This window comes from Balaenoptera musculus, chromosome 9 (genome assembly GCF_009873245.2).
Source record: "Balaenoptera musculus isolate JJ_BM4_2016_0621 chromosome 9, mBalMus1.pri.v3, whole genome shotgun sequence".
Taxonomy (NCBI): Eukaryota; Metazoa; Chordata; class Mammalia; order Artiodactyla; family Balaenopteridae; genus Balaenoptera; species Balaenoptera musculus.
In genome coordinates, this window is record NC_045793.1 from 107141935 (window position 1) to 107214023 (window position 72089).

Here is a 72089-nt window from a genome sequence, read left to right on the forward strand (position 1 = left end):
CACTCCCACCTAGAGAGGGTCTCCAGGGAGACAGAGGAGGAGGGTTATGTGAAGAGTACGTGTATTCTTCGTGGCCGTGGAAGAGAGCCTTTGAGCTCTGGGGGCATTCACGTCCCTGGTCCTCACCACTAGCAGGAGCCTCTTGCAAACAACTGGCCAGGAAGACCCGAGTCGTTCAAGATGAGTAACAACGACAACAGAAATCTAGCACAACAGCTACGTGAGAAATAAAAGTAGGTTGAGAGTCTCAGAATTATTAACAAATGAAGAACACATGCCAAAAAGATGGTGATGTGAAACAGATGAAAAGAGCCAACATCTCTGCCACCAGTTTAAAACTATTTACTAAGGCAATCCCCTATAAAAACACCACACCACAGGAGCGTTACAGTTCAGCGATGAGATGATGAGGGGGCAGGAAGACACAGAGCGTGAGCTGGAAGAGGCTGGGGAGAAACAGAAGGCGGAATAGCCGCCAGATGGACAGAGACAGAATGAGGAGCACAACAAGGGCAAACGACGCTGCACACACACAGTGAGAGACGTAAACCACACATGAGAACACAGCTGAAGGAAACAGAAAGAAAGAAAGAGCTTAATAGAATTAAGGGGATTTTGTTGATAAGAAACACAGGGGGGAAGTCATGCAATTGGATTCCCTTAAGAAAAACCAAATACTGGAAGATGATAAATTTGTAATGCTAGACTACACCAAGAGTTTCCATAAAAAAAAAAATTAAAAAAAAAAAAAGTTTAAGTCTTACACATTGAATGAACTCATCTTGTGCCTTGGAAAACTGTCCTAGAATGGTCAACAATTAAGTGTATCCTAGTAAATTATTGAATTTTCAAGTTATTAGCAATTTGTCAAAATTACCAAGTCATATAAAAGAGTGAAAATATCAAGGTGGCCTCAGATTTCTTTATACTAACACTGAAAGCCAAAGATAATGGAGCTATTTCTACAAGATACTCAAGGAAAGAGTGAGCCCAGGATTTCATATCCAGCCAAGCTGTCTTTCAAATATAAATGCTGCAAAGAATTTTAAGTATGTAAGAACTCGGGTTAAATTGTCTCATGAGATCTTCTTAAGGAAATTACTAGAAGACAAACCAGCCCACAAAAGGATGACTGCTAAATCACAGTGAAAGAATAATGGTAAGAAGTGGATTTATTTCCAGTAAAAATAAGACTAAAACAAAAATGAAAAATAAGAAGACAATACAGATTGGAAATGTTTTGTTCCCTGAAATGTAAAAATGATACAACAAACAAAAATTGGAAGGTTGGGGAAATTCTTCAAAGAGGAAGAATGAGTTGGTAAATGCCAAAATCAAAGGCTATTTGTTTAACGCTGACAAATGTAGAATATAAGTACAGGCATCTTTAACGTACAAAGGAGGACACTGAGATAATAACGTTAACTAAAATTGCATGATAAAGAAGAAGTGATGGAAGAAGAGAAATTACGTTGTTTTTTTATTGGTCATGGTAAAAAAAAAAAGAAAGAAAGGGTTGATATTATTTGTACAAAGTTATAACTATAAGGGAACCACTAGAACAACAGCAGAACATTCCTAAATAATGGTATAAGTATAGAAAAATATATTACATAACTAAGACCATATATACGTGAAATTCCATTTCATACCGTTAAACAGCTAACCTCCCCCGTGTATGAAGCTATGTGATGCACACAAGAGACACGCCTAAAACAAGACACTTCAGAAAAATTTAAAATGCAAGGATGGGCAAAGGCATGGCAAGCAAACTGTGAATCCAGAGAGAGAAGAAAGGGGGAAAAAGCAGAGGTCATTAATTTAATTTTATACAAGGTAGAATTACGTCCACAAAGCATTAAGGAAGACCCAGAACACAATTATTCATGGCTCTGCACAAAGTGACTCAGCCCCAAGATTCAAAAGGCCAACACCACAGGAAAAAGCAAGGGGATGTTCCAGTAACAAGAGACTACAGTTTATCTATCTTAGCTCAGCACAGATGAAGTGGACACAAATAAGGACAGAGAATTCCTAAACAACAAAGTTAATGTAGATAAATTCTGTACTATAAAAATAGGAAATCAGAAATTTCTTTTCAAGTGCCCATAAATCATTCAGAAAAGTAGATTATATAATAGTTGACAGAGAAAATGCCATAAATTCAAAAAGTGGAAATGATAAACACAGTATTTTCTGATGGCAATGTAAAAATTAGGGTTTATTAGCAGGATTTGGCAATTTAGGGTATGATGCAATTTTTGGATTTTGTCAATCTGATTTTTAAAATGCTATCGCAGACTAGTTTTAATTTGAATTTTTCTTACTATAAGTAAGTTGAGTAACTTCACATGCTTAAAATTCCCCAGAATTTCCACTTGGGAATTAAAAGAAACTTAAACAGCTCTTGGGTCAAGAAGACAGTAGAAACCCATATTGCTAGTGTCTAGAAAACAATGAACTTTTAGTCGTATATCAGATCCATGGAACATAGTTGAAATAATGATTGAAAAGAAAAGTCATCACCTTAGGTCACTACACAAATTAAAGGAAAAACACACTAAAAATAATGTATCAAACATGGGTCTCAGGTATCAGAGAAACAGCATAACACATTGAGGGTATATAAAAGTACAAAGTAATAAAAATAAAGACAGAAATAACAAGTAAGTTAGAAAAGACAAAAAAAGAGAATTGATAAATAAAATCCATGTATGGTCCTTTGAAAAAAGTATCAACAGAACAAGAAAATAATGAAACTATGTGTGCACCAAGTGAATTTTTAAAATGCAGAAGGAGGAAGCGTGTTGAAGGCAGACTAACCACAGAAGGAGGGGATGAGGGAGAGGAAGGGGAGGAGGAACACGAGCGTTCTGCTCGACCTCAAATCCTCCCTCGGACCTTAGGGAAGAGACTGGTGTCTGATGTGGACGCGTGTGCCCCTCCACCAACTTCCCAACTGGGTGACGAGAGGTCCTGTGACTCCCATCCCTGGGGAATCCCACAGGGGAGGGTAACTGCGGTTCTCAGTGCTCTTACGGTCCTGGTAACCCCTGGTCTGCAAGCTCCCAGAAGGCAAGGACGACACCTTTTTCACCACCAAGTATGACAGTCACGTGCATACATGACACATAGCAAATGCTCCATAAATGGCTTCAAATGAAAAAACACAAAAACGTTCTCTCTTAGCAAGATATCATGAGTTCAAGGTCATGGAAGGGAAGAATAGTCCCCAAACAAACAAAAAAAACCAACTGATGTTTTAGAAGAGGGTATGAAGTATGACTTTTTTCTCTACTTTCTCAACTTTTGATAACCATTTGTTTATAAAACTAACAATAAAAGGAGAAGCCTATTAAATCCAGGATGTCTAAGTGACCTCAGAAATAGGACTGTCTGTCACCTCCTTATTATCAGGACAGCATGAATCAAAGAAATATGCTCTAGATTCTTCCGTGTATTTATCCCTACTCTGGAACCCAAACAAAAGCCTGTCAATAAACTTGGAAATTAGGAAATCCAACATTCTCATTTGTTTAAACCTTTTTACAAGACTACTCTGACCTTCATAAACATTTCGCTGTCTCCATCTCTTTTTCTGAAGGTGGCAAATCCCTGACTTGCATTTTTAATAACTCTTACTAACAGTGTTCTTCGGTGGCTTGTCTCTATTAGCAACGTCAGGCAGAAAAGAATGAGCCTGTTGGATCAAAATCCCATATATAGGGACAACCACTTGGGGAAATCAGCTTTTTTTTTTAGCATCTTTATTGGAGTATAATTGCTTTACACTGGTGTGTTAGTTTCTGCTGTATAACAAAGTGAATCAGCTATATGTATACATATATCCCCATATCTCCTCCCTCTTGTGTCTCCCTCCCTCCCACCCTATCCCACCCCTCTAGGTGGTCACAAAGCACCGAGCTGATCTCCCTGTGCTATGCAGCTGCTTCCCACTAGCTATCTATTTTACATTTGACAGTGTATATATGTCCATGCCATTCTCTCACTTCGTCCCAGCTTACCCTTCCCCCTCCCCGCATCCTCAAGTCCATTCTCTACGTCTGTGTCTTTATTCCTGTGCTGCCCCTAGGTTCCTCAGAACCATTTTACCCAGCAATCCCACTACTGGGCATATACCCTGAGAAAACCATAATTCAAAAAGAGTCATGTTCCACAATGTTCATTGCAGCTCTATTTACAATAGCCAGGACATGGAAGCAACCTAAGTGTCCATGGACAGAAGAATGGATAAAGAAGATGTGACACATATATACAATGGAATATTACTCAGCCATAAAAAGAAACGAAACTGAGTTTTTTGTAGTGAGGTGGATGGACCTAGAGCCTGTCATACAGAGTGAAGTAAGTCAGAAAGAGAAAAAGAAATACCGTATGCTAACACATATATATGGAATCTTAAAAAAAAAATGGTTCAGCTTTTGTTTTTTTCTCTTGAGATGCATGACTCCGGTGCCAGTGCAGGGTGATGGCCAACCCCCAGCCCCTCCCCACATCACCCAGGCTCTGCCTCCTGCCCTTCTCCCTCCATCCACCCCCCACCCCCAGGACCCTGATCCTGGCCCAGGACAATGCGGGCGGGGGGTACTGCTGAGAAGGACCGAAGCTTTCTCCCCACCCCGACCCTCGGGCCAGCGAGCTGATGCAGGTCTTGTGTCTCCACCGCCCTCCCTGGCATGGGAAGGGGTGAATCAGGGACCCTCAGGCTCACATCTGCGCTGTGTCCTCCCACCAGCCTGTGCCGGAGTCACGTACAGAAGAGTCCGGCTCCCCAGCCCAGGGCAGGGTCTGCTGCCATCCTCCCCTTGCCCGGTCCTGTTTGCTGACCCGCTTGGGAAAGTCAGGGAGGAGAGGGCTCGTGAATGTACCCCTCTCTGAACACAGCACCGCCCGAAACATTGCCCGGGTCTCGGCTCCGAAGCATCTTACACGGAAGGACGTCCCAACGGTGAGCGCTGCCCCGAGTCCCTTCGACTGAGCTTCCCCTCGCTCTCACCCCAAGAGTGTCGGAGCTACAGTCACCCGCTGAATCACCCAATTCAACTCATGAGTGTTGTCGGATGACCCCACCTATGAGGTCACCCGCCCCAGGCCTCTGGGAATCCCTCCATTCCTGCATGTGGGTGGCACAGGCCCAAATTGTAAGGATTTGGGCTGAAGAGGAAATAAGATTCCTCTGATTCTCTAGTTCAGATGGGAGGAATCCCCCATGAATATTATTCGGCAAATTTATTCTGAAGGGTGTCTGAAGCGACAGATGCCTGGTGTCAAATCTAACTGACCACATTATCTCCACAACTGTTCTTCTATCTGGATGGCTCAGCCTTAGGAAATTAAAAAGGAGAACGGATCGTCTCCGAATGCTCTTTGGTGGAATGGCTATACATAAGCTCCAGGATTTTTCTCCACCCGGTTTCCAAACGCAGGGCCTCTCCCACTGTCGGGGGCCCTCAGGAGCTCGGTCCCACCAGGTACTCACAGGGGGCTGGTGTGACACGGGTATGGGATGGCCTGCACCTGCACAGCCGGGTCCAGGGCCTCCTGCCCCGTCTGCACTGAGATGATAGCTCTTTCGATCATGTCTTGCAACAGGACAAAGATGTAGTTATACTTGAACCCATCGGCTGGGAGGCTCTGAGGGTGGAACTTCCAGAAAGGGTTTTTTACCAGATCCTTTCTTATGCTGTACAAGATGCTGGTCCGGATGCTGTATGTAACCTGGGGCAGCAGCTGGAGAGATTCTGAGCTGAGGTAAGGAACTGTTAAAAATGTTGCCTAAAGTCAGAAAAGGACCAACAAGGGGTCAGCACAACCTAGGAGCGGCTTACACCACATCAGCATGGGTCTAACCAGACGCCCCAGAACACTCGCTCAGCTCAGCGCCCCCATTGAGAAGGGGCCGCACCCCAGGGAGGGGAGGCTGATTTTCTGTGTGACACAAGCCCTCGGCGGTGAGGTAGCACCAAGGACTCCCAATTCCCAACCCCCTCCTAAAATTAAAAATCCTCTTTTTATTTTAATAAAACCACACGGTGGTATCATTAATACAAAGAAATTATTTGTTTTGCATTTTTGCAGGACTTGAAAAATTACAGGAGGCTGCACAAATAATAGGATTTCCTTGTCTGTGATTACAGATGTCCCTAAGAACTGATGTCTTTGGATTCTGTGTTCTGCCACAGGAATTCTTCGCATTTCATATATAAAGCTGCTTGTGGGCTGAATTCTGCCCTCCCAAAATTCATAAGTTGAAGTCCTCACCTCTAGCACTTCACAGTGTGACCTTACTGGGAGACTGAGTCTTTACAGAGGTGACCAACTGAAAATGAGGTCACGGGATGTGCTCTAATCCAGCATGACTGTTGTACTTAGAAGACGGGGAAGTGCGGACACAGACACGCACGGAGGGAAGATGAGGGAGCAGACATCCGTCCATACATCGAGGACACAGAGGCCTCGGGGGGAGCCAGGCCTGCCCACACCTGGACTCCAGAATTATGAGAAAAGAAATTTACGCTGTTTAAGCCACCTAGTCTGCAATTCTTTGTCACAGCAGCCTTAGCAAACTCATACAAAGCCAAATAAAAACAATTCACTGTTTATTCAAAAGGAATATGAGAATACATCATATTTATGTTGAATAAGTGAACAACTGATCAATAGACTTGAACTGGCCACTGTCTCTTCTCCCCTGACCCTAGGACATCCAGATATACCTGATAAAAATAAAAGGGATGGAAGAAATCAGAGTACAGCTTTAATCAAGAAAAATATAACCTATCACATGAGATTTAACCATAAACTGGTAAACTAGTCCCGTAAACTGGTAAACATGGACGCAGGGAATAGCACTGGGCCTTGGATGACGTACGAGATCCATCTTTTCACCAACTCAAGGGGACCAGTTCTGCTTTGTTCATTTTACCCAGAAAGTACTGTTTTCTGTCGGAGCCATGATAAGACACGTTTGGGGAGAAATATGCAAATATTGCCTTTATGAGCATGTGTGTTCACTGAATACTTACTGGCCAAGAAGCTTTTTTTCCGCATGAGGGCCTGTGAGGTCGCCTCCAGGGAGGTGGCGGAGGTCAGGCCCTGGAAGAGGGTCAGCAGGACACAGGAGGTCAGGTTGGTCAGGATGCGGCCCAGGGAGCGGAGGCGTCCAGCGCCCATGCGGTTCAGCATCTGGTCCAGCTTCCCTCCTGAGGACACGGAAACGAGGACATGGCAACTTTTCTCTGGGCACAGCGTGTATCGTTCCCAAGGCAGGGACTGTGCAAATAAATTCCTTCATGAGAAAATTTACTCAGAAGAGTCAAATTCTGTTCCACGCAAAATTTGCTACTTATTTGCTGAGTGAAAACTCCACCTTTTCTATACAGTCCCTGTAATGCTGATACTTACATGTAAATGGAAAGAAAACGGTTAAATCATAGAGGGTGAGGTTGCAGCCCACAGCTAAGTCAACAGCGGGAGCCGGAAAGAATGAAGAACAGAGTGAAGGACGTGTGAGAGACACGGCTAGAGTAACCCAGCTCCAAGCAGAGAGGGCGGCCCTGTCGCCCTCAGTACCTGCCCGGGGAGCCGGGCAGCGGTGGCAACAAAGGGGACAAGACTCAGCTTTGCCCCCATAGCAGCTCTCCTGTGATTCCATGTTTACCCTGGAAAGTTATCTTATCCGTCAAAGTTTGTTTCCTCCTCTGCAGTGTGAAGAAAGCAGAATCCCCTACGGGATTGTCCTAAGGATTAAGCCAAGTACCTCGTGTTTGTAAGTGCTTACTGAGGGCATCCTGTTGTCATGGTTACAGCTGCTGAAGAGGAGAGCTAGGCGCCAGCCAGTTATCCTAATTTAATTCCTCCCGATGAAACTAAGCTCAACAACTAGAAAATAGGAGACCAAAATGTGCATTCCACGCTCTGAGGGGCTCTGAGTGTTTGGGATTTTTTTTGATAGAGAATTGGAAAGTGTTCAGTTTTACAGGATGGGGCAAACCAGGGGCATTTCTATATTGCTGATCATTTGTCGTTTGAATGTGTGCTCTACAGGCTCACCCAGTAAGTTTGCTGACGACTTCACTGTGTTAATTCCAGAGGCTTCATGGAATAAGGAGTGACCTGGCCTCCGCAGAGTGTGGCTTTAATTGTGTTCCAGGGACAGAACCAAAGCTGCTTAAAAAAGGCTTTGCATAGCTGAATCGTTCATATAATTGAATGATTATATCCGTGTGTGTGTATGTGTGTGTGCGTGTGCATGTGTGTGTACATGTGTAATGTTAGGAATTAGAAAAGCATCTCCACACAAAAACTCCGTGGGCTTTAGCACCCCTTGCAGAGGTGCTTCCCCGAGAAGAAGGCAGCAGCGGCTGTTTGGTAAGAGCTCTCGCTCGGTGGAGTGAATGTAACACAAGTCTCCACCACATGTCCTCTGACTCTGGACTCCTCAATGCCCTCCCCGACCCGAAGAGGGTGCTGGGGGTGGGGGGGCACCTCCACAGGAAAGGATGGAAAACGGGACAGGCACACAAAGGCCCATTGTGAGAGGACTAGACCAGGCCGGCTTCTCTCTCCTGTGTTCCCATCACACGTAAGAGGTAGTTAAAGATGGGCCGAGAGGAAACCCACGGGGTGCCCCCCGCTCTGTCAACTGGCAAGGGCAGCAAGAATCGGAGGCTCACACATGCATGGGGTAAAAGACTCTGCAAGGATTTCAGCCGAGCTCTGGCCACGAGAAGCTGCGCATTGTCCCCATTTGACATTTACAGCTGAGGACCTGAGACACGCTGGCGTTAGCCGTGGCCAACTAGGGGGTTTGAGATTCCCTGTTTCTAGCCCTAAAGATGATGTCCAACAATTGCCTCCATCCTATTGCCTTCGTCTCTTCTAAATGAGGGAGGGCTTCCCAACATTTGGGGCCAGAGCTATCTGTTAGGGGAGACTTTCCTGTACATCACAGGATGTTTAGGAACATTCTTGGCTGGGAGCATCTCACCAGCTGTGACAACAGGAAATGTCTCCAGACCTTGCCAAATGCCCCTGGGGACAAACTGCCCCTCAGCTGAGAACCACTGATGGAAACAGAGTCCCAGTAAGCTCCCTGCACATGAAAAACATCCTATCAGGCTTCAGTACCTCATTCTTAACCTCAACAGACAGTTAAGGAAACTTTCCAACATGAAAGAGAGAACTCAAAATAAATGAATAGAGCTGGACCTTCAAGATGACGAAGGAATAAGTTGTGGAGATCACCTTCCTCCCCACAAGTATATCAAAATTACATCTACATGTGGAACAACTCCTACAGAACACCTACTGAACGCTGGCAGAAGACCTCAGACTTCCCAAAAGGCAAGAAACTCCCCATGTACCTGGGTAGGGCAAAAGAAAAAAGGAAAAACAGAAACAAAAGAATAGGGATGGGACTTGCACCACTGGGAGGGAGCTGTGAAGGAGGAAAAGATCCCACTCACTAGGAAGCCCCTTCACTGGTGGAGATGGGGGGTGGGCGAGGAAGAAGCTTCAGAGCCATGGAAGAGAGTGCAGCAACAGGGGTGTGGAGGGCAAAGCGGAGAGATTCCCGCACAGAGGATTGGGGCCGACCAGCACTCACCAGCCCAAGAGGCTTGTCTGCTCACCCGCTGGGGCAGGTGGGGGCCAGAAGCTGAGGCTCAGGCTTTGGAGGTCGGATCCCAGGGAGAGGACTGGGGTTGGCGGCGTGAACACAGCCTGAAGGGGGCTAGTGCACCATGGCTAGCTGGGAGGGAGTCCGGGAAAAAGTCTGGAGCTGCCGAAGAGGCAAGAGACCATTGTTTCAGGGTGTGCGAGGACAGGGGATTCAGAGCACTGCCTAAACAAGCTCCAGAGATGGGCGCGAGCCACGGCTAACAGCGCGGACCCCAGAGACGGGCACGAGACGCTAAGGCTGCTGCTGCAGCCACCAAGAAGCCTGTGTGTGAGCACAGGTCACCATCCACACCGCCCCTCCTGGGAGCCTGTGCAGCCACCACTGCCAGCGTCCCGTGATCCAGGGACAACTTCCCCGGGAGAACGCACGGCACGCATCAGGCTGGTGCAACGTCACGCCGGCCTCTGCTGCCTCAGGCTCACCCCGCATTCCGTACCCCTCCCTCTCCCCGGCCTGAGTGAGCCAGAGCCCCCGAAGCAGCTGCTCCTTTAACCCCGTCCTATCTGAGCTAAGAACAGACGCTCTCAGGCGACCTACATGCAGAGGCGGGACCAAATCCAAAGCTGAACCCCAGGAGCTGTGCGGACAAAGAAGAGGGAAGTTTCTCCCAGCAGCCTCAGGAGGAGTGGATTAAATCCCCACAATCAACTTGATGTACCTGCATCTGTGGAATACCTGAATAGACAATGAATCATCCCAAAATTGAGGCAGTGGACTTGGGAGCAACTGTAGAGTTGGGATTTGCTGTCTGCAACTGACTGGTTTCTGGTCTTACGTTTATCTTAGTTTAGTATTTAGAGTTTATTATCATTGGTAGAGTTGTTTATTGATTTGGTTACTCTCTTCCTTTTTTTATATATATAGATATACTTTTTTTCCTTTTTCTCTTTTTGTGAGTGTGTATGTGTATGCTTCTTTGTGTGATTTTGTCTGTATAGCTTCGCTTTTACTATTTGTCCTAGGGTTCTGTCTGTCCGGTTTTTTTGTTTGTTTGTTTGTTTTTTTAGTATAGTTTTTAGTGCTTGTTATCATTGGTGGATTTGTTTTTTGGTTTGGTTGCTCTCTTCTCTCTTTCTTTCTTTCTTCTTTTTTTTCTTCTCTCTTTTCTTCTGAGCAATGTGGCTGACAGGATCTTGGTATTCTAGCTGGGTGTCAGGCCTAAGCCTCTGAGGGGGGAGAGCTGAGTTCAGGTCATTGGTCCACCAGAGACCTCCCGGCTCCATGTAATATCAAATGGCAAAAGTTCTCCCAGAGATTTCCATCTCAATGCTAAGACGCTACTCCACTCAACAACAAGCAAGCTACAGTGCTGGACACTCTATGCCAAACAACTAGCAAGGAAGAAACACAGCCCCACCCATTAGCAGAGAGGATGCCTAAAATCATAATAAGGTCACAGACACCCAAAAACACACCACCAGACATGGTCCTCCCACCAGAAAGACAAGATCCAGCCTCATCCACCAGAACACAGACACCAGTACCCTCCACCAGGAAGCCTACACAACCCACTGAACCAACCTCAGCCACTGGGGCAGGCACCAAAAACAAAACGAACCACAAACCTGCAGCCTGCAAAAAGGAAACCCCAAACACAGTAAGATAAGCAAGATGAAAAGACCAGAGAAACACACAGCAGATGAAGGAGCAACACAAAAACCCACCAGATCAAACAAATAAAGAGGAAATAAGCAGTCTACCTGAAAAAGAATTCAAAGTAATGATAGTAAAGATGATCCAAAATCTTGGAAACAGAATGGAGAAAATAACAAGAAACGTTTACCAAGGACCTAGAAGAACTAAAGAGCAAACAAACAAGGATGAACAACACAATAAATGAAATTTAAAATTCTCTAGAAGGAAACAATAGCAGAATAACTGAGGCAGAAGAACAGTGAAGTGATCTGAAACATAAAATAGTGGAAATAACTACCACAGAGCATAATAAAGAAAAAAGAATGAAAATAATTCAAGACAGTCTCAGAGAGCTCTGGGACAACATTAAATGCACCAACATTCGAATTATAGGGGTCCCAGAAGAAGAGAAAAAAAAGGAACTGAGAAAATATTTGAAGAGATTATACTTGAAAACTCTCATAATATGCGAAAGGAAATAATCAAGTCCAGGAAGTGCAGAGACTCCCATACAGGATAAATCCGAGGAGAAACATGCCAAGACACATATTAATTAAACTATCAAAAATCAAATACAAAGAAAAAACATTAAAAGCAGCAAGGAAAAAGCAATAAATAACATAAAAGGGAATGCCCATAAGTTTAACAGTTGATCTTTCAGCAGAAACTCTGCAAGCCAGAAGGGAGTGGCAAGACATATTTAAAGTGATGAAAGGGAAAAACCTACAACCAAGATTACTCTACCCAGCAAGGATCTCATACAGATTTGATGGAGAAATTAAAACCTTTACAGACAAGCAAAAGCTAAGAGAATTCAGCACCACCAAACCAGCTTTACAACAAATGCTAAAGGAACTTCTCTAGGCAGGAAACACAAGAGAAGGAAAAGACCTACAATAACAAACCCAAAACAATTAAAAAATGGTAATAGGAACATACATATTGATAACTACCTTAAATGTAAATGGATTAAATGCTCTAACCAAAAGACATAGACTGGCTGAAGGGATACAAAAACAAGACCTGTATATACGCTGTCTACAAGAGACCCACTTCAGATCTAGGGACACATACAGAATGAAATAGAGGGGATGGAAAAAGATATTCCATGCAAATGGAAATCAAAAGAAAGCTGGAGTAGCAATTCTCATCTCAGACAAAATAGACTTTAAAACAAAGACTATTACAAAAGACAAAGAGGACACTACATTGTGATCAAGGGATCAATCCAAGAAGAAGATATAACAATTGTAAATATTTATGCACCCAACATAGGAGAACCTCAATACATAAGGCAAATGCTAACAGCCATAAAAGGGGAAATCAACAGTAACACAATCATAGTAGGGGACTTTAACACCCACTTTCACTTTCAATGGACAGATCATCCAAAATGAAAATAAATAAGGAAACACAAGCTTTAAATGATACATTAAACAAGATGGACTTAATTGATACTTATAGGACAATCCATCCAAAAACAACAGAATACACTTTCCTCTCAAGTGCTCAAGGAACATTCTCCAGGATAGATCATATCTTGGGTCACAAATCAAGCCTTGATAAATTTAAGAAAATTGAAATTGTATCAAGTATCTTTTCCAACCACAATGTTATGAGACTAGATATCAATTACAGGAAAAAAAATCTGTAAAAAATGCAAGCACATGGAGGCTAAACAATACACTACTGAATAACCAAGAGATGACTGAAGAAATCAAAGAGGAATCAAAAAATACCTAGAAACAAATGACAATGGAGACACGACGACCCAAAACCTATGGGATACAGCAAAAGCAGCTCTAAGAGGGAAGTTTATAGCAATACAATCCTACCTCAAGAAACAAGAAACATCTCAAATAAACAACCTAACCTTACACCTAAAGCAATTAGAGAAAGAAGAACAAAAAAAAAACCCCAAAGTTAGCAGAAGGAAAGAAATCATAAAGATCAGAACAGAAATAATTGATATTTATAGGACATTTCATTTAAGTCCATCTTGTTTAATGTATCATTTAAATAAATGAAGGAAACAATAGCAAAGATCAATAAAACAAAAAGCTGGTACTTTGAGATGATAAACAAAATTGGTAAACCATTAGCCAGACTCATCAAGAAAAAAAAGATAGAAGACTCAAATCAGTAGAATTAGAAATGAAAAAGGAGAAGGAACAACTGACACTGCAGAAATACAAAGGATCATGAGAGACTACTACAAGCAACTATATGCCAACAAAATGGACAACCTGGAAGAAATGGACAAATTCTTAGAAATGCACAGCCGTCCGAGACTGAACCAGGAAGAAATAGAAAATATACACAGACCAATCACAAGCACTGAAATTGAAACTGTGATTAAAAATCTTCCAACAGGGCTTCCCTGGTGGCGCAGTGGTTGAGAATCTGCCTGCCAATGCAGGGGACACGGGTTCAAGCCCTGGTCTGGGAAGATCCCACATGCCACGGAGCAGCTGTGCCCGTGAGCCACAATTACTGAGCCTGCGCGTCTGGAGCATGTGCTCTGCAACAAGAGAGGCCACAATAGTGAGAGGCCTGTGCATCACGATGAAGAGTGGCCCCCCACTTGCCACAACTGGAGAAAGCCCTCGCACAGAAACGAAGACCCAACACAGCCATAAATAAATAAATAAATAAATAAATAAAAATTAAAAAAAAAAAAGAAAGGCTTCATTGAGACAGTGGCATTTGATTAAACCTGTTGGGAAAAAAACAAACAAAAAAAGAATCTTCCAACAAACCAAAGCCCGGGACCAGGTGGCTTCACAGGCGAATTCTATCAAACATTTAAAGAAGAGCCAACACCTATCCTTCTCAAACTCTTCCAAAATATAGCAGAGGGAGGAACACTCCCCAACTCATTCTACAAGGCCACCATCACCTTGATACCAAAACCAGACAAAGATGGCACAAAAAAAGAAAACTACAGGCCAATATCACTGATGAACACAGATGCAAAAATCCTCAACAAAATACTAGCAAACAGAATCCAACAGCACATAAAAGGATCATACACCATGATCAAGTGGGGTTTATCCCAAGGATGCAAGGGTTCTTCAATATATGCAAATCAACCAATGTGATAAAGCATATTAACAAACTGAAGGAGAAAAAGCATATGATCATCTCAATAGATGCAGAAAAAGCTTTCGACAGAATTCAACACCCATTTATGATAAAAAACCCTCCAGAAAGTAGGCATAGAGGGAACTTACCTCAGCATAATAAAGGCCATGTATGACACACCCACAGCCAACATCATTCTCAATGGTGAAAAACTGAAACCATTTCCACTAAGATCAGGAAAAAGACAAGTTTGCCCACTCTCACCACTATTATTCAACATAGTTTTGGATGTTTTAGCCAACGCAATCAGAGAAGAGAAAGAAATAAAAGGAATGCAAATCAGAAAAGAAGTACAACTGTCACTGTTTGCAGATGACATGATACTCTACATAGAGAATCCTAAAAATGCTACCAGAAAACTACTAGAGCTAATCAATTAATTTGGGAAAGTAGCAGGATACAAAATTAATGCACAGAAATCTCTTGCATTCCTATACACTAATGATAAAATATCTGAAAGAGAAATTAAGAAAACACTTACCACTGCAACAAAAAGAATAAAATACCTAGGAATAAACCTACCTAATGAGACAAAAGACCCATATGCAGAAAACTATAAGACACTGATGAAAGGAATTAAAGATGATACAAACAGATGGAGAGATATACCATGTTCTTGGATTGGAAGAATCAACATTGTGAAAATGACTATATGACTCAAAGCAATCTACAGATTCAATGCAATCCCTATCAAACTACCAATGGCATTTTTCATAGAACTAGAACAAAAAATTTCACAATTTGTATGTAAACACCAAGACCCCAAATAGTCAAAGCAATCATGATAAAGAAAAATGGAGCTGGAGGAATCAGGCTCCCTGACTTCAAACTATACCATAAAGCTACAGTAATCAAGACAGTATGGTACTGGCACAAAAACAGAAAGATAGATCAATGGAACACGACAGAAAGCCCAGAGATAAACCCACACACATATGGTCAACGTATCTTTGATAAAGGAGGCAAGAATATACAATGGAGAAAAGACAACCTCTTCAATAAGTGGTGCTGGGAAAACTGGACAGCTACATGTAAAAGAATGAAATTAGAACACTCCCTAACACCATACACAAAAATAAACTCAAAATGGATTAAAGACCTAAATGTAAGGCCAGACACTATAAAACTCTTAGAGGAAAACATAGGAAGAACACTCTTTGACATAAATCACAGCAAGATCCTTTTTGACCCCCCTCCTAGAGAAATGGAAATAAAAACAAAAATAAACAAATGGGACCTTATGAAACTTAAATGCTTTGCATAGCAAAGCAAACCATAAACAAGATGAAAAGACAACCCTCAGAATGGGAGAAAATATTTGCAAATGAAGCAACTGACAAAGGATTAATCTCCAAAATTTACAAACAGCTCATGCAGCTCAATATCAAAAAAACAAACAACCCAATCAAAACATGGGCAGAATACCTAAAAAAAATTTCTCCAAAGAAGGTACACAGATTGCCAACAAACACATGAAAGAATGCTCAACATCATTAATCATTAGAGAAATGCAAATCAAAACTACAATGAGATATCATCTCACACCAGTCAGAATGTCCATCATCTAAAAATCTACAAACAATTAATGCTGGAGAGGGTGTGGAGAAAAGGGAACCCTCTTGCACTGTTGGTGGGAATGTAAATTGATATAGCCACTATGGAGAACAGTATGGAGGTTCCTTAAAAAGCTAAAAATAGAACTACCATATGACCCAGCAATCCCACTACTGGGCATATACCCTGAGAAGACCATAATTCAAAAAGAGTCATGTACCACAATGTTCACTGTCGCTCTATTTACAATAGACAGGACATGGAAGCAACCTAAGTGTCCATCACCAGATGAATGGATAAAGAAGATGTGGCACATATATACAATGGAATATTACTCAGCCATAAAAAGAAACGAAATTGAGTTATTTGTAGTGAGGTGGATGGGCCTAGAGTCTGTCATACAGAGTGAAGTAAGTCAGAAAGAGAAAAACAAATATGGTATGCTAATACATATATATGGAATCTAAAAAAAAAAAAAAAATGGTTCTGAAGAACCTAGGCGCAGGACAGGAATAAAGACGCAGACGTAGAGAATGGACTTGAGGACACGGGAGGGGGAAGGGTAAGCTGGGATGAAGTGAAAGAGTAGCATTGACATATATACACTACCAAATGTAAAATAGATAGCTAGTGGGAAGCAACTGCATAGCACAGGGAAATCAGCTTGGTGCTTTGTGACCACCTAGAGGCGTGGGATAGGGAGGGTGGGAGGGAGATGCAAGAGGGAGGAGATATGGGGATATATGTATACATATAGCTGATTCACTTTGTTATAAAGCAGAAACTAACACACCATTGTAAAGCAGTTATACTCCAATAAAGATGTTTAAAAAAATAAAAATAAAAACAAATAACAAAAACCAGAAACAATGATCAAAAAATGAACCTAAAGGTAGAGATGTCATTTTTTTAATACAGGCGAAAAATTCAAAGAAATGACAGGTCGCCGGTATCAGCAAAATACTAATCTAGCCCCCTGGGGGCAGAGCCAGACCTAGAACCCAGGCATCAGTTACTGCAAATCCAAAGGCACTACAGATACTCTTGAATGTGATCTCGATGCTAAAAAATAGAGCCACTCACCACAATTCATTCTCTAAGTAAAAAGTTCTTCAAGTGATTGAATAAGTGGCTTTAATTTCTAACTTGACTACTTGGTAAACAGCACTCAGCTAAACTGAAGACTTCTCCAAGAAACCACCTGCTTCTTTTTTTTTTTTATCGAAGTATCAATATGTTTGATTTACAATGTTGTGTTAGTTTCAGGTGTACAGCAAAGTGATTCACATATATATATATATATAGATATATATATATCTATATATTTGTTTTCAGACTCTTTTCCATTATAGGTTATTATAAAATATGGAGTATAGTTCCTCGTTCTATACAGTAGATCCTTGTTGGTTATCTATTATATATATATATATATATATATATCAGTGTGCATCTGTTAATCTCAAACTCCTAATTTATCCTTCTTCCCACAGACCACCTGATTTTTGAGACGGAGTTAGGCACTGTTACGTTCTCACACTACTTTGTAGAGACTCAACCTGCTGCTTATTATACTGCATATAATTATCTGTAGTTACAGCAGACCCCTTTTCAAAGCCTGAACTATTTACCATCTGATTCATTACAGAAAATGCCTACTGATCCCTGTATCAGCAAATTAACTGGTGAGCAAACAAATTAAAGAAGAAGAATAACAATAATAGTCATGGCCACCATGAGAATGAGCATCCCAGACTCCCAACTCCAGGAACGGCAGCATCCAAGGCCCTCTGCTGTGCTCTGAAATCCATCTCAGTTTGCCCGGAGGCCACACCTCCCAGGCTGCTCTTAGCCTTGACCACGCCAAGGCCACTCCTAGGAGCCACGGCTCCCCTGACACAGGATCCCCCATGATACCTGACTTCAGCTGGATGAGAGGTGTCCTCTAAATGCAGGGCCCTGTGGGGTGTTTCCACCCAGCCCCCACCCCACCCCCCGTCCCTTCAGGGCCAGACCTCCCCGGCCTCCCCAGCCTCCCCAGCCTCGGCTCCAACAGCTCTTTCCCTGACAAAATTCTCACACATGTAACCTCATCTCGGTGTCTGCTTTTGGGAGGACCCAGACACAGAAGCATCTCCTATGTACCAAACACTATTCCAAGTGCCTTACATAATTTAAGTCACTTTACAGCTCATAACTATGGTTATTTCCTCATCTCAAAGGTAAGAAGCCCAAGGCACAGAGAAGTTCAGTGACCAGCTCAAGATCACACAGCAGTGGGGGCAAGGCTGGGAATCAAACCCAGACCATCTGGCTCTGAGTCCCTGCTCAGAACCACCTTGAACTACTTGGTCAGTGGATAAAAAATAAGCCAAACAAGAATAAAAATGTAGTTGTATTTTCTCATGCTATCAGATGCAGGTTAAGTCAGAGGTACCCAGATGCCCCAAAAGGTTCTCATGTGATCTACCTTGATGAAAGTTTTGTAACTAATGACTGTCCTGCTCAGAAGAAATCAGGCCATTTGAAACTACAGCCCACGTATTTTGGAATATATTACATTGTCAGTACAGAATATTGGGGAATGATAATTGTTTTAATAGACCCACAGTTGAAAAGCACCCAAAAAAAAAACCCACCCCAAAAAGCTTTAAGTTAACACGGAATTTAAAGCACAAATAAATACTAATGAATTATTGATCATTCCCACAATAGTAACATCTTGCATGGGCAAAACAACTGATCACTTACAAAAAGTTTTCACACACATCCAATTTTACGTCAACATTACCAGTCAACTGGGCAAGCCACGCCCCAGATGGCTCTGCAGAATCCTGTAAAGGACCACTCTGGTTTTGCAGACGCACCTGAGCGTGGGCTCCCCCAGCCCTCCATGGCAAAGGGGTCACCCCTCCCTCACCTGCAGTTGGTGGAGCATCTGACTATTTCTGCTGCTCTGAAAAACACTGGACAAGTTCAGCAGTGTTTCAGATAAAGTCTTCAGCTTGCCCACAAAATCAAAAGTATGATTTGCCTGCAAAGTAAAGAAGATTTGGGTACATCTCTAGCTCAGCCCTGTTGCATTAGGAAGGTTCTTCAGCGCTGTGGCTGCTACAACAAGGAGACCAGCGTTGTGTGCGGCTCGGCCATCGGAGCGGAGATCTTCCAAGGCCACCTCCCCGGATACGGTGACCGTCCCAACGCCCTCCCCCCCAGACTCTTTCCGTCAGGTGCTGTCCACCTGGTCACCGTGGTGTCCCCAGTGTATAGGTCACTCTCAGGAGCAACAGACGTCCCCAGTATATACTGACTAAACAAGACGTCTGCTCACACTTCCATCTCAACAATACCTTCTCAACTAGCATCTACAATTTGTTTTATGATACCCAACTCTATTTAGGATAAAACGAAACTGTAGTTATTTATTTATGGCTGCTGGCAGAGCAAATGAGCGTAAGATTTTTGTAAAATAATTTGGTATCATAAAAAATATTTATGGTCACTGACCTACAAAAAAACACCCCTGCCTTTTTCTCTCAAAATAAAAGGACGCCATCCTGAGGAAGTAATTTAAGTGAAATACAAAGCTATACCCCTGAAGATGTCTATGGCAACGTTACTATGTTTTTATACTGAACACAGTCTATATACAAAGAGATAAGATTAAGGAGGGTCTGGAATCCAGCCACACCCCCCTGGGGTCACAGTGGCACAGGTCACACCAGCTCAGCGTCTGGAAAGAGGAGAGAGGCTCCTGCTGCTATACTTCCCAAGACGAGCCCAGGACAGGACGGAGGCCCTCGTGGGCACGGCTGCCTCGGCTGCTGCCCCTCCCCCACTCAGCTGCCAGGGGTCTGACCGGCGAAGGAAAAGCCGCAGCCGGTTCAAACGCCGCCCTTCCGCCTTCACATGAGCCTGAGCTGCGACTCACTCGACATCTGTGTTACTCGCCCACCCACGAAAGTGAGATCCTCTGTTGCTAAGGATGAGCAAGCAGGGAAACACCAGAGGCACATGAAAAGGCCCTTCTGGTCAAAATAAACCTAATGAAAGACAGGAGAAAATGTAGAAAGTACCTACTTTGTATTTTCAAGAAACATCCAGGAGCGCAGAGGAGGTGGCGACGAGGAGGAAACAGCCCACGTGAGGCGGTGAGACCCAGAGACTGAACACAGGCTGGGAATCAAAACAAGGGGGACAGACGAGGCAGTGGAGACCCCGCCCCAGCCCTCAGAGGAGGGCCGCGAGACAAAGAAGAAGGACAAATCAGAGACAGTCCAGGACAGATGCAAGAGATCTAAGCCAAGATGCAGAACCCAGAGCACAGAAGGGGCCAAGAACAGGGTCAGTTATCACAGGAGGGAGAAAACCCACCGCTGCTGAGTGTGCAAATCTGAAGACCACTTCCCTTTTCTTTTTTTTTTTTTTAAGTTGAAGTACAGTTGCTGCACAATATATATATGTTACAGGTATACAATATAGTGATTCACAGTTTTTAAAGTTTATACTCCATTTATAGGTATTGTAAAATATTGGCTATATTCCCCATGTTGTACAATATATCTTTGTACCTTATTTTATACATAAGAGTTTGTACCTCTTAATCCCCTACCCCATCCTGCCCACTTGCCCTCCCCACTGGTAACCACTAGTTTGCTCTCTATATCTGTGAGTCTGCTTTTTTGTTATATTCACTAGTTTCATTTTTTTAGATTCCACATTTAAGTGATATCATACAGTATTTGTCTTTCTCTGTCTGAATTATTTCACTTAGCATAATGCCCTCCAAGTCTATCCACCTTGTTGCAAATGGCAAAATTTTGTTCTTTTTTATGGCTGAGTAATACTCCACTGTACTACCTATCTATCTATCTATCTATCTATATATATATATACACACACCACATCTTCTTTATCTATTCATCTGTTGATGGACACTTAGGTTGCTTCCATATCTTGGCTATTGTGAATAACGGTGCTATAAACATTTCTTACACAGCAAAAAATATTAACAAGAGACTAGTGCTAGCATACCTTGAAACAACTGGAATTCTAACTAAAAGAATAAATATATCAGCCTCAGGGAGAACACAAGAAGCCTGTGAAGAAGGAAAAACAATAATGTCGTTTCAGAGAGTTTCTCTTCAAAATTAAAGGTCAGTAGACAATGCAGCAGAACCTACTGAGTTTTCAAGGAGAAATAACGTAAGCCAGGAATTCTTATGTCCAGCTGAGCTATGGTGCAAAGGTGAGGACCTCAGATATCCAAGGACAAAGAAATGACGCTACCTACGAATGCTCCTGAAAAAGTTACCTGAAGACACCTGAGTAAACAGTTAAATCAATATGAGAACATTGAAATGATGATGAGCCATGAATCCACTCAAATAGAGAATTAATTTTAAATAATGGTGAGCAAGGTTCTGAATTTAATCCAAATGCCAATAATAATTCTTGAAAGAAAAAAATTATAATAGAAAATTTACAGTAAAATTGTAAACATCGGCTGCTCACTCTGATGCTGATGATTGTTAATGTGTCTGACTGGTTTCAGACTCTATCAATACAAGACAGCCATGGTGCGGGAAGAGAGGATGGAGTGACAGCAAAGGTTCTCATGTAAGGGGCTTCCCTGGTGGCGCAGTGGTTGAGAATCTGCCTGCCAGTGCAGGGGACACGGGTTCGAGCCCTGGTCTGGGAAGATCCCACATGCCACGGAGCAACTAGGCCCGTGAGCCACAACTATTGAGCCTGTGCGTCTGGAGCCTGTGCCCCGAAACAAGAGAGGCCACGACAGTGAAAGGCCCGGGCACCGCGATGAAGAGTGGCCCCCGCTTGCCGCAACTAGAGAAAGCCCTTGCACAGAAACGAAGACCCAACACAGCCAAAACTTAATTAATTAATTAATTAATTTTTAAAAAAAAAGGTTCTCATGTAAGAAAGCAGTGAGTCTGGGCATTGATAACTGGGAAGAGGACAGACATGACATTAAAAAACAGAAGACAGAAAACAAAGGAGGAAAACAGACTCCACAGAACAAATTCTCCTGGCAAAAGAGAGGAAAAACGATAACCACAAGGACAGGTATAAATTTCAAAACTATAGAGGAGGATGACAAAATAGCTCTAAACTTGTCAGAGTTATGAAAATAACTTCAAGTAGGTTAAAATACCGTAATTCAAAGGCTAAGATTTTCAGACCCATCTCGTCAAGTTACTCAATAAATATTTACCAAAGGTCTTTCAGCCAGGTATAGGTGTAGGTGCTAAAATTATAGCTATAAAGAAAATAAAACACTTTTCTTAATTAAGATTATGTTATATTGCAGAGACAAAACTATCAAAGCCAACTGTATTTCTATACTGAATCAAATACAAAAGATCTCAAAAATCAAGCAAAAACTTAAAAGCTAGAAGTGTTAACAGTAAAAAAATCTAATTCATTGCAAAAAGGATAAATGGAATAACGATCATTTTATTCTGAAATAAATTCAGAATTTACAGTGACTAATATTTCTACACACAGTAACACATCATTAAAAGATACAAAGTAAATATGACTAGAAATAAGGCAGAATTTTGTAAGAACTGAACAGTAGGCAACATGAATATACGCACTGCACTGAGCCTCTGAATGATCACACCGAGAGCACTTAAAAATGAAGTGGTGAACAAGGCCCCCCCATTCTGGGTTATTCGCTTGGTGATCTTAGCCAAGTTACTTAAACACTGCTTTGAAAAGACACATGGACCCCAATGTTCATTGGAGCACTATTTACAATAGCCAGGACATGGAAGCAACCTAAGTGTCCATCGACAGATGAATGGATAAGGAAGATGTGGTACATATATACAGTGGAATATTACTCAGCCATAAAAAAGAATGAAATCTTGCTATTTGCAGCAACATGGATGGACCTAGAGATTGTTATACTAAGTGAAATAAGTCAGACAGAGAAAGACAAATACCATATGATATCGCTCATATGTGGAATCTAAAAAACTAAACAAATGAACCACCAGAACAGAACTGAAACAGACTCATAGATTCAGAGAACAAACTGGTGGTCTCCAGTGAAACAGATGAAGGGGATTAAGAGGCACAAACTTCCTGGAGAAACCCCTCTGCCCCTCAGGCAGCAGCACCGGGAACCCGTGGAAGCTTCAGCGGCACTAGAGGAACTAAGCAGATCAAAATAACAGCACAAAGCCTGTGATGATTAAACTGTCCTTGGAACCACAGCCCACAAAGGACACTGAGACTTGTGTGTTAAACCTGAACAGGAGACTGTCCGCAAAAATGAAAGGTTTTCTTACAGTCTCTGAACATAACAGCCAAATTGCCCACAATACAACTGAACATCACCCACCATACAAAGAACCAGAGAACTCACAAGAATCAACCAATGTCAATATTGAGATAAATCTGATGTTGGAATGATCTGGCAAGTACTTTAAAGCCGTCATCATAGAAATGCTTCAACAAGCAATTAAAAACTGTATTGAAACAAATTAAGTAGCAGAAAAGTTCAACAAAGAAATACAAGTTATTAAAGAGACAGCTAAGCACAGGGTAGTACAAAACTGAAAAATGCCATAACAGAAAGTGTTTTAAACTTGCTGGATGGTCTCAAGTAGAAATGACAGAGGACAGAACCAGTGAACTTGAGGACAGGTCAGTACACTTCACCCAATCTGAGCAAGAGGAAAAACAGATGACAAAGTCACCAGAGCTTCAGGGACCTGAAGGACAATACTAGGAGTCCACGTTCATATCTTTTGAGTCCCAGAAAGACAGGAGAAACAGAGTAGGGCTGAAAGGCTATTAGAATAAATAACAGCTTAAAACTTCCCCAAACTGGTGAAATACAAAAATTTACAGAATCAAGAACTTCAGCAAAACCTTCAGAAGATCATAGGGAGACAACGTGGCACGGAGCTCAGAGCCCTGCCCGGAACTGGGCACGAATCTCAGAGATGACACAACCTCAAGTCTTGTCTTCACTTTTATATCATTGGGAGAAACTACTTAGGCTCTGTTTTCACCTACGTACCACCTAATAACTGCTGATTTTAGAAAATGCCCTAAGCCTCTTTTACTTACAGCTCAATTTCGTTTAAAAAAAAAAAAAAAAAGAAAGAAGAAGGTGACTGGGTCATAGCATAAGATCTTAGCTATGGGTTTATTTTTTCTGTTGCATTCATCATTTTCTTATTTATATCACCCTCCTCAGCATTCAGACCATTTGCTTATTGCTAGGGGAATGAGACAAAGGAATTTGAAGATTTAAATAAAAGAAAGGATTTTTTCTGACCTGGCCAGAATCAGGAAGGGCAGACCCCGGGAGGGAAGAGCCCCTTCCCCACAACCCATTTCTCTCTAAAGAGGTCCTCCCTCCGCATCTCGGCAGGGTTGGGTGAAGAGAGGAAGGTCGCTCTGGGGCCCCAGAAACAAAGGGACCTTGGCCTGACCTTCCCCAGAACAGAGGGCCGGCTGGACCGGGCATCTCGGTGGAGCGGCCTGGCAGCACCTTCAGGGCGACGCTCTGCCTCCTCCCCGCTGACACACCAATCCACGGCCACACGAGACAGCAAGACGGAAAGACTTCCAGGGACGCTGTCAGACGTGCATCTCTTGCTCCTTCTAACCAGTTCCGAGTGTTCAAAGGGCTTCGTGAAAAGCTCGCCTCCCTTTCTACTCTGCGCCCCAGGAACCACGTTCCAAACGCAGAGGAAGCGCTGCCACCAGCTCCCTGGACGTCGTCCTGAAACTGTCTGTACACTTCGGAGCACAGGTGCCCACGTGTGTGACCCACTTCTCATCACTGGGACACCCCACGTTCCTCCCCACCTCCCCGAAATACAGTTAACAGTAAGTCTTGGAGGCCAGTCTATATCTAGATCATTCTTTTTAGTAAGCTGCGTACTTTTCATTTCATGAATGTGCCAGACAGAGAGGGCCCCTGTCTGGCCGCCGAGGGGGCCGGGGCCTCACCCGCGGGAGCGGCCCCCGGGAGGCCTGGCCTCCCCTGCAGCCGCCTGCCCGGCTTCGCCCAGGCTGAGACCCCTCGCCCGGCCGCAGCCGGCTCGCAGCCGGTCCTCAGGGGAGGCCTGGCTCCCGCCCCCCGTCTCCCCCTCCCGCCTGAGCCCTGCGCTCGGGCCACCCGGTGGGCTCGGGACCAGCGGCCGCCGCTCCTCCAGACGCACACCCGAGTGAGGCCGAAGCCCCTCTGCCCTAGGCCGCCCGCCGGCCCCCAGCCCCGGCGCAGCACGGCCCCCGGGAGAGCGAAGCCGGGGCGCGCCAGCCCAGGCCCCCCGGCCCGGCCGCCCCTGCTCTGTCCGCCTGCTCCGCGGGTCCCCATCCAGCCCGATGAGCCCTTGTGTTCCGGGGTCCCGCAGCCTCAGCACGCCGACCTCCCCCGCTGAGGGCCCTCCCCGTGACCGTGGGGCAGCCGGCGGCCTCCCCGAACTCCCCCCCGGATGCCGGCAGCGAGCCCCGGCTGTGGGCGGGGACAAGGGCGGGGACAAGGGCCTCCCCCCCGGATGCCGGCAGCGAGCCCCGGCTGTGGGCGGGGACAAGGGCGGGGACAAGGGCCTCCCCCCCCCCCCCCGGATGCCGGCAGCGAGCCCCGGCTGTGGGCGGGGACTTGGGCGAGGGCAGGGGCCTCCCCCCCGGATGCCGGCAGCGAGCCCCGGCTGTGGGCGGGGACGAGAGCGTCTGCGGACGCTGCTGCAGGCGCTCGGCGGGCAAAGCTGTCTGCCACCCCCAGCGCTGAGAACGCTGGTCTCCGCCGGCTGCCCCTGCTTCCTGAGGTGACCTTCACTCCCCACCGCCCTGGGGGCAACGCCTTTCCAGAAACAGCGCTCGCGGAGGAGAAGGTCCGAACTACGCTCGTGGCTCCCAGAAACCGTGGGTCTCCCTCCGGCCTCCGTGTTAACAGGGAGGAAAAGGCCCACTAAGAGGGACGGTGACAAGGGACAGGTCACAGGTGCGGGGGCACCACCGGCCTTGCCCACGTGCACACGTGTTTCTGTTCACGACACCGTGCTGCTTGCTGCTTGCTGCTTGCCTCAGAGTTACAGGTCCAACCAGAGGAAATGACTAATTTTATACATTTTTTTCCCACGAAAAAATGGCAACTTCACGTGGTTCCACCTAATGGGAAGTAATGGAGAGAGTAAGACCAAGTAGTAGAAGACACGCAACACAGGCCCGTCCACCCTGACAGGTGATGTGCTTCACACACCGTAAGCTGGCAAGGCTTCTAGGCTCTCCCAGCCACGTGGAACGTTGGACCGGGAGTCCAACGAGCAGAACCGGTTTTCACAAAGTTACGTAGAATAATTCAGCCTGGCTCCAGCGCCACGAAGTCTAGCTTTACACGTACAAACCAGGACACCCTCATGCAAAGTCGTCAGCCAAGCCACAGCGAATGCGTGAAAAAGGCACCAGCTCACAGCGCTGCCTATGACATGTACGGGGGACCAAGGAAGAGCCAGGGAAATGTCTGCTTGTTCTTCCAAAACTTCCATCGTTCTCAGCACGCACGGGGCACACTCACTGCCACACCTCTGTCGGGGCCAAGCCCCCTCCCCCCGCCCCCCTGGAGGCCTGCACGTCCCCTCCCTCGGAAGGCTTTTCTAAACCCTCCTTTCCAGGGGGTCTGGAAGCTCACCTCCTGTGCCACACTGAGCGAATCTCTCATCACATTAGTTCTGAATTGTTTCTTCAGATGTTTGTCTTCTCTTTCCCCACTGCAGGGGGACCTCCTCAAAAGCAAGACTGTCGTACTAACTGTTGTATCACAGAATACAGCACAGTATATAATCCTACAGTACATTTTATATATCATCAATAATATCTTTGTGTAATAATACATAATATAATAATAATAAAGTCATGGCCCATTTTTTAATTTGAATTTAAAATAAAGCCGTGCTACAGAGCCATTCTCTGCGAAATTTCTGAACTACCCACAGCCCTTGCAAGCTTAACGCAGGGAGATAATCGGAACGACACTGGCTTTGGCTCCAGGCCCCTCTGAAGCCCAGCCCTGGAAGGATGAGCTCCTGACATACGTCTAGATTAAAGTCATTTCACTGTGACAGCCCAGTCCAAATGGACAGTCCCACGATAAAGCAGAAGTTATTAAGCACATTCAGAATAAACTGAGGCAAATACAGCCCCTAAGCTAAGTCCCAGGCAGGAAGCAAGAGGCCACATGGCAACCACGAGGGCAGGAAACGTGAACCTGTAAAATCTACTTTGACAAAAATAACCCAACTGCTCGGATGACCACACACACCATCACCAACTTTTTAGCTCTTAAGTTGTTAGTACTATCTGAAGCTCGGAAGTTTAGCATTAATAGGACTTGATGTCTCCTCCTCTGGTTTTGACAGGGCCCATGGCCTCCTGAAGTCCCTCAAAGGTGCCTGCAGGCTCATAAGACACCGTCAGACAAGGAGACAAGACCCTGGGAAGACACAGCACCACCCTGTCAAAAGAAAGTGCAAATATGAACAATGATAAATCCTGAAGCTAATGGGTTTGAGAAGGTAAGAAATGTAAGGAAGGGAAAACATGCAGAGCTGTGCGATGTCCAGACGCCTCCAGGGAAGCTCCTTGGCTTCTCCACCTGGGCTCCCCCGCCACAGATGAGGCTGACAAAGCCTCGTCACCGACTTGGGAAATGTCATGACCAGACCTGGACCACGAACACAGGGTCAGACTCCCCCCTTCATCACCAGATGCACCGAGCAAAACAGATGCGCATCTGTTCTCCACATCTTCCTGGGACCACCTGAACTGGCCTCCTTTGTCTAAGTGTCTTCCATGCATTAGTTACTCCAAATAATACCTCCTGCCCCCAGAATGTCCTCTGAGAGAACGATGCAGCACGTCCAAGTTCAACAACGACGGGAACAGGAAAAAAATACCCAGGGAAAAGTAAATTGTAATCAACATAAGAAAACTGTGTGTAATCCAAGCTATACAACAATCATGTTAAATATTTTAACAGACTGCTTCCCACTGTACTGCTTGTATGGTCTATAACATCCTCATTCATTCAAACTCACCTTTCGAATGACCTTATTAATCTCTGGACTGTTTGGTGTGTACAGTATTTTTCCATGTAATACAGGTTTTAGGAAGGACCACACCAAAGCACCATTTGGAGACTGTAGTATTTCCTGATAAAGCTTCAAGCAAAAGGGTGCTGTCACAATTAAAAAAAAAACAAAAAGTGTTGCTCATGATTGGGGATGTCCAGGATAACAAGGAAATTCATGTACATAGCCATGATGCCTCACTTTCCGATGAGTGGCTTATATATATTTTTCATAACTCAATACTGATTTTGGGCAGTAAGTTCAGAAATAATTTTTCTTGTCCTTGTCTTTAGCAGCTCTTGTCTCAAAACTCTGAGACACCATGTTCCCTTCAATAATTTGAAAGAGAGGAAAGTATGACCTTCACATTTTTAAACTAAGTCATCGGTAAGAGTACTAAATAATGACAAAGACACCTAAAAATTAAAACAGTAATGCAAAAGGAATGCATCTGGTTTTTAATCTAGAAAATCTTCTTTTCAACAGTCACTGTATTGAGACTATAATTAGGTTTTTCTTAAGAAATTAGCTTTATAAATTGCTACAGAATTTCCTTTGCTGCACCTATACAGAACTATTGCACTGACTGCTTTTGTTACATTAAATCACCTTGTTTTCAGCCAAACATCAGTTCCTCATGTTGGCACTCACACTGCTGTGGTGCTGGTTGGTTTCAATGGAAGGTTTATTCAACCGAACCAACAGGTACTAATGAAGGTGGAGCCTTCACCACCATAATGATTACTAATCAAGTATGAAAGGTTTTAAGCCAGTTAGTGACAAATACTTCAGTATAACCAGTTCTTTTGCTCCCGAACAGAACATTTAAAATGAAAATATTATCTTAACTTTGATATCACAATCCATAACACGCAAGGTAGGAAAATTACTGTTGTGGTAATTTTCACTATCAGTTTCATTTTCCTAAATTCCCCATTTGAAAAGAAAAACAAATTCTTTTTATTCAACAAATACAATAAAATTGATAGAAATAATTCCGTAAAATATAAATTAAGAGCATGACTACATAATGACTTCTTATAGCATTAGTTATAGAGGTTGTTCTTACTGATATTTTAACAAATTACAGTTTAAATTATAAACTTAATATAGATGGTAGCAATTTTTACTTTGGAAAAGACATAATCATACATATGAACAGAACAAGAAATCTAAAACCTGGAATCCCAATATCTGCCACTTGTGAGCTGTGTGAACTTGGTCAAGTCACTTAACATTCTCTGAGCTTCTCTCGTGTCACCTGAAAAATGAGGGTACTAATATTGTCTATGGTTCGTGTGACCATCATTTGAAATAAATGTATGAAAGGACAAAGAAAAACTGGCCCTCAGTGTTAGCTGAACAACCAGATGGACGGATGGAGCAATGGATGGAAAGATAGAAGGATAGATAGGTGGGTGGATGGATGGATGGATGCAGGATGGATGGATGGGTGGATGGATGGATTAATTGATAGATGATGGATGGATGGATGGAGCAATGGATGGAAAGATAGAAGGATGAATAGGTGGATGGATGGATAGATGCAGGATGGATGGATAATTGGATGATTTGATTTGATGAACAAATTAATAATCCTCAAAAAACCCATATGCAAGAAGAAAAGAGGAAATGAGGATTAGGAAAGAAGACAACAAAATTATTCTATATGAATAGCCTTAATGTGTATCTATACTGCCACATTATATTTTGTTCGACAGCTCTCCAAATTATCCATCAGCTGATGAACACACCAACACACTGTCTCTAGGGCAGCTCTGAGGACACCCTGCAGCCCCATCTCTACATAATTCCCCTCTCTCCTTCTCCCTGGTCCCACCAACACGTCTGTCCATCCCAGGCACAAGTATATAAAGAGGTGTCTTGGGTACAGTTGGCAGATGTCTAAGACAGCCTTGTGGCCTTGTTCTGCAGAGAGAACCTGTAGATATGATGGACCACACCCCTGGTTAGGTTACACAGCCACGGTGCAGGGATTCCGACTTGGAGTTGATCGAAGTGGAGGTTATCCTAGTTGAGCCATCAGCTAAACCCTTTAAGAGACCAGAAGCCTCAGAGTCAAAGAGATACACTGCTGTCCTTGAAGACGCAGCCTCCTGGGGTTCTGCAGCTGCAAGGAACTGAATTCTACCAACAACCACCTCCAACGAGACCCCAGCCCTGGCCACCCACCTTCACTTCAGCCTCATGCAATCCTGAGAGAGGACCCAGCTAATCAGTGCTCAGACTGTGACCTACAGAGACCATGAGATGATAAGTGTGTGTCCTAAACCACTGACTTGCTGTACAGCGCAGAAGAGTGATTAATACACTAGGACACAACGGTACCATCATACTCAATAGTCGATAGATATCACCCCCATCACTCCTCACAACAACCTTACAAGGCAGGTACTACATTTCCATGTCATACATGAGATGAACATGATTCAGGGACATGATGTCACAGGACTGAAGACACACAACTTGTTGGTGGGGCTGAGCAGTCTAAACCCAAACCCTTAGCTGTGCGTTTCATCTCTCTTCCTAATCAAAATGCACCCACTTACAGTGGGGCCAGGGCATCACCTTTAAGTCTGCTGTTATTTGCTAGGGAGCATTATATAGAAGGCAAATCTGTAGGGGACCACGTATGGCTCTCCTGGCTGTGAGACAGACATTCTGCAAGAACCAAAATGCTGCTCCTGGTCTCCGGACCCGGACCTCTCACTGTTACTGGCTACCCAGGGGTCCCAAAAGGGCTGGGGCTTCAGGTGCACTGGAATTTAAGACCCAGTTCCTCGGCGTCACAGGTGAGAGAATTAACCCGTGCTCAAGGGTGCAGGGGTCTTGCAAATCCAACTGCGACGTCAGCATTTGCTGACCTTACAGAAAATGAAGGATACAGGTTAGAGGGTGCAGATAGGAAATTCTTTGCACGTATGTACCCACTTTCTACACAAGAGTATTTTGTACAAAGCAGGGCTAATTATCAAAATGCAAATTAATCTAAACAAATATGGATTACTGTTTTCTTACTTGAATCTTCAGGAATGTTCAATTCTTCCTTGTCGTCTCCTAAGAGTTCATTAACTCTAAGCAAGTTAAGAAAGATGTCAGAGTTCCTAAAGAAAGATGCTTGCTCTTTGCAAACCACCTTCATCACAGACTGGAAAGAACCAAAAGCTGAGCTTCTCACCTGGTTACTTTGTGAAGCCTGAGAACATAAGAAAAATAAACCACAGGCAAACAGTGACTTAGAGGGACTCCCTCCCAGGCTCCTGAAATTTCGGTCCCTCCTCCAAATGATTATATAAGATTGTCACCAAGTCGAAGGTATGAAATCTCAGCGGTAGTCCTTCTGTCCTTGAAATGCTATGCAAATCACAGCAGTGATTTTTCTGGTCTCTATGGTTGAAGAGACAAATGTCTCACACTCACACACACACACCGGCAAATCTCTGCTGTCTGTCCAGTGATAAATCATTAATCCATAAAGTACCACTAACTCAGACTAATTAATAGTATGAATATGTGTCTCTACAGCTAAATTTCCCAGATGCCCGAGGGCTCTCAACTCACCCCTCAGCTGATGAACACCCCGTGTCCCACGTCCGGGGCAGATCCGAGGATGCACCATCCGCCCCTCACCCTGCGCCTCGCCCTTCACAGGCCCCCCACACAACCCCCTTCCCCACCAACTCCATTCCAGGCAGAGAGAGTCCAGACACAACGAACATCCGGCTACTGACCTCATTCAACTTCGTGTTTGTATTCGCAGCAAACGATCTGTAATCTGCAAGCCAATTACTTGTGTGCAAGTAAACATATTAAGGTTTCTGAAAGCAAGGTACTCTCTGAATTCAGCTAAACAGGACCCTGGAATCTCCTCTGTGAGGGTAATCCATCCAGTGACTTCTGACATCACAGAGAACACCTGAACTGCCACCTCCACGTGGGTGCTTGTGTGTCCCGCTTTCTCTGGTTCTGCAGGGGACCCCAGGCCTTGCTCCTTGTCATGCTGCTGCCTCCAGAGCCACTAAGACGTACCCTCATCCCTGTGCTTTGTCACCACATGTGCATTTTAGACAGTGGAAGAGAAAGGAAGGCAGAGGAGCAAACACACAGACACAGCAAATCCGCACCTTCCCCGGGGCCAAGACCAAGCACCCACCTGTGGGAAGTCGGGCGTGTCCAGCAAGGCAGCGATCTTAAGTTCGTGGAGGAATTCGGGAAGGTGTTCGAGGACGCGGCCGGCTCTGGGGAGCAGGTGGCCGAGGCTGGACACGACGTCCAGCAGGGAGCTGAGCGGGCCTCTGGCTTCCGCGGGGAGCAGAGTCTCAAAGGGAAACACAACACGACATAACCAGTGCTGGACGGGGTGCCTCACAAGCATCGTTGGAGCAGGGCAGAGAATGAAGAGCGTTATTTGATTTTATTCTCTTGAGCCTGGGAGACACCTCTGTTGTGCTGTAGACAGCCCTCTCTATTGGCTCCGTTTTGGGAGCACGCTCAACCGTACTGGTATCGTCAGAACATGAACCAGGAGCGGATATGACCGGCTGTTAAAAGTCAAATCACTTTCAAACAATTTTTCCTGTCTTTGAGGTGCCCGGAGTGGATATTTAAGAAGAGGGTCACAATAAAATGATTCTTATGTGTGAAACAGTTTCCATCTACCTACGGCTTCCCTGTGTCACAGCGCACACATCCTCCCGTCCTCCGAACCCCTGCGGGCTGTGTGCTGGTGCTGATTTTGTGGATGAAGGAACTGAGCTCAGAGAGATTCAAGGGCTTCCGCACCATCATAGCTGGAAGATTAGGGCCAGGAATGCAACCTGGGTGCTTTAGAAGCATCAGTGGCTCCGGATACTCGGACACACCTGTGCTGTCACCACTGACACACTCTGTGTTTTAGTTATTAACTGCATCCTCTCTGTTCGGGGACAGGCAGGGATCTTTGCCTGTCATGGTCATTGATGTGGCCACAGGTGCTAGAATGGCCTCTGGCAATACTGGTTGCTTAGCACAGGGAGCTCTACTCAATATTTTGTAATAACCTGTAAGGCGAAAGAATCTGAAAAAATAGATATGTATGGATGTGTAAGTGAATAACTTTGCTGTACACCTGAAACTAACACAATATTGTAAACCAACTATACTTCAATTTAAAAGATTAAAAAATTAAAAATTAAAAAATAGATTATTATGAGAAAATGTCAACCAATCAATAAACATTTCCAAAGGGAACTCTCCTACACCGTTGGTGGGAATGTAAATTGATATAACCACTATGGAGAACAGTATGGAGATTCCTTAAAAAACTAAAAACAGAACTACCATATGACCCAGCAATCCCACTACTGGGCATATACCCAGAGAAAACCATAATTCAAAAAGAGACATGCACCACAATGTTCATTGCAGCACTATTTACAATAGCCAGGACATGGAACCAACCCAAATGTTCATCGACAGATGAATGGATAAAGAAGATGTGGCACATATATACAGTGGAATATTACTCAGCCATAAAAAGAAACAAAATTGAGTTATTTGTAGTGAGGTGGATGGATCTAGAGTGTGTCATACAGAGTGAAGTAAGTCAGAAAGAGAAAAACAAATACCGTATGCTAACACATATATATGGAAACCAAAAATTAAAAAAATATGGTTCTGATGAACCTAGTTGCAGGGCAGGAATAAAGACGCAGACATAGAGAAAGGACTTGAGACCCCGGGGTGGGGGAAGGGTAAGCTGGGACAAAGTGAGAGTAGCACTGACATATACACACTACCAAATGTAAAATAGATAGCTAGTGGGATGCAGCCACATAGCACAGGGAGATCAGCTCGGTGCTTTGTGACCACCTAGAGGGGTGGGATAGGGAGGGAGGGAGGGAGACGCAAGAGGGAGGAGACATGGGGATATATGTATACGTATAGCTGATTCACTTTGTTATACAGCAGAAACTAACAACATTGTAAAGCAGTTATACTCCAATAAAGACCTATTAAAAAATAGTAATAATATAACAAAAAAAATCAATAAACATTTCCAAAAAATACTATCATAGTTGCTTAGGAAATACACGTTGGATGAATGGGTAAATTAGCACACACTGCCCCTTCCCACAGAGAGGAGGACTCACAGCCAACCTCCTCCCCTGCCTTCATCTGCATTCTGAATTTCCAGGTTTTCAAACTTGGGCCCTCAGGGTTCTGTGCCTGCCCCTCAGCTGCTGGCTCTGTCCTTGGCCTGCAGGACCGAATCCCCTGCTCTGCCTCTCACTCTCTCTGCACACAGTGACGTGCCTGTGTCGTCAGTTAAGGCACCAGAGCCTCCTCGGCAGGAGCGAGGGGTGCAGGCTCCTATGGCTTTCCCACTCGCCTTTCTAACTGCAGCTGCACATCAGAAGTGGTCCTCGGGGTACCAAGCGATGGGACTGACCTGCGTGGAGACCCAGCACTGACAGCCAGAGGAACGCACTGGACGTTAACCTGGAATTACGTTTTGTGAAAGGCATCACAGAGTCACTCTCAGCCAAGGGAAGCTGGGAGGGAGCCCAGCCTGCTGGGCCCCAGCGCTGGTGTGGCTCCCCGAGTGTGTCTTGACGGCTGACACCTCTGAGCGACACCACGTACCCATCAGCTTCCCTGGAGCTGCGTGGATAGGAGGAGGTGGTGTTATTCACGGTGGTGTCGATTCCACTGTGCCTGGGAGACCAACTCCAACCCAGTGTCTCATCCTTATGGCTCTTTGTCAAAGTCATTATCGGGGCCTGAGAAGCACCAGTTTCAGATCGGTGGCTTTTGTGTACCTAACAGAACCGGCCGCCAGGGGTGCCCGTGGTGAAGCGGAAGAGGGGCCGTGGGAGGGGATGCAGGACTCACCGGCCTGCGTGTGAGCTGCAGGCACGGATCCCGCCGCGATGCACGTGGCCTTGCAGAGCATGGGGACGTTTAGGAAACGTTCATCCTCCTGCTTACGGGTTGGAAATGAAAATTCTGAAATTTTCAGAAGTAATTCTCATTCTGAAAATTAATCTTTGTTCTCAGCATGTATATCACCCACTGGATTCCTGAAGTTATTGAGGAGAGGGAGACCACGAAGGACACTGGGCTGGAAGGGCAAATCTACCCTTTTCCTGAGCCCCGAAACTGTCCTCCTGGATGTGGGGCGCCGAAGCCGTCGCTGATCAGCCCAGGTGTTGGCAAATCCATCCCTGGGGAGAAACCTGGAGCAAGACAGTCCCTAAGGGTCGAAGGTGAAGGGTCTGGAGACACAGGTAACGATTCCAACAGTGGAGGCCGGAAGATGAGGGACTTCGAGAAGAGGCAGAGCCAGGGCACGAAAGCCGGGCCGCGAGCCGGCGTGCAGCCCAGGGCGCAACTCCTGTCTGCAGAGGGTAACTGGGCCTGCCCTCGGGGCAGCTGTCCCCGCACACCCACGTGCGTGTGGGCGTGTGGAGGGCAGGGAACAGCTGGTTTACCCAGGGAGGGGCTGCCCCGTGTCCCCCGCCATCTGCACCCCTCTCCCTGACAGGCCCCGGCAAAGGTGAGCACGTCCCCTCTCGGGACAGAGCCCGCGGGCCCCAGGACGTGACAGGGGGCAGAGGCGGCCACGGCCAAGGCGGCGGAGCAGCTCTGACTCAGAGGGGCCGCCAGGGAGTTGGGGCGGGGGGCACGGCAGAAGCCAGCCTCCCAGGTAAACTCCAGTCAAGTGCTGGTCAAAGAGAAGGGAACCTGGCGCTGTGCTCAGGTGGGGACTTTGATAGCTGGTCCTTCCCCGTTGAGCACACTGACTCCAAGGAAAGTCTCCCGGACACCCCTCAATTCCGAGCCCCACCCCGAGGCTGCGGGGTCTGCGCCTGCCCTGCTGCCCCCGACTCATCCCCATGGGCCCTGCTGGCCAACCCCGGCCCGCGGCCATCTTCCCCTTTCTTTGGATACGAAATTCCGCAGGTCCAGGTTCTGACCCATCAGCACAATCAGGGAAAACACTTGGGCCCTGGGGCAGGCAGCACAGCTCCCTCGCTGCAGACCCGGACGTTCTATCCTCAGGGAACTTGAGCAGCAGACAAAACACGTCCCCATCGCACCTTCGAGACAAAGCCACCGTCGGGGCACTGGAGAGAACCTGTGTCAAAGCACGAGGGTCGGACGTGACTACAGCTGAGATGTGCGGCCCCCAGACTCAGAGCTCCCCTGATGACGAGCCCCTCGAAGGCCCGTTTTCCAAAACGCTGAGGTTTTACCTGTAGTTTCATGGATCCCAAACTTTGGTTCCATTTCAAACACTTTGAATGGAAAGGTTTCTAAAATGTGCATGTCATTCCTTGACCCTGTAAGCAACCCGCCCTCTGTGATGGCTTAGGAGCCGCTCAGGACTAGTATCCGCCCTCTGCCCCCAATGCTCTCAGGAGAAGACCATCTCCCTCCTGACATTAAGTCTTAGCCTTTGCTCTCAGGTTATCAGTTTTCATTTTTCATTGGTATCACTGTGAACTATTTTTTTCTCCTCCATCTCCAAAATTGAAAACCAGATTTCCAAGCCTGTTATCATTTTTGAAAAGAAAAAGCAAACAAAGTGAAAAGGAGGGGCTGACGACAGCTGTGCTAGTGTCTGGTGCCTCCTTTTCCCTCCGTGAAAGGGCCAGGGCTACGTCTCTGCCTAGCAATGACTTTTGATTAACAATATTTGTAATAAGACAAACTATAAAGCAGAATATAAAAAAGAAAAAAAAACAGACTTTCTGTTGTGTTTATACCCTGATGGGTGTGATTACTGCGAAATGTTCGGGCCAAGCAAGACTCTCTGTGAACAGAAGTTACTGTTCCCTTATTAGGAACCTTGTCAACAGGGAGAACTCATCAGATGCTTTCATATAATGCCATAAAATGCCCCCCAAATCATTAAGAAATAGCAGAAGGGATTAATGGGGGTTCTCCAGAGAAAGAGAACCAATAGGATGTGCATATTCTGGGAGATTTTTTTAAGGAACTGGCTCACTCAATCGTGGGGCTTGGCGAGACCAAACTCTGTAGGGTCGGCCGGCATCGGGAGGCCCGGGGCTGACGTGGCAGCTTAGCCCCAGCAGCCGTCTGGAGGAGGAATTCCCTCGCCCTGGGGGCACCTCAGTCCTCTTCTCAGTCCTTCAACTGATTGGACGAGGCCCACCCACATCACGGACAGTAATCTGCTCAAAGTCTGCTGATTTCAACGTGAATCTCATCTAAAAAATAACTTCACAGTGACATTCGGATTGGTATTTGACTAAATGTCTGGGTACCACGGCCCACACATATAGACATACAAATTAACCATCACAAATGGTTAGGTAATCTAATACGCTGATGTACATTTTGAATCTTTGAGAGAGATGTTAATTGTTTTCACACGTAATTAACCAAAACCCCTTTTTCCACAGGGGACTTATGTGGTACAGACGTACCTTGGGAAAGATTTCCTTATTCTACTGTTTCCATCATGGTCTCTAAGGGAAGGTGGATGCCTTTGGTTGACAGAGGGTTTCAAAGAGGAAGCAGGAGTAGGGGAGTATGAACATCCACCCTTTGCTTTGATTTGGGAGGCCCCTCTTTGATCAGTTCTGTAAAACGGGCTTCTGTGGAAGTTTGCTTTAAATTGGGCAATCATTGCTCCTGGTCTCGTGTGGGCACCAGAACTGGCTGGTGAGGGTCCCTCTGCACCTGCGAGGGAACGCTGGCCTTAGCCACCATCTCAGCGTCACCCGTGGTCCCCAAACAGGATCACATTCCATGCATCTCTTAGAATTTAGCCCAAAGGCAAACATTTTATTAAAACTTGTGTACACCTCTTTCAACCAACTGGGAGGTCCCGGGTGCCATCGCGCAGAAACCCCACAGTCACGCCACACGCAAGAGCAGCGCCTTGCAGCGTGTTTGCTTCCGCACCTTCTCTGTGCTTCTCTACTTTACTCTTTATCTTTTTTTAATCTTACTGTGACCATTTTCCCTGTTTGAAAGGCACATGAAGCAGGTGGGGAATAAGAAAAACAGAGACAATACTCAGTTTTGTTGGGCTGGAAATATCATGGGTGAATCTGTTTTAAAGTCAGACGGGCATCTTTCAGCTCAGGCTTCGCCTAGGCTGGTCCAGTCAGTTATCAGATACATGGATGCCGTGCTGCTGGTGCCCTTCCTACACGTCCATGTCCGGCTTGGAAAACTTCAAGGCACCTGCTTGGGCAGGCAGCTCCCCACCACTGTGACCCCAGCACACATGTGCACACACACACTCAGATAATTAGATATTTGAGTTCATAGACTCCCTGTAAAAGTGAAAGTGATCCCTAGGCAAAGCATTTGCATTTTTAGCAGGAGCTTGTTTACTGAGCATCTGCCAAAACCCTAACTGTGCGCAGAGCAGCACCCCAGAGATGGTCCCCATTTTGCCCAGCTGACAATTTTAGACTCAGAGGTGCAGAGAAGCTTTGGAAGCGATCACTGTTCTCAACCTAATTATGACCAGAAAAGAAACACCAACAGTGGTGGGGGAGAACTGGAAATAGCGGGGGAGGTGACTGTGGCACGTCAGGGCTTGTCGAAGCAAAGAAGTGGGATTGATACTAAGAACCACCTTCTGCGTGACAGAGAGGAGCCGGGCCTTGCTGCCCATGTCCCGGCGGGCACGGATCTGCTCGCACAATGAAGAGGCCTGGATGGGAATGAGACCGGAGGGCAGGAGACGGCTCTGAGGGCTGTGTGGAAGGGCTGCAGCCCCACACGGTGGGAGGAAGGCGGGGAAGACTCAGGAAGGGCCCAGAAGGAGGGCGACTCCAGCTCCTGCCGTGGGACTGCCCAGCGGCTGGCGGCACCTGCAAGCCTCAGCTTGCCCGTCTGTGCAGAAGAGGCGGTGATAAGACCCACAGGTGCTCCAGGGGGACCAGAGGAGATCACTGTGAAAGATACACAGCCCAGGAACATCCACCAGGACTGACTGGAGGCTACCGGCAGGAACAGAGCTTTGATTGACAGGAAATCTGAAGAAAGATGAATAAAAGTTAGATACGCTTGTTGATTGAAAAGTATTAAATTTAAGAGAGACAGAGAGAGAGTTAGGCTAGTAAATTCCTTCTTTGTTTCCATACTCCACCGAGAAGTCTGTGGGTCAGCATCGTGCACCCCTGCCCTACGCTCGCCCCCCGCCCCGCACCGAGCCCGCAAGCTGGCCCAGGGCGGGTGGTGTAATGGGGTGCCCACCCACTGAGGTGCCCACTGGCTGCAAGCCTGGAGGGAAGCCCCGCTCCCCCCTGGCCCTTCCATCCCAACCCCAGTGCCCTCCCCTCCCTCTCCTCCTTCCTAACCCAAACCCTAACCCCCTCCTCCCAGGGCTTCAGACAAGATAACGGTTCTACTACCCACAGATAATGTCACTCCCCGTGTGAATTCTGATCCTGAGTTCTCCATGAGCCCTTCAAGAAAATGGCAATTGCCGAAACTATGTTGAGAGAGTCACCATAAATGGGCCAGATCAACACAAAGTCATTTTCTTTCGAAGGCAAAGTTATCAGACTAATGAGTTAGCAGGACCCCAGATGTGTTATGGCTGAGTTAAGAGCCCAAACTATTAAACAGGCGTGGGCATCCCCAGGCTGTGGGCATCTTTCTGCACTAATGACTTGAATAGAAGCATAGAAGACGTGCTCGTCTCCTTTGTGACTGGCCAAGTTGAGAGACAAGTGACACTTTGTAAAGTAGATCAGGATCAAAGATACCTCGAAGGTTAGAATAATTGGCCAGAACCAGTAAGAAGTACTTTTTGCAGAGATCAGTGCACTCAATCCTGAAACTCAGGCTCAAAAATATTTGCGTAAGTGTAAGTAGGAAAACAGAGGCCCATCAGAAGCAGCCACTTACTTTTTTCCTCTGGTGGTGGAGGGTCTGAAGTTCCCCAAGTTAAAAGGACCATAAAGTCCAGTCAGATGATGTGGGAGCGGGGTGGTCTGCGGGACTCAGAGCCCAGGACGAGCTCCCTCAAGATCAGACGCTCCAAGTGGCTGGTGGTACCTCCCAGGGCACACGTGGCCAAATTCCTCAGCGTGGGCCAGAAACCCTTAGCTCCGCTCACACACTGATTATTTCTTTCCCTCTCACGGAGGGAAAAAGCCAGAATGAGACAGTTTTTACCAGTGTCTACTCTGAGTCCCACCAACAACCATCCGTTGCAGCTTTTAACCAACGGAATGCAAGATGCTGGCGAATCCCTGCAAGGCATCTCTCTCACCAAACAGTGTGCCAGCCAGGCGTCCCTCATGCTTTACAGAACCACCTCAAGTGACTGAGAGAGGCTGGGCCAGATCCACCAAAGGCACTCGTTCCTGCCCAAGGGAAGTCAGGCAAGGTGTCAGGACGCTTTCTCCCTTGGGGTGGGGGGTAGGGGACCTGCGCGGAAGAGATCAGCTCTCTCGGGCACCCTCCTCCACCTCCGTCTGTAAGAACCTGGAGGGTGGACAGGCAAGTCTGCTGAGGATGGTGGAAGCCTGTCTCCCAGGCGCTCTGAACGTGCTCAGTCGTGGAGGATAGGGGGAGACAGACCCTCTGGTCGCCCTCTCAGTCTATGTGGTCCTGACTCTTCGACCTCACTGCTGCCTTTAAAAGAATAAATATGAGGCCTGGAACGCAGAGGGAGAGAGTCGCTGTTGATCCGGCACTGCAGCCTACAAGGCTTGGGTGCGTCCAGGGTGGGTGGAGGGGATTCAGCCCAGGATGGCAGTGGGGGAGGTGAGCTCCAGGGTCCGGGAGTCTGTGATTTGGTTTCGACGGGAGCTGCCGGGGTTCAGGATGGAGCGTGGGCGGAGGGGAGCTTCCCAGGGGCACCGCGTCCCGCAACAGCCGGCCCGGCCCCTTCCCTGCCCGCTGCCTCTGGCCCCTGGACCCAAGGCCTCCACCCTGCGACTCTCCCATTGCTCTCACAGCCAGCGGCTTCTCATCACGTCCGTCTGAGCCCCCAGCCCCGTCTGCAGGGCGGCTCCTGGGCCCGGTGGCCCCACTGCTGTACACTGTACACTGAAATTCCACGGCACACACGCTTCTGGACTTCGCTGCCCATACGTGTCTGTTGATCTGGCGAGCCAGCCCACAGGCACCGACTCCCTTCGCGGGCTGGGGGCTCCAGGTTCTGGAAGCTCACACAACGGGAAGGGAGATTTTAGGTGAGTGAATGAGTGCGAGCTCCTGCCATTTTCCCAGGACCTCGTGCCAAGGAAATGTGCCCCCCGGGAACGCTGAGGCTCTGACGTGATGAATTCAACACTGACTGAAAGTAAGGCGGAGGAGCCCAGAGAGAGAAAGAGTGAAAGGTCACTACAGATTATATGTAGTAACACATAACATGTGCTGTCAACCTCACCACGTAGAAAATCTAGGCCCCAAACTGTCACCTACCAAACATGAATTTGTAACCTAAGACACGCGTGGGTTCATGGATACACTTTATCCCAGCGAGTAACTTCGTTACTTATTTGAATGCCAAGAATGCAAGCTTTTTTAACGCCCCCGCCAATGACCAAACCGTCCAGCCACTCAGGGAACTGCCCGCAGCGACTCACATCGTGAGAGACACGTGCACGCAGGAAGCACCGCACAGCCGCTTCTGCAGCAAAGGCACCTCAGAACGCGAGCCTTCTCGAGGCCCAGCGCTCCCGCCACGGAGCGTCAGCGACCCCCGGTGGCCACTTGCTAATCGGGCAGCAAAGGCTGAGAAGATGGTAACATTCTGAATCTACAAGGGCTGGAAGTCAGCTAACCTGACGCTCCTCATACAGCCCTGTGGGTCAGTTACTGAAATCAACTCACTGCTCCATTCCCGTCACAAGTTGCCTGAATAAAGATTTCAAACCAGATCTGACCACTGTTTACAGTTAAGGCAGCCGACGAGCCGGTGTCCTCACCCCAACCTGACCCCCGCACACCCGCAACGCGTGCCGTCCGATAAGCCGCCTCTGACATTTTCCTTGAAGACCCATGTGACTTACCGCAGACAACTTGAGACCATAACTCGAATTTGGGGTTCCTAGCCTCTAATCCGTTTCTTTCTCAATGCAGGTTAATTCTTGATTAACTCATCTACTTGTCAGGGCTTGCATTTAGCCCCAGGTAACAGGAATCAATGTGAAAGTAAATGTCCGTTGAGGCCCAGGTGATTGTCAATAAAAATGGTCACTTGAGAGCCATCTTGGTGGCTAATGCTTCTGGCAGGTGGTCTGCACAGGAAAGTAAATCCCCACGCGATGCTCTGAAAGGTTATCTCAGCAAAGTCCCTGCCGAGGATCCAGGTGAAATTCACCTGCTCCTCCCTCCGTGGGCAAACTCAGCCCACCGCCACAGCCCGCGTCCCCACCTCCTTATTTCTGGGGCCCTAATCAGTGATCCTCACCCACCATGGGGACGACACGGCCTGACTGCCCGCTGCTGTCACACTAAGCGGCTCCCACGGTGCAGTCAGATTGGACCCAGCTAACCCTACTGAAAGGAAATCAGTTACCCAGGCAGGTCCCTGGGCTGTCGTGCGTCAGTTTGGGAATCAGTGGAATAAGTATCATCACCAATTTTATCCTTTCTAACCCCAATGAAGACAACATTATGAAACTGAAGACCCCATGGTCATGGCAGAGGACGATAACGCCCTTGGGTGGCCAGCTTGTTCTCTGATCTCCTGTCTGCCTTTTTACATCATTCACACTCAACCCCCAGCCGTGGGGGGAGAGGGGAGAAGGGACCACACGAGGCCGACATCTCCAGGACACCAGGGGCTCGTGAGGCGGGAGAAGCAGCAAACTGTACCTCTGAGTGGGAAACGTTTGCTTCTAAAATGCTGCTGATAGTTTCATCTGAGATGTGGAGAGAAGATCGAAGCTCTTAGTTAACTTGGTGAAGTTCTGCATCAACTCTTTTACTTTTACGTCTGAAAAATAATCAGAAGGAAGGAAATCCTGTAATAATAAGCGTTTGAGCTATTCCTGACTGTGAAGACAAGATTTGACATTAAAACCTGGCAAGGACGGTTCCTCCACTACGTCCAGCCCATAATAAGCACTAAATAAAGTCATCTCTTACTCTTCTGGGAGGAACTGAGGTCATTTTACCAGAAGTAAAACAAAACCCCAGGTTATGGGGTATTTCTACTCCCTTGCTTCCTCCAAGACCTGTGCATTTGCCGCTTGACTCTCAAAAGAGGTGTTTTTTCTGAGGGAGCAGTGACCAAGGAAACGCACTTCTCTCCACGTATCCATTCATCTCACTTTTCCTAACAAGAGGAGATTTGCCAGGATTCTTCAGACTTGACTTGTTGATGCTGCAAGGGTTTCAGGAATAGTAAGACTGGACAGATGGGGAAAGAGAGACTCCCAGATGTGCAGGGAGGGAGGGCCAGGGAGACACCCAGACTACAGAAGCTTTTCTTTCTCCCCCTCTTGGTTTTGGTACCCAGGACTTTAGGGTTTCCTTCTCAACCCCAAATACATCAGACCCGCCAGGCTCTAAATTGTTATTTATCATATATAGATAGCATAACTCTCCCTTAATAAGTTTTATTTTAATAATATATTTGTGTGAGAAACTAAATTTAATTTTTAATCAAGCAAATTTGGAGAAACTACGTACTTACCCCCAGTTACTGTGAAATTGCTAAGAAAAGTCATAATGGGATTCCCAGACAACAAAGTCTTCTTGAGGCTTTGGGCCAACCTAAAATGGCAGAAAATTAAAGCTAATTTAGGCAAGATAAAACACCAGGAACAGTGCTGGAGTGAATGTGCTGCCTCAGTTCCCAGGAAATGAACTAGAGAACAATATCGCTGTTCCATAAGATTTCTCAGAGATTCCGACACACGATGTCTCTGTGTGTGAATACCCCTCAATACCAGGATGCCTGCCAGGCAAGATGAGTCCGAGGAATAAGGATGGGTAACAAACGGCTTCTCACAAATGCGAAAGGAACCGATAGGATAGACCGTGGCATGTATGAGAAATCGAGGTATCGAGAAGTCAGAGGAACATCATTCCTTCTGTGAATAAGTCACTTGCAGAATACAAAGTCCCCGATTTCCTCTTCCGGGGGCTCACACTTTTGAGAACACAGTACAAAATGAATCCAGTGTGCAGGTCATTTGAAAAATCGCTGACTGTTCTTATAGAACTTTTTCAATACCATATTGTAATCTCAGATCTCGACATGTTGATCCAACTTCTTGATCCCCAGTAAAGCTAGCCTTAGCGCTAATGCTGCTCCTACAGTTTACAATTTAAAAAGTTAAAGTCACGGGAAATTTTGGTGTTGGTGAGAAAACACATGTGTTAATAGTATATTGTACACATTATTGTCTGAAACTCATAATTTAAAATGCATCGTCTTCATGAAGGGAGACTGAGGAGGCGGGGGCCCCGCCAGAGGGCACGTACATGTGCGTGTGCATCATGGAGGCCGGTCCGGGCTGGCATTCACAGTCCTGCTTGCTGGCATCTTCCAAGCTGCTCCTGAAGCTTTCCAAGGCGCTGGACAGACTCCTAATAAGACCTTCACAACTTAGCTGATGGAGAGAGGTCCCTATCTTTTCCAGCTCCTAGAAAACACAGCAACGATACAGTTAGAAACATATTTACTCGTTGGTATGAGCTCAAGTCTGGAGACCAGACACACGTGCATCCTCGCCGGGCATCACGTGGATTGTAAGCTGTCAGCCTACTGTCCTTGGTCTCAGGAAACACTGCAGAGAAGATGGAGGATGTCTGATCCTGTCCAGTTGCCCTTGGGCGCTGCTGGGCTTTGGAGGGACCCCTTGGACGGGAACCAGGAGAGTCCAGCTCTCAGCCGGCTCTGCCATTTACCCAGAGGACAAGAGGACGCGGCAGGAACCAGCACCGCCCAGCAGAGGACCTGGCACATAGCCTCCCGGCCCGAAAACTGAAGCCTTTCAAAATCCACAGCCACAAAACCGATGACTGAAAAGAAAACATGTCTATTTCTCCATAGTTCTGCCCACCTTGAAGGGCTGCAGTGCAGCCTGGAAGTTTCCAGGCCTCCCCTCGGTTGGGGGAGCAGCCCTGAGGACTTTGAGAAGCACCGTGGAAGAACCCCCGGTCTAGGCCCTGACTCTAAGACTGCATGGATACATTATCAGCATCTTTTACAAGCATAAACAGCTTTATGAAAGACCAATTATTTTGCAAAATATATGTATACCTATAAATTGATAAAAATGTAAAATATCTATCATGTGTTAAATTAACTGACAAATATAGGTAATTTAAAATGTAAAACATGCCAAAAAGCAGCAGACACTCATATAAATCTATGTACATTTCCCTGGACACGGCAGTCCTGCTGTATATCATGTATTTCACATCATCAGAATTTATTTATTTCATCACCCAATTCTTCCTGATGTTGGAAGCACAGTCCCAGGTTATGGTGATTATGTGAAGGCATCAAACATAAATCAATACATAATATTTTAATAAATAAAACTTCTAAATATTTTTCTCAAAAGTGCCATTGGTCACTCTTGCAAAGGAAAATCATGATCAGAGAACTAACAAATGTATGTTCCAAGTGAGTTAAATGTGAAGAATCCTGAGGTGTCACAGTCGAGGGTCCTGAGCTCTGAGTCCCTCCTTCGGGGGTCCCTGGGCACAGGGGAGCTTCCCAGGACGTGAGCTGAGCACCCAAACTCGCGCTGCCTCGTGGGGCCACCACCAGCACGGAACCTCCGGATCGCGGACCAGGGCGGGCGGGAAGCCAGGGTCCAGCGTGTACAGAGCGCAAGGCCTTGGCTGGAGTCCTGTCCGTCTGACGCCCCGGGGAGGACGGGGTGGGGAGGGGCCGGGCCATCGGGCCAGGGTCTCCATTTCCTACTTGGTGGCAGGACTCCTGGACACGTGGCTTCATTCCTCCCGCGTCCCCGCTGCCTGCTGGACCCTCAGACGTCTGCCACCCCGGGAGACAGGCTGCTCCCTCCCTCACGGTCACTGACCCTAAGACGGGCGCACAGACCCCTCCTCCACTGACCACGACACGACCACAGGAGAGCAGAAGGGGAAGGATGGGTGAGGGGGCACAAGACCCAGGGATGCCCAGGCCCCCTCCCAGGTGCAGGTCTGTGCGTCTGAGTCTGACGACTCTCGTAGAAGCCCCTCGGGCCTTCACTCTCTGCTCCCCTTCCTGGGCAGGGAGCTCTCCAAGCCACCCCCAATCCTCCACCCGACACTTCACAGCCCTGCCTTCTCCCTCCTCCACGGAGGCCCTCATCCTGGCCCCCAGGTGCCCAGACACATCCGGGTCAGAGCCGCAGGTACAAACAAGGAGCCTCATTTCCGAGAACGCAGGCTGAACAGAGCATATTGCACTGGGGAGGGTTCCCTCGCAGAAAAGCACCTCTGGCTCATAATCTGTAACTATATGCAAATTAAATTTAATTGTACTCATTTATAGCACTCCCGCTATAGCAGGATTTTGTTCTTAAATTTAACACCGTGATAATCTTGACATGCAGGAGGCTGTAGAGAGGAAAGAGCACCCCCTCCCACCAGCAAAGACACCGGGAGGAAAGCTCCGACCCCTCCTCACGGGCTCGGGCGCTCCAGGCGGGCGGTGCCATGTCGGTGGGAAGCCTGAGCCCGGCGCCCTCGAGGCGGAGACAACACAGTGGACTCTCCTTCTCGTGCTGGGGCAGGTCTGTAACCGTCCAGGCACGGGACCATCCAGACGCAACGCTGCCCACAGCGGGGATGGAAGGTCCAGATCTGGGAGGTGGTAGGAGACCCCTGGCTCAACCTGAGGTCCGGCCACTTTCTCCGACTCTGCTCTCCCCGGAAGAGCACGTGCGGCCACTTTTTAATGTAATTTCTGATCCCCATCGAGCTCCTTACGGCTGTTTTCAAACATTTAGAGCAAGGAGTGAAAGGGGGTAAGGAGCTGGCACCCCTAACTTTCTTCGTATCGACTCAGCCGCTGGAGACTCTCACTGCGCATGGGATTCCACGTTGGCACTGAGACAACCGTACGTTAGAACATCTATGTAGAGCGCTGTGCCCTTTGCCTGCCTGTCGGGGCAAAACGTTTTTTCTCTAATTGAAACAAATACAAGTTCTGTTACTCATAAAAGTCCATTTCATTTTCCGTAACGTGAAAACACTCACAAGCACGTGCAAAGCCGCGTGCAGGGCGCCCGCACGCGCGAGTCCGCCCTGGTCCGCCCGGTTCCAACGCGCTGGGTCTGCGCACGCGTCGTGGGGGCGGTCCCAGCGGGCCCGGCGCTGCTGGAGGCGGGGCTCCCGGGGCCGAGCTCCGGTGGGCGGGGCCGAGCGCCGGGTGGGGCGGGCGCGGGGGCAGCCTGGATGCCGGAGGCCCCTGTGGTCCTGGGAAGACGGGTGAGGAGAGCAGAGTGCCGGCGGGATGGAGGCTGCTGGCCAGAGTCCATCACTGACCCCATCACCAGCCGCCTCCTTTAGGGAGAGCTCGTGGTTCCGGGCGGCAGCGAACTGGCAGCGGGGTGGGGCGGGTGGGGGGGCAGAGGGACAGGCCTGGGAGGAGCCGGCCCACATCCTGGGCGTGACCTGGGCAAGGCACAGAGGTGTCAGGAGTGTAAGCGACAGCGGAGGCGGAGGCTGGCGGTGAGGGGAAGGTGGCGCCCCTAGTGGAGGATGGGGGCCTGCGACCCACCTTCCAACTGCGGCCCTCCTGCTCGTCTCTACCCCGGGCTGTAGGTGAAAACCGAGACTACCCTGAGCAAACCTCATTTGTTTACGTTTGTTTGAAAAGGTATTTGACATGCTGGTTCCTACCCAAGGCTGGCCTCTCCTCCTGTCGCCCCAGGTGGGAGCTGGTCCGACTCCTGGCTCCCAGTCTCTGCCGCCTGCATCCCCCAGTTAACCACCCTGGGTCCCCGGACCGGTCTCCCTGCAGTGGACCTGGCCGCGCCTGCCCTGGGTCCCGAGCAAGCTCTCCACGGTATCCTCCGGCCCCGCACACCCGCTCAGTGACACACCTGGGCCCATCCGCTGCTGGCCGTGGCCGGACATTCCCGCCAGGACGTCAGTGTAAAACCCCACGGATCCCACACAGTCAGGAGTCCCAGAGGACAGAGATACAAGCAGTGAGGGCTCCTGGCATGTGCTCATTCCTTCATTCAGCAAACATCTGCCAGCAGCTCCTGTGCTCCAGTCCCCACACGCTGGGTTTCTGCTGATCAACAGGCAGGCCCGGTCGTGAGGAGACCACGGGCCGGCCGCCCCACAGGGCACAGCCAAGGGGCCTAATGCAGGGCCTCTGACCCCAGGAGTGGAGGCCAAGAAGAGCTTCCCAGAGGAAGTAACACCTATCTAGATAATAACAACCGCCTGAGAGTAAGTCAGTAGGAGGAAGCAGAATGAGACGGTGTCTCGGATGCACCTGGGACGGGTGCAGGGCCAGCCTGGCGGGCTCCACGCAGGGCCCAGGGCTCACGGCCCGCTCCGCTGACCCCGGGTCCTCTCTTTTCCTGATCAGCCCACCCTTGGCTTCCCCCTGTCCCCCTCTGCACTCACACCCGTCTCCCCAGCACTCCTGCTGCCCCTGCTCTCAAGGACCTCAGGCCCGACAGCACCGAGTGGGTTCTCTGCAGCCTCATTCAGGAGACCAGGCGTGAAAAGGCAGCAACACATGTGCACGGGCGGAATTACTCCAGCAGTGCTGGTCCAGTCTACGGACTCAGAAGTGCTCGGAGACCAGAGTTTACACCTTAGAGAAAGTCCTGAAAATCACCCATCGGCCCTGTAAGGCAGCTCATGGCACTTTCCTTCAGCAATGGCATGAAGAGGAAATTTCACTGAAATCTGTAGTAGTGGATTTGACAAGCAGGATCTCAAATGAGTGAACTCATTCACAATATAAGTATTAATGACTCACTAGCATAGACTCTACTCTGAGTATCATGGAGACAGAACTGAATGAGTGACAGATCCTGCTCTCAGTGAAGTGGCAGACGACTGCAGGAAGGGCCACAAAAAGCTAAAATACAAGCACTGAGTGCCAGGATTTTAGAGAACGTGTTCTGGGACTCGGGTCACTGCATGGGTCACCCAGCCCTGGTCAGTGGAACGATCTTCTACCCCAGGCACTAGGCACACGCAGGAGAGGGAGACAAGGATGCTGCCTTCAAGGAAGACTGATGCCGGGGGAGGGGGGAGACTTAAGAAATAGGAGCATTAGGGAAGTGTGTGGGGGAAGCCTGAGAAGGAACACCTAGAGGGAAGCAGCATTCGGAGCTCAGGAGGTCTCAGCAAGTGAATGGGAGCTAGTCAGCACTGGGAAGAGGGTAAAAGGCAAAGGACTCGTCAAAGGTTGGCCACAGCAGGCAGGAGCCTGGCAATCAGTGAGAGCGATCTAGTCCTGGTACAGGAGTTAGTTGCACTTGCCCTGATTTACCATGTCTGTGCCAGAATTCCATTGAGCTTTGCTCCGTAAGGTTTTGCTGACACGTGGAGCTGAAGGTTGAAGTCAAGAGAGAAGCGGTCTCCATCCAATCAGCCCACGTTGCTTGTAGCTGTTGCCATGTTATGGGTGTGTGTTCATGGCCCCATCTGCTGCTAACAGTGAGTCATTCTTGCAAATAAAAGAAATATCAATACATTTACATGCATCATATACCTTATACAAATCCTATGAGTGGTGTTACAAAAAATAACACATTTGGGAAGCAAAACAAATGCTTAAGTTGGCAATTTCTTCACGTGATTCTGGTAGTGCTGTTAACCTTGCTGGGAGATATGACTGTTACCTTATTCAAATACTTTCTACTAATGTTCACCCACGTTTATTCAGTGTTTGGATATCCGCCATAGACTGTAGTTCTCTGTAATACCACTAAACGTAATATTTAGTAATTATTAAATAAATTTGTTTCCTATATCCATTAAAAAAAAAAGAAATAGGAGCATTAACACTGCATTCGATAGAGGTCAACTCAAGGTCACTGCCAGCGAAGGGGATGCAGGGGAGACTCAGGGCCTTGGAAACCAGCAAGAAGGTTGCGCTTGAGCCCAAGAGAAACTCAGGGGCACCTGACCACCTCGCTGCCCGCCTGGCGGGGGCACTGGGCAGTCCTTCTCCCCAAGCAGCCCACCTGCAAGAAGGACGAGCACACGCTGGACCAGCATCTCCACTCTCCACAGAGTCACCTCGAGGTCCTGGGGCTCCGGAGGCTGCGGAAAAGCCCGACACGCTTCCACGGCACTTAGGGGGAAACAGACAGCGGCGTTAAAGGTGAGGCTCTGCTTCTCTGTGCGAGAACATGTTGTAACACTCGTGAACGAACCGTTCCCCTGCTGGGCCAACTCGCTCCACAGACATCCGAGGACACAGCCTAGGAAACGGCAGGTCTCCTGTTTTCGTTCAGAGCGTCATTTTGTTGCCAACAAACGTGACATAGGCTCACTCTTCTTGTCTGAGCCCGTCCTCTCGAAATGCAAAGGTACATGATCAGAGTGTGAGAGAGAAAGGAGGAAGCCAGGTGGGGATTCTTACGTTTTCCACGTGGGTACGGGAACCCACCTTTACATAAGGAAGACTCTTATCTTTAAACAGACTCCTGGAGTGCCATAGTGTGTGTGTGTGTGTGTGTGTGTGTGTGTGTGTGTGTATGCGTGTATGCGCGCACGCAAGTCTCTGTGTTCGCATGCATGCATAGGTGTACTTGTGTGTATACACCTGTGTGTGTTGGTCTTTATGGAGCCCACTCCGGTAATGTGGCAAAAAAGCCTCCCAACCAACTTTGTCATAAGCTGCCCTGGCTCAGAAGTGCTGAAATCTTCTTCAGAGTTAGGCCCTAACGCCACTGATGTAAAGGGCTCAGCAGCTCACAGCTTTAACCCTTATCTTTCTAACCCCCTAGGCCCTGGTCTCTCAGCCTCTGAGATGAGGAACATGGTCCAGAAGAGCAGCTCACAAACTGTCACATCTTAAGCCCCCCATGGCTTTTGTTCCTCCCTCAGATGAGTTTCTATATTCCTTACAAAACTCAAAACCATCCCAAACATCAGACACAACTGAACATATAAATAACATTATCTGGGAAGCACTTCGAAAAGAAAAAAAATTTTTTTTTTTTTTTTTTAACTGTGGGCCACATCGACTAATTAAGGCTACAGCTGCCCAAGGACATTCCCTGAAAATAAATATCCTTGACAAGCCCTGGAGGTTGATTTTAAAAACACAAAGGCCTGTTGGCTTCTCAGCAGGCCACCCCCTTCAACATCATGCTGAGTCACCCCGTCCTGGGCTCTCTTGCTGGGGCGGACACGGCAGCATTGCTGGTCTGAGAAAACATCACCGCACTGGAGAAGGCACCTGGATGCTGGGACAGCCCACAGCGCGGCTTCCAGGGACCACAGCGAAGTTTCATTCTTTTATATGCAATTCAATGTTTCTACAGCATGTTGTTCTAAATTTACTCTCCTCAGAGGAAGAATGAAACTTTCTAAAAAAACGTTTAACTTTTCGTTCTGCTGTGGTGTTGACGTGACCACAGAGCAATCCTGTTTAGTTCAACACACCTGAGGGCTTAGCAGGGCCACCTCCCTCGGCAAACATGAATTTTCCTTCATTGGATTTTTGTGTCAGAGTCCAGCCAGTCCTTAAAGAATGCAATTCTCATGCGTTAATTCGGAAACTTCAGCGTGGTGGAGCTGTGTGTACCTATCAGGACACAAGCAAGCTCAGTGACTAAATGCACGTATGGACAGGGCGCTGGGATGCTTGAGGTGATGAAAACTGGTTTCTTTACAGTTACGGCAGTTAACTGTGGATGAAGAGAGTAGGAAACCATTTGGCACTTTTGAAGGTCAGGTGGAATTATACAAAATCCTCTAGGGAAGCCAGATACAAGAGCAAAGGATTACTCCAAACAACATACAACATAAAGTTAATTTTTCAACTATAAAAAAATATAGCTGAATGGGAAAATAATTGGGGGTGGGAAATAGTTATTAGCAAATTATTTTAGCCCCATAGAAAGACGAGCTTACATGTAATTTTTGTTTCTGGCCAGAAGAAAACCATAATGATGTGTAGGGCCATTTATTAATCACCATCAGGTAATATTATATATAGACTTTGAGTGAATTGTGGGATTTTAATGACGGCATTTTAGTTGTGCCCCAAGGGTTGTGGGCCTGGAAGGAAGAGTCGGATCTGACGGTCCCTGTGCGGCCACCACTGGCCACTCAGCAGAGCTGCCCCAGGCCCTGGTCTCTCAGCCTCTGAGATGAGGAACGTGGTCCAGAAGGCGGCTCACAAACCCTCGCATCTTAAGGACCGCCTGGCGGCCCATCGCAGGCTGTGACGGGGCAGGTACGAGGCAGCTTGGGATCCTGCGTTTCCAACCAGCTCCCGGGTGAGGCTGCAGGGCCACCACCTCATATGGGGGCAGAGGGCCTCCGGGGGTGGGGTGCATGTCCCCCACCCCTCACCGGGGACTTGCTGCAAAGGCTTCAGACACAAGGAGGGAACAGAGGCAGGTACCATCTTCTGTTTCTGACCCCCGTTGCCCCTGCAGCTCACTGGCCTTAGTGCTATGATAGACTTAGGGACTGAGGAACAGCCTAGAAGCGGCACTCACTTCCACAGGGGGCTAGGCTCTAACGGGACGTAACACAGGTGGTGACGCTCGCTTCTGAATGAGGCCCGACCAGCGAGCGGGGAGGTGACAAAGGACCAGAGGGTTCCTTGGGACAAAAGCAGTGGATGCAGGTCTGGGGCGACCAAGCTTCTCTTCTCTGTATAACTGTAGGCACTGAAGCAGAGGCAGGAAAAATGAATTCTGCCCAAATTTGCTCTAGATCCCTAACCTCTGCCATCTTGGAACTTGTAGTAAATCTTTAGGATATTAATGGAACTTTCTACTTTTTTAGGAGTTTTGTTGTGTTGTTCTTATTATTTTAATTTTAAGCTAATGTTTTGCCTAGATGTCTGTGGTTGTTGTTTTATCCCTAATATGCTTCATGTCTTAAACCCAAATTAATATGCATATTAAATGCATAGCTTAAGTTTATTTTACTGTAGAATCCTTACCATACCCCCAAAAGGTATCCCTGTTTTATACACAAATAAAGGGAGGTTCAGAAAGTTTAAAGGATTTGCCTTGATTCAGAAAGTTAGTAAAGAGTAGAACCAAAACTCACATCCAAGTCAGGCTAGTCTGACCCTAAACCCACAACAGGGGCATTTTCTGTTTTAGACTTTTTGTATCTTCCTCATTCAAGAAGGCCATGATCAAAGAATAGTGAAAACAGGAGAAAGAGTGGAAGCAAGTAATCATTAAAATAGAATGAAACTGGGCACCAAGCCTTGCGAATTTAAAAATTGGGGTGGCGACTACACCCAGTCAGCTCACAGCCCACTAGGTTCCAGTCTTGGGGTCACGGTGTAAATCCACTCCGTGGAGAACTGGAAACATCAGGTGAAAGCCAGGACTGGTGAAGAGCAGGGCTTGCCAGGACCACCTCCAGCTCAAATGAAAATTCAGAGCCGAGTGTCAAGTCAAACACAGTTTAGGATCAGAAACAATGAGGCTCTGAAAGCCATCATTCAAATTCCAAGGCACCAATAGTTCTTTGTGCGAACAGACACATGCTTCACTATCCAAGGAAATCCTTCCAGGTTATTAAAAAGGAGTGGATTCAAGGTGCAGCCGTGTGGCAACAGGACTAACAGAGAATAAGTCAGGCTACCTGGCAGATGAGTGAGGGTTCACTTTCAATCCCCCTGTGGGACTCAGAGACCACAGACCACCGGAACCGTACTGTCACACAGAGAGGATGGGCTGGGACACGGCTGCACACGCCCTCATCCTAAGGCAGCAGATGACCCCCGGAGCATGACAGCCAACAGCGCTGGGCCTTCCAAGCGCAGGGTTCCCCTGACCTACGATTCGGGGTGGGTGGCCAGTGCTTGGACATAGATCAACCACAGAGTTGGGTTGAATCTAAGGAAGGAAGAAGCCCGGCCCTGTCCAGGGGGCAGTTACCCTTGAAAGCACAGTTTTCTGTGTGATGTGAATGGCCTCAGATTTTTATCTGCATATCAAATAGCAGAACCCTCGGCTGCCAGAGCAGGGGAACAGAAAAACTGGTTACATACCTAGTCTTGGGGCACGTGAATAGAATAAGACGTTTTTACTTTTGAAAAAATAATTTACTTTGGAGAAATTTAGAATAAATTCAAATCGTATTTGAATGCCAAATAATGAGGCAAATAGCAACAAGAGACTGGGCATGAACCATGCCCTGGGGAAGCCAGCTTCAGAGTGTAAGGAAGGCTGAGCTCAAGGAGGACTGCTTACCCTGGTTCAGTGCAATTCCTGCCTGATTCTGTTTTATAGTTACTGCAGGGGGAAATGAAGCAAATTCAGTGTTTTATTACCTGGGATCGATCAGTGAGACCTTTTGCCAGTATCCAGCCAATGCAATCAATCCCTTCTGGTATTTCTCAAAATGTAATAATGGTTTGAGGATGTCAGGAAAGTCAGCCAGCTCTTCCTTGGTCTTCTCATCTTTTCTTGATCTGCTATTCTCTCCAGGGGTTGCATTAATAAAAATTTCAAAAATGTGCTGAAACAAAGTGCTCAAGGAGTGTGTCTTCTGAGAGCTGTTGAGGAGAAACTCTTGACTCACGAGAGCTATTCTACTTAACACGCTCTGGACTGCTTCTCTGAGTTGTTGGTGAATCACGTCCTGAATCAAAGAAGTACTGAAAAGCAAAGCTTTACTCAAATCACCTCTGTTGTCACTTTTCAACCCACAGGAGTTAACACGCTCTGGACTCCTTAACACGCTCTGGACTGCTTCTCTGAGTTGTTGGTGAGTCACGTCCTGAATCAAAGAAGTGCTGAAAAGCAAAGCTTTACTCAAATCACCTCTGTTGTCACTTTTCAACGCACTGGAGGCCTTTACAACTGCTGTGATGGTTTTCAAAAGGTCATTTGGATGTGGAGTCAATGTCAGCAACAGACTAAAAACATCCTTGTTGTCCTTCCCTAACTTATGCCAAAGCGCTTCTGAGGTGAGGTCGATCACCTTTCTCAAGTAAGTCCCTAGTTCCATGCTGTTTCGTGACGGTATTTCATGCAAAAACAGGGTCACTTCATGAGTTCTTTCCCCTTTTGTATCTTGAGGCAAATTATGAGTGGAAATTGGATTAGACTATAAAAAGTCTATGTGACTGATGATGTTATCTATAGGAACTAAGAAATCCAGGATTTCTTCCCATAAGTTGACAGAATCCACAGGAAATATTTGGATCCCATTATTAAATACTGCCACGAGACGTTCCATGTCTCCCAAATTGATTTTCACGGAAGTTAAAAATTCAACTATTTCTTCCCTAATATCATAAATATCTTTGGACTGGTTCACATATATGAATATGCTAGATGACATATTGAAAATATCAGAGTCTTGGGAAACAGCAGGTTTGACTCCAATCATCCCAAAGGCCAAGTCAAGAAATGGCATCAACAAGTCATCTATATTTTCAAATATTAAACAATCTGCTTTTTTCAAAGTAATCATTTCTTTGGCAACATCTCGAACACTTTGCTGTAAAATGGAATAAAGGGTGTCCAAGAATTTCATGGTGTTGTTGGCTGTGAAGATGAAAGGCATTTCAAACATGGCAGCCACCTCTCTTGAAGTTTTCTTGGCCAGCTTAAGAAGGTGCATGGTGGAGGTGACGGAGGTTGCAAGACCTCTCATTTCGGCTCCATCGTCCACCAGCATGGTCAGAGTTCTAGACATTTCGGAGAGGTGGTCCAGGGCACGACTCTCTCCACCCGCTCTTGCCCTTGAGATAACACCAAGTAAGCGCTTGGTAATTTCTAACATTGCTCTGTTTCTTAGGGGAGATGAACTATTTATACAGGAAAGCAAATCGGTTAGATTAGCGAGTATAACTTCTTAGAGGGCAGGGTACAGGGCACGTAAGTCCTTAATAGGAGAGTTTAAAAGAGTGTCCATGAGACGTGCTATCTCTATTGACATTTCTCTCACGAGGTGAAGAGCAGACCTGAGATCTTGATTGAGTTTGAAAAGGTCCTCAGAACTGTTCATATGGGAAAGCAACTGATTGATTCACCACCATAAGAAACTCCAGATTATTTTCAGTCTCATTTTTCATTGAGGTTTCCCTTAGAAGAGTGTGGAATAAATCTCCCATGAACTGCAGTCCTTGAGGATTATCAAAATAAAATTCTCCACCGTCTAACATAAATGAGCTTTTGATTAGGTGATACACAGCTTCCTTTAAAGATGAAAAAATGTTCACCTATCTGTCCTCTTTCATGGAGGTAAGAAAATGATCCAGTTTCAAATTTTCTAGAGTTTTATCCTTTGGGACAAAACTGTAAATATATATTTTTTAAATTTCACAGTTAATAATGAAAAGATTGAAAACATACACAGTTGACCCTTGAACAACCCGAAGGTTATGGGAACTGACTTTCCTTTGCAGCCAGCCTCCATGTCTGTGGTTCCACATCCACGGATTCACCCAATTGTGGATTGGGTAGTACTGTAGTTACCTATTTATTGAAAAAGCCACTTATAACTGAGCCCATGCGGTTGTTCAAGGGTGAACTGTAGTGATTTTTTTTGCTTTACAGTAGCATCATGGGAAGATAATACTGACTGAAATACTGAAATGCTAAAATACATCCCAGATGAAAATTAATGTTTTGTGGCCAAATAATGAAAAGATTGGATGGATTTCATGTATAAATCCATTGCAATGCCTCAAACCTAACAACTTAAAAAGTCATGCACTTTGCTTTTAGAAAGGAAAGGAACGTGAAATGACCATAAAGTGATTCTCAGTGTAGGAGGTAACGTCCTTCTGGATGTTCCAAGACCTAGCGAGCCACTCAGCGGGCAGGGGCTCTGTGACTTGTCAACTCGGTTGGGCCAAGCCCTAGATTCAAGCCCCAGAGCCCCTTTGTTGTGTGTTTCTGGTCTGGTGGGCTTCACAGGTGATTCGCTCATGAGAGTGCACAACAGCCACTTTGTAGCAACATAAACACTAACCTAGGTGCTGCTGGAGGGGATTCATCAGATGTGACTGAAGACCCCAGTCATCCAGCTTTAAGTCAGGGAGAAGGGATGTTGCCCCGGGGAAGCCTGACCTCACCAGTCGCAAGGTCTTCGAGAGGGTTAGGACCTCCCGGACCCAGCGAGCCCACCCGCATACGCAGCTGGATACCTCCTTCCCCATCGCCCCGGCCCCAGCCCCACACCCGCCCCCCAACGGCCCCCTGTGGATGGGAACCTGCAGCTCCTGCCTGTGGGATTCCAGCTTGTTTCCTAACAGCCTGCCCTGCTGACTCTGGACTCCCTCAGCCATCCCCAAAACTGCAGAAGCCAATTCAATCCCTGTATGAAGTCTTTGCTCTGGTTCTGCTTCTGAGGTTGAGACCTGACTGATATGGACATCACAGAATAAGGTAGAATCTCCCTCCAGCCTTTTCACTGGCAAGCTTCAAAAGGGATGAAAAAATAATATATGAAAAAACATAATGTGACTGAGTTTTAAAATTTTGGAGTTTTAGCAATTCCAAATATAAACATCAGTAGATTTATTGGAATGAAAATACTTAAGCCCTTTGTTTGTGATTAAACAGTTAATGCATTAATTCAAAGTGACTATCACATATATCCATATACATATATAATAACAATTTTTCAGTTCCATATAAAATAGAATTTTATAATTATTTTCATAATCCAAAACTGTAATAAAGCATAATAAGTGATTAATTGCCAGGGGCTAGGCTTATATATGTATATATTTACTAGTTAGATGACAATCGTCGAAGTTATTTTACCTTGATTTTTATAAAACATTCATTAAGACAAAATTCACTTCAAAGATCATTCAAAGGTGTTGGTAGAAGTACTGTCATTGACACTTATAAACTCCAGGAAATAAACTGGATTGTAACGTATAACTACAGGCACTATACGAAGCAAAAGTAATCTCACCTCATCTCTGCAATGACATCTTTGTGGAAGTCTTTCAGCAGAAGAGATATTTTGTCCCCAGAATTCTCCTTTAGTAAAAAGGGGAAGAATGTTTTCAAAAGCTGTTCCATGAAATCCACTATGCTTCTTGGAGGGAGAATGATTCTCTCACCATTTTCTTACTGTGTATGGTTCAAGGCGAGGTTAATGAAATTCATTATTTGAAGGTTGGTATCACTTAAATTCAAGGCTGCTTCTTGAGCACTCTCAGCTAAGTTGTTGATTGAATTAATTAGGAAGTTTTCAAAAAGCAGCTGAACAACTGAGAAATTAGTTAGCTGTTCTTGGTTTAGCAGACGAAGAAGTAGGGCAACATCAAAATTATCTTCTCTAGAAACATTTTTGAGATAACCCAAAAGGTAGCAATATCTTTAGTCAACGAACCTATATATCAGTTGAACTTTTGTTAGCTGTAAGAAGAAATAATGTTTGTATCATTTTGGAGTAATCTTCATCTGCATATTTATGAAACCAGTTTTTTATGACCAATAAAAAATCTTCAATGATTTCTAATGTCTTCAAGGATGATGAATCCAGGCTTTCCAAAAAATGGGCAAGTGGCAAAGTTAGGTTTTGAAGAGCCACTGAATTAGTAATTTGCATTTCTTTATTAATTTCAGAAAACAGGGATCTGATACCAAAGTTATGGGTTAGATCTTTCATGATTTGTTCAAACTCAAGCCATAGTTCTTCAAAGTTTTAAGTTGCTTCACTTTTTTTAATAAAACGTGATAGTGCTTCTAAACTACCACCCGTAAGGTGTTTTGTTTTGTTTTTAAGATTTTTTTTTTTTGATGTGGACCATTTTTAAAGTCTTATTGAATTCGTTACAATATTGCTTCTGTTTTATGTTTTGGTTTCTTGGTCCAGAGGCATGTGCGATTTTAGCTCCCTGACCAGGGATCAAACCCACACCCCCTGTATTGGGAGGTGAAGTCTTAACCACTGGACCACCAGGGAAGTCCCCATCCGTGAGGTTTTCATTCAGAAATGTCATGAATGGAGAGACTAGAGAATTAGTAATATTTTCTAGGCTCTCATCCCTAGAAAGCAAGTTTATTATCCTTTCCAAATGTAAGGAAATATTTCTAACAGATGATTCTGTTCCTTCATCAACGTTAAGGATCTTGTTTAAACTAGCTAGTTTATCAAGGAGGTTTTCATCTGATGTGGCTTTTGTAAAGTTGACATTTTTTTAATTTTTCTATGATTTGCAAAGCAACTTGCTTTATGGAACCACTGGGACAAAGTTCAGAGATGCTGCCATTGCTTTGATTTCCAGAAAATGGGACAAATGGTAACACTTTATGCCAAAATTCTTGCACAGTTTTCACAAGCAAAGTTTTAAATGGAAGACTTTGGACAGCTCTAGAAGAATGGAATTCCAATCCATTAATTCATGAATTACACAGGCTACTTTCCTAAGTTATTTCCACCTGTGAGCTTTCATTCCAACATTGTGAGTCTTCACCTGGGGAAGACAGGTGGCAGTGGTCAAGGATACTGGCCACTTTGCTGTAAAAGGAAGGAGACGTGAGCTTGTGGGCATCACAGGCTCCTGACCTTGGATTCTGCTGAAATCCAGAAGTTGTGTGATTCAAACACCAAAACACAGGAAGACAAGTTAAAGCCTCTGAAAGGATGCCTGGTTGATCTGATATTAATTCAGTTGTGTCCAAAAGAGTTTCAATCACAATAGCAAAGTCTTCCTTGGTGACATCTGAAAGGCTTATGCCATGCAGGAGTGTGAAGTTACAGACATCCTTGAGGGCTTCCATGATGTTTTTGTCACCCATGCCCCGCAAGAGCCTCATGGCATGAGGGAGCACATAGTACACGTCAAGTGAGGCATCAGCGTCCTCTTTAGGAAGCAGGCGTGAGAACCTCAGCAGGTGGTAAATACTCCAAGAACATGAGCCGTCGACAAGTTTTTCCATCAAGTCAAAAAAGAAGCTGACCCCCAAACTGCCAGTACCTAACCTACTGACATTCTTAAAGAAATCTCACACTGGTCAGAATGGCCATCATCAAAAAGTCTACAAACAATAAATGCTGGAGAGGGTGTGGAGAAAAGGGAACCCTCTTGCACTGTTGGTAAGAATGTAAATTGATACAGCCACTATGGAGAACAGTATGGAGGTTCCTTAAAAAACTAAAAATAGAACTACCATATGACCCAGCAATCCCACTACTGGGCATATACCCTGAGAAAAACATAATTCAAAAAGAGTCATGTACCAAAATGTTCATTGCAGCTCTATTTACAATAGCCAGGACATGGAAGCAACCTAAGTGTCCATCGACAGATGAATGGATAAAGAAGACGTGACACATATATACAATGGAATATTACTCAGCCATAAAAAGAAACGAAATTGAGTTATTTGTAGTGAGGTGGATGGACCTAGAGTCTGTCATACAGAGTGAAGTAAGTCAGAAAGAGAAAAACAAATACCGTATGCTAACACATATATATGGAATCTAAAAAAAAGTGGTCATGAAGAACCTAGGGGCAAGATGGGAATAAAGATGCAGACCTACTAGAGAATGGACTTGAGGATACGGGGAGAGGGAAGGGTAAGCTGGGACAAAGTGCGAGAGTGGCATGGACATATATACACTACCAAATGTAAAATAGATAGCTAGTGGGAAGCAGCTGCATAGCACAGGGAGATCAGCTCGGTGCTTTGTGACCACCTAGAGGGGTGGGATAGGGAGGATGGGAGGGAGGGAGATGCAAGAGGGAAGAGATATGGGTACATATGTATATGTATAACTGATTCACTTTGTTATAAAGCAGAAACTAACACACCATTGTAAAGCAATTATACTCCAATAAAGATGTTTAAAAAAAGAAAAAAAGAAAAGAAATCCATCAAGCTTTCACTTATCTGTTCCAGCTGGTCTACTAGCAGGTGTATGTCTGTTTCCTTGACCGTGCACAGGAGAGAAGTTACCTTCTTTAAAACTTGAAAATTATCTGGCTCTTGTGGAATATCGTGATAAACTGAGGGCATCAGGGCATTGAACGCCTCCCTCACGAATTCAATACTGAGACCCACGGCTTTCATTAATCCATGAGAAATTATCTGGGGTGAATTTTGGAGATCATGAGATAAATTGAAGGCAAAGTAACTAGCTAAATGATAAAATGAACAGCCTAAATTGTGTATATCATTTTCCTTTGGACTGGTAGCAATTACGTTTAAATTTTTTTCAGTTTTAGAAGAGGTGTTCTTTTCCAGGATGTTAGGGGAAATATCTTTCACAAGTTTTTGAATTTCCTTCCCCAGAGATACTAAATGCAACCAAATACTTTGAAACTGATGAGGCATTTCATCTGACATTTCTATGAGCTTTAGAATTAATTCAGTAAAATGTTTCCAGTTGGATTGAGGCGCAAAATCAAAGTCCCTTGTTAAGTTGTTGATAAGCATCCTTACTTGGTTTGTGGAATCATTTAAAAGAGTTAATAAAATCTCAGATTTTGGTACCTTTTCTTTTTCAAAGACTGCATTAAGTATAACGTTTAGAAAGTCAGTCACATTTTTTAAGTAAACGTTCACAGAATTTATATTTGACGTATTCAATGAACAATAAGGCCCCATCATTATATTCAACATCCAAGTAACGCTTCAAAGTGGAGTTCATTTTGTTTTGCACATCTGGAAATATTCCCTGGCAGCTTTTGGGAATTTTCACATCAATCCAGTGCATCCAAAATCTGAGTGAGACCAACACGAAGAGGAGTGAAAATATTCGTGTCCAGCTGAAATATTTGAGTCATGTGTCCACAGATTTTTTCCCACATTTGCAGCCACGAAATGGTACAGTGAACGGCCGTAAATTCACAGAACTCACTGCCGATTGCTGAGAGGTTTGAAAGGATGTGTGCCCATGGGCGAATAGATGAAGACCCCTCACCTATTGAATAATTCATGGAAGAAATGCTTTTATTATCCAGAACAAAGCATTCACTACCCAGCAGGGCTTCTGCTGAGCCATTGGCGAGTTGGCTCACATACTGAAATAAAGAAATACGAAAACCGTCATCCACCATGAAGAGCTGCTTGAGACCTGTCAAAGTAGCATGGATCACTTCCTCTGTGGGGTCCTCTGTAGACATCAGGGATTGGGCTTGAAGCTCCGAAAAGTTAAAAATTGAAAGCAACTGTTGACAGTAAGATACTTCAGAAATTCCCCCAAGAAACCCTGTTGTATCATATAAAAATGCAAATGCTGGGGCTTCCCTGGTGGCGCAGTGGTTGAGAATCCGCCTGCCAATGCAGGGGACACAGGTTCGAGCCCTGGTCTGGGAGGATCCCACATGCCACGGAGCAACTGGGTCCGTGAGCCACAACTACTGAGCCTGCGCCTCTGGAGCCTGTGCTCCGCAACGAGAGGCCACGACAGTGAGAGGCCCGCTCACCACGATGAAGAGTGGCCCCCGCTCGCTGCAACTGGAGAAAGCCCTCACACAGAAATGAAGACCCAAACCCAGCCAAAAATTAATTAATTAATTAATTAATTTTTTAAAAAACCAAACTCAAGCACCCACATACATATATTCAACACCTGAAATCCGTTCCAATATCAGGCAAGATTGAGATTAGCTGCTTAATAACAAGTTCCTTATCTCCTTCTCCCCTTTCCTTCATAAAAAAAAAAAAGAAAGAAAAGAAAAATTGCAAATGCTTCACTGATGTGTTGGAAATTAAATTGCTTTATGATATCCAAAACGTGTTTTGAGATTTGCGTAAGGAAAGATAGCAAAGACTCTCTCCTCTGAATGCTCAAGAATTTATAAATATATTGGTAAAATGAAGAATAAATCTAGAGAAGTAAAGCTGAATCTTTGTCCTGGAAGACATTTAGATACACATGAGTCAAAATTTTATCAATGTCTTGCTTTTGAGGTTCAGAAAGCGCTGAGAAAAGATCAGATGCTTTCCTCATGGCATAGACTGTGCCCACAGCTTCTGAGACTTGTTCCTGCCTCAGAAATCCTAATTCATAGAGACTATTTATTATCACTTCACTTAAATGAACAAAATCCATTTTCCTGGCTGGCAACTGAGGCCAATCTGAATGGAACAGCTGGGAAAAGTTAAAGCTTTTACTATGAATCCTCTCATTTTCTGGATGAGAAAAATTTACAAGTGTAGACAAGATTCCCAGTTTAGCTCTTTCTCCTTTTGAAGTGCCATGCGTCCACAATGCCAGGATCTTGGGATTCATTCCAAAAAGTATTAATTCCATAAATCTCAAGATATTTCTTGATTCCTTCCTTATCCAGAGACTTTCAAGAGTTTGTACTTTTTCAATCATTTCTTTGCCGAATTCCAGAAGTTTCTGAGTATCAATACCAGGTGTGTCTCTCTCTAAACTCACTAAATGATTTATCCACAAATGAGAGGTTATGGAATTTGGGAATACTGGATGAGCTGAAAGGATTGGGCAATAATAATTTCTCCAAAAATCCTGTAAGAGGTAAAAGGAAGTTCATTTGCTCATCCTCAAGGGTCTGCAACTTCTTTTCCAACATTAGAAGTGCCTTTGTGAAATTTAAGATGCTACAATATTAACAGAACTGATGCAGTATCAGAAAAAGTAAATAAATTCAAGACAAATTCAACTTATCAAATTTTTAGATAATACTCGGATTTGTTTATAGTAAAACATAAATGAAATATTTACTAGACAATATATTTTCCCAACAGGGATTCATGTGAACATTTGAAAATGTTTTAGAAATCTACAATGTAGTTGCATACATTTAGCTTAAAATCTGCTTCTTGCACCAAAAACAATGCATTTTAAGTTACTTTACTCAGTGAGTTTATATGCATGATCATTAAAGATAAGTTTGCTGTTTATGCCAGAGGCATCTTAGGATTCAATTCCTTATTACATCTCAGACGTCTTGGCGACAGAAGTTGTTCAAATTGCAAGATGGTTTGAAACTGCCCCTGTATGATCTAGGGACAAGTGTTGGGATTTCTCATTCTAGAAAGCAACTGCAGTGCTCTTTAAACAATGCTGTACTCCCCACTATCAGAAACTCAACATTTTAGATGGTGTACTTCCCCTCCGGGGGTTTATTTTTTAAATACAAAGAGTTCTCAAAGGAGCAGCTCGGCAATTAAGACAAACCCACACTTATAATAGGAGCCCTCACTTGAAGAACTGACTGACTCAGGAGCTACAAGTCCACTTCTGAAATCCTTGAGGCCCTGTGTGTTTCAGACTTTAGAAAGGGAGCCTGTGCACGTATCACACATGCATTCATGGCCCCTCCACCAGGGGCACCGGGGCAGCCCTGTATCAACTCACTAACACTTCTGCAGGGACACCTCCGAACAGGTTCAGTGGGAGGGGCAACAGACCCCTAAACACTTACATCTGCAGAATGAGTTGCCATGCCGATATTGAGAAAAGCTTCGATTTTCAGACTTTTTCGGATTTCAGAATTGTGGATACAGGATTTTGACCTGTATTGGCTCTTAATGCACTAAAGGGTGAATTACTTTCTAAACTTCCTTAACTCTGTAATTCTGTTGTGTAACACAATCTGGCATAGAATACACAGAGGATGGGTCAAGTGCAAGGAATTGTTTTCCTCTCTCACAGCTGAGATCTGAGAGCAGAAAAATACAGGCTTAATTTACTTTATTGTCATTTGTAGAACAGACAGCAGCTAATCTGAACACTGGAACATCGAAAAGCTTTCCTGGGAAAAAATTCTATCAGGAAAGAGAAAGCTACACTCTGAAGACTTCAATATGAACCTTACTCAAATGCAGCCCTGCGTAGAAATACATGCACAACTACTATGTGAGTAATCGTGTATTGGTAGAGCAGACTGCAAATGATCTTCTTTTTCATTAGGATCTGAGAGGTCATGGGGCAGTAATAGTAGGATGAGCAAGGGCCGAAGCAGAACTAGTACTACTAGTAGTGATATTGCCACACACGTTTATATCACTTTACAATTTTAAAGCACTTTCACCACTATAATCTTAGTTCATGCCTACAACAGCCCTTTGAGGTAAACATCATCATTTCTATTCCATGTGAAAAGAAACATTTCAGGATTTTTTTAATTGGCAAATTCAAACTGCTATTGTATGGCAGGAACTGGAATCTGGGCCGGGTTTTCTCATTTCAATCTCAGCTTTCTTAATATTAACTCTGTACTTAGTGTCCATTCTTATTCATTCATTCATTAAGTCAACATCTAGTTACCTAGCCCCTATCATGAAAGATACTGTGCCAGCTGCTATGAGTCTACAAATATAAAATTAAACACGTCCTTGGAGCATATACAGACTAGCTTCATTGCCATCTTTCTTTGCTATTAAATAGCTGAGACTTTCGGGAAAGTGAGGTATAAATCCAACACGAGCAAGGGACTGATTCTCCAGAGGGTCCATCACCTTTTCTTCCTACTGTACCCATTAATAGCTGAGCTTAAAGTCTCCCCAGGAGTGACGAATCCCGGGTCTAGACAGATGTTGTGGGGTGCTGCTTAAACTTTGGCTTGCACCAAAACCACCTATAGAATTTTTCATATCTACAGAAATCTGGGTACTACACACAGGCAAGATTTAGCATGTCTGGGGGGAAGTTCAAACATTTGTATTTTTAGCAAATTTCACAGATAAATTTGATCCATTCCCAAGTTTGAGAACTACTGCTCTAAGGCAAAGCTTCTGTCCCATCACATCCCAACACACCCCACAGACAATAAAGTGTGCTTTTAAACTATACACAATATCCATAATTATACATAAAAATGTCCATTTCAACACATGTGCTGAAATAGCCAAGCAGTATATAATCTGGCAGATTTAACTCCAAAGATCAATTCTCTCCCAAAAGTCTCCAGAACTACCAGGCTCTTAAATTATCGATCCTGAGTCTAAACTCTAAGCAACTAGATAAGACTATTTTTCAAAGAAAGATTTTATTTTGGGAGTGTTTTATAATAAATTATGCTCTCAAAGGGAAATCTTATTACCATAATCTGTTTCCTTTCAAAATCCATGTAAACATGAGTCATACATTCTATGACACAAATATTTATTGAGAACCGAACACATATGAAGTGCTTTATTGATAGCTAAATCAGGATCTCACATTTTAAAGCAAGTGCCTCCAATAATTAGGTTTTGTTTATCTTCAGATAATAGTTAAGTCAAGACCTAGAAGTTGAATTCTGAAAACTCACCTGGATATGGAAGCTATTGGAGTCTTGATCAAGTTATTCAAAAATGTGAAATAATTATCACCAGTGATTTTCCAATCCATGTTTTCTTCATAACAAGGAGATTCCTCAGAGAAAGCTAAATAGGAAGGCATTTCATATATTGATTTCGAGTTGGGTATAAAAGTCAAGTCTAGTAAAGTGAGAAATGCTACAGTGTTTCAGTTAACATGGTTAAAAATATAACAAGAGAGGATTAGAAGTCCTTCTGATTTGACTTCCGCTTCTGGCCAAGATGAAGTGCCACTGGCCGTCAAGGAGTGTAGGACAGAGACCCATGAACAAACGGCAGAAAATAAACAAGGTGAGGCCTTCCCCGCCGTGACTCAGAAGGCAGAGCTGGAGTCTGGTAGGCGTCCTGAGTTGAGGGGAGGGGGTTTAGAGTCCGAAAGACAGGAGGGGTTCATGGGACAGAGTAGCTGCCCAGGGAGGCATCTGCTGTCTGTTGAGGACGAATGCTCCATGCAAGAGAAGGAGCTCCCTGAGACCAGGGAAAGAACCACCCAAAATTAAAGATAAGGGACCAGTGATCACGCAGGGCCAGGAACAAACTTTGTTCCCATTACCCAGACTAGAGCGATCCACGATTTGTTAGACATTGAGGAGAAGATGCCAAAAAGGTCTTGACTCAGTAATGGGGAATATTTACAACCTCTCTAAGCACTGCTCCAGCCCCGCCTAACAAATCTTAAAAGCAAGACCCTAAAGGATCAAACTATTTTAAGCAATGTTTTCGATAACGTAGGAAAACAACATAACAATCACAAAACAAGGCTAAATTCATAATATTTGGCATTCAATCAAAAATTGCCAGCCATGCAAAAAAGCAGGAAAATGTGACCCATAACTAGGAAAAAAATTAATCAATCAAAACTTACCCAGAACTGAGAGAATTCAGGTAGAATTAGTAGAGAAGAGTGTTAATCACATAAAACAGTTTATACTATTTAGTTTATACTGCATAGTTTTTGTTTGTTTGTTTTTGTTTTTTTATAAATTTATTTATCGATTTATTTCTATTTTTGGCTGCATTGGGTCTTCGTTGCTGCATGTGGACTTCTCTCTAGTTGTGGCGAGCTGGGGTTACTCTTCGTTGTGGTATGCAGGCTTCTCATTGCAGTGGCTTCTCTTGTTGCAGAGCATGGGCTTTAAGCATGTGGGCCTCAGTAGTTGTGCCTCAATGGCTCTAGAGCGCTGGCTCAATAGTTGTGGCTCACGGGCTTAGCTGCTCTGCGGCACGTGGGATCTTCCTGGACAAGGGTTCAAACCTGTGTCCCCTGCATTGGCAGGCGGATTCTCAACCACTGCGCCACCAGGGAAGCCCTGTACTACATAGTTTGAATACCCCAATGAAAAGGCAAAACTTGTCAGGTCAGATAAAACAAGAACCAATTATATGTTGCATGTACCAAATGTGCTTGAAATAAAAGACATAAATAACTCAAAAGTAAAAAGATGTAAAAGACATACCACACTACATTAATCAAAAGGAAGCTTTCAGATGAAGTAGGTTCCAGATGATAATATCATTATTATTTCATAATCATAAAAGCATCAATTTATTGAGAAGACATAACAATTCTAAATCTTTACGCACATTATAACAAAGTTTCAAAACACATGACACAGGGACTTCCCTGGTGGTCCCGTGGTTAAGAATCCACCTTCCAGTTCAGGGGACGCAGGTTTGATCCCTGGTCAAAGAACTAAGATCCCACATGCCGCGGGGCGAGTAAGTCCATGCACCACAACTCTGAAACCCAGGTGCCACAACGAAGGATCCCGCATGCTGCAATGAAGATCCCAACACAGCCAAATAAATAAATAAATAAATATTTAAAAAAAAAAACACGACACAGAAACTGATGAAATACAGGATAAATAGACATATCCACAATTATAGCTGGAAATTTCAATACCCCTCTCCAAATAATTGATAAAATAGGAAGATAAATATCAGTAAGGATACAGATTTCTTGATCTAATTGATGTTTGAAGAATTCCCCACCCAACAACAATATCGTACACATTCTTCTCAAAAGAAATGGCACATTTTCCAAGGCGACCATATTCTAGGCTATAAAAAAGTCTCAATAAATTTAATAAGATTAAAGTCATACAAAGAATGTTCATTGACTAATTAAATTAGAAATCAATAACTAAATATAACTGGAAAATCACAAACTAAACAGCTCATAGATCAAAAAAGAAATCAAAAGGTAAATTAAAAAGTAATTTAAAATTAGATGAAAATGAAAGTACAATATGCCAATATTTGTGAGATGCCACTAAAAAAAAACAGTACTTAGGGAGAAATTAAGTACCTATATGGAAAAGAATAAGGGTCTCAGAAGCTTCAACTTCCAACTCAACTTCCAAGTTAAGAAACTAGAAATGAAGAGTCAGTTAAACCCACAGTAAGTAGAAGAAAGAAAATAATAGAAGTGGAAACTAAGGAAATAGGAAAAAGAAAAACATTAGGGAAAAACAAACAAAACCAAAGGCTACTTCTTTGAGATCAATAGCACTGACAAAACTATGGGCAGAGTGACCACGAAAAAAGAAAGGCACACATCACTGATATCATGTATGAGAGAGGTAAAGATTATACAGATTCTGTAATATTAAGAGAATAACATGGGGGTCAGGGGTGCCAACCCTCCATGCAGTAAAAACTCCTCTTATAACGTATGGTCAGCCCTCCAAATCACATCCCCCATACCTGTGGTTCTGCATCTGTAGATTCAACCAACAACAGATGGCACAAGTACTGTAGTATTTACTACCGAAAAACATCCACACACAAGTGGACCAGCGCAGGGCAAACCCATGTTGTTCAAGGGTCAGCTGTATTATGAAAAATGGATGACACTAAATTAGACAATTCAGATGAAAGAGAAAAATTCCTTGAAAGACACAATCTACCTAAGCTCATTTAAGAAGAAATAGATACTCTGCATAGCCCTGTATCTATTAAATAAATTGAATTTGTAGTTAAAAATCTTCCCAAAAAGAAAACTAAAGGCCCAGATGCCTTCACTAGTGAATTCTACCAAATGTTTGAGGGAGAAACAATACCAATTCAACACAAACTCTTCTAAAAAAACTGAAAAGGAGAAAATACTCTTCAACTCACGAGGCCAGGATTGCCCTGATAACAAAATAAGACAAAGATATTAAAAGAAAGGAAAACTACAGTCTAATATCCCTCATAACACAAATGTAAAATGTTAATCAAAATTTTAGCAAGTTGAATCCAGTAACATATGAAAAAGATATATATCTTACCAACTAGGATTTATCCCAGTTATGCAAGGTTGGTTTAACATTATATATATATATATATATATATATACTTCACGAGCATTTCAATAGCATAGAAATATTAAATATTAAAATTTCTACAGTGAAAACTACAAGTTGTTAAGAGGAAATAAAGAAGACATAAATAACTGGAGATATATACTATGTTCATGAGTCAGAAGACTCATTATTACCAGAAAAAAAGTCATTCTCCCTAAATTTATCTATAGATTCAACTCAGTCCTGGTTAAAATTCCAGAAGAATTTTGAGAAATTGACAAGCAGACTCTAAAATTCATATGAAAATGCAAATGACCTAGAATAGCTAAAAAAATTTTTTTAGAAGAACAAAGTTGGAAGACTTATACTACTTGACTTTAGGACTTACCATAAAACTATAATAATCAAGATCGGATGATACTGGTGTAAAAATCAACAAAGAGATCACTGGGACAGAGTAAACAGTGCAGAAAAAGATCCACATATTTGCACAACTTATTTAGCAGAAGTACAAAGGTAATCAGTGGAGAAAGAATTATCTTCACAACAAATTTTTCTGGAGCAATTAGATCTCCATATGCAAATGATAAAATAATAAAATCTGATATGCACCTACATCATACACAAAAATTAACTCAGAACGCATCACAGATCTACTTTAAAACCTAAAGCTATTAACCTTCTAGAAGAAAACACAGGTGAAAATCTTTGTGACCTCAAGAGTTAGCAAAGATTTCTCAGCTACTGTACCAAAACCATGATCCACTGAAAAAAAAAAAAAAGATATATAGAACTTGATCAAAATCAAATCTTTTGCTCCTGAATGACACTGTTGAGAAAAATGGAAAGACAAGCTTGAGACCAGGAGAAAATATTCGCAAAGCACGTATCTGATAAAGGGCTTCTATCTTGCTTTACAAGGAACTTTTAAACTCAATGATAAAGAAACATACAGCCCAATTTTTGAAGTGGGGGAAAGATTTCAATACACAATTCATGACTAAAGATACACAGACGATATATAAGCACATGAAAAAATACATGTTCAAATCACTACTCATAAATGCGGATGAAATCCATTACGAGATACCACACCTATTAGAATGGCTAAAAATTTCTAAACCAACCATACCAAGTGGAGGAATCAGAACCCTCTCGCAGAAGGGGCTCTGGTCGAAACTAAAATGGTACAACTTTGAAAAACAGTTTGTCAGTTTCTTAAAAAGTTACACATGCATGTACCATATAATCTAGCCATTTTACTTCTAGAGAAAAGAAAGCATATTTCCATTAAAAATTGTATATGAATGCTCCTCGCAGGTTTATTTGCAATAGCCAAAAACAGGAAACATCCCAAACTGTGAGTCATGTGAATGAGTAAACAATCTGTGATACATCCACGCAACAGAATTTTACTCAGCAATCAAGAGGAGTGAGCATACTGCCACATGAATGAAGCTGAAACTAATTAATTCTAATTAATTATGCTAAGTAAAAGATGTCATAGAACATACTATGTAATTCCATTTATATAAATTTCTAGAAAAGGAAAAAACTAACTGATGATGACCGAGGGCAAATCAGTGGTTGCCTGGGGACCGGAACGGGGGCTGGATTGCCAGGAGGGGGGATTACAGGGGAGCAAGAGGACACTTTGGGAACCGGTGGACACGTTCCCTGTCGCGACTGTAATGACAGCTTCACAGATACACACATATCAGAACCTAACAAATCGTACACTTTAAACACAGGTGATTTGTTGTATGCATCAATTATATTTCAATAAAGCGGATTTTTTTAAAGAAAGAAATCCTTCTAATTTAAGACAAGTAATTTAACCTCTCTAGCACCTATTTCAGAGGCAAAATTACATAAAACTTGCACTTTTTATACTTCACTGAGTTCCCGCTGCAATAGACTGGCTTATGTATATATAATTTTATAAGTGTTTAAGGGGGGAAAAGGTGGTAACAATCTTGAAAATTAGCACAGATGTGTGTGATTAATATCCGATTTTTTTAAAGCTAATGCTACCAGAAAACCAAGCCACTTGGAATAACTTTTTTAAACAAAAAAAGAAACGTAATCCACCACAGTGAATTCCGTGGCCATTCCCTGTGGTGCATTATTACTCTGACATCATTTCTGTGGGGAGAAAAAGGAACTAGTGTCTATGGAAACTGCCTAAAAGTACTGCACTAGGCATTTTACGTACATTAGGTTACTTAATAAGAACCCAGTACAGTAGGCCGTATAATTTCTATGTCACCAAGGAGAAAACTGATTGCAA